Below are 72,089 nucleotides of genomic sequence, written 5' to 3'. Positions count from 1 at the left end.
TTGCTATTCAAGCAGATTTGACATGTCTTCTGAAAGCCAAATGTTACTCCCCTACGGATGCTTAGCATGTATGTGGAGCACTGCAGGGTCATGGTGGAGCACTGCAGGGTCGTGGTGGGGCACTGCAGGGTCGTGGTGGGGCACTGCAGGGTCGTGGTGGAGCACTGCAGGGTCATGGTGGAGCACAGCAGGGTCATGGTGAAACACTGCAGGGTCATGGTGGAACACTGCAGGGTCATGGTGGAGCATTGCAGGGTCATGGTGGAGCACTGCAGGGTCGTGGTGGAACACTGCAGGGTCGTGGTGGAGCACTGCAGGGTCGTGGTGGAGCACTGCAGGGTTGTGGTGGAGCACTGCAGGGTCGTGGTGGAGCACTGCAGGGTCGTGGTGGAGCACTGCAGGGTCATATTGGAGCACTGCAGGGTCGTGGTGGAGCACTGCAGGGTCGTGGTGGAGCACTGCAGGGTTGTGGTGGAGCACTGCAGGGTCATATTGGAGCACTGCAGGGTCATATTGGAGCACTGCAGGGTCATATTGGAGCACTGCAGGGTCGTGGTGGAGCACTGCAGGGTCGTGGTGGAGCACTACAGGGTCATATTGGAGCACTACAGGGTCATATTGGAGCACTGCAGGGTCGTGGTGGAGCACTGCAGGGTCGTGGTGGAGCACTGCAGGGTCGTGGTGGAGCACTGCAGGGCCATTGCTATCACTGATCCCACTTTGACTCTGTACCGTTCTGCAGGTTTTTCCTATTGCTTGGAATACCCTTTCCCCCAGAGCTCTCATGGCTTCTTTCTACATATCTTCTAGAACTTAGACATCACCTCTCTTAGATATCTGGAGCTGCTGAGCTCCAGCCTGACCCAAATGTTATTCCATTCCCCGCCCCCGGCTTCTGCTAGCAGGGCATGGTTTGTAACTGCCTCTCGCACCAGAGCATGGATCTTTCCCTCATTTATTAAGAACGTCTTTTATTTTGGTTTGCATCTTTAATTCACCTCTACTTGGTGTAAGGTGGGGATTTAATTTTATTATCCCAATGTAACTACAAAAGACTCACCAATCTGCCTTCATTTTCCCTAGGTGCCCTGACAAGATGTTGAAGCACTTACTAGGACAATGGTGCATTGACTAGCACTTACTGAGAGACCACAGGGACTGCAGAGGCCAGGGATGCACAGGGTATCTATCCTTCCCGACCTCAAGAAGGCACAGTATGTCTGTGAGTTCGTTTTGACATAACACAGTAAGGGAGGGGCTGCGGGGTAAGTCAGGAAGTGAGAACACCATTGACTAAGGAGCGTTGACTTTTGTTATTCAGCTTGCTGGAACTGTGGATGACTTATGGCATCTGACAGGGAGCAGTTGGCATGGGTGAAGAGAGTGAGGCGTTTCTTCCTTGTAGCAGTGAAGGTGGCCCATGGGTATGTCCAGCACACGTGTGTGGAAGCAGAAAAAGAGAAGCAAAGGGGTGTGGGCTCAGGAGAGCTCCAGCCTGCCTGACGCTGGTGAAGTGGGGCTGCAGTAGTCACAGGGATGGCAGAGGCTGGACTGAGAGACAGGCTATGAGGATTTGGAGGCAGGTTGGGTCCAGACTCCAATGGTGGTATGTCTTAGGAGGAGTGGCTCACTGTGTGGAAATTTGCCTGGAAACAGGTAGTAGTAGTTAGGAACATGAAGTCCAGCTCTGATAGTCATGGTGACTTCTTCTTGAGGTCAGTAGGAGGGGGGCTGGGAGTGGACTCTATAGTGACACGGGGCAGCAGTAACAAACATGGCGACATGCTACACTGGGGAAGTTAGAGCAGGTTTGTGTGGTTAGACGGGGAGTCTGGGGAGGAAACAAGAGTAGCTGGAGAGGCAGACTGGTCAGATCTAGAAGCCGGAGATATGCAACTCTCCGGATCTTCTAGATTACAGTACTCCAAACTTAGCAGCCTAAACAGTGGAGATGTACTTGTTCACAGATTTCAGACTAGAAGTCCAAGGGTCAGCAGGCCCTTCTGGGGAAGGTGGGAGCTGTGTAAGCCTCCTTCATGGAGGATACTGTCTCTGGCCACCACCCCATCACTGCCGCTGTCTTCACATGGCTCTCTCTTTAAGTGTGTATCTGAAGGTCCTCCTTTCATAAAGACACCATGCTGATGTCATCTTGACTTAACTTCCTCTGGGAACTGCCACCTCTCAGTGCAGGCAGAGGTACCAGGGATAAGATTTCAATATTTATTTATTTATTTATTTATTTATTTATTTATTTATTTATTTTTTTGTGAAATGAAATTACCTCCTAAGTGGGAGGAACATCGGAACTCACGGTGCCCATGAGGGTATTGTGGTGTGGTCATTCCCTGTTGCTGTGTCCAGGAGGCTACAGTGTTGATTGCTGCTGTTTATACCTGGTCTTGTTTCTCTTTACAGGACCCTTCCTTGGTTCAGAATGTCTGGCTTATGTTTTACCTCTTCCCTCTTCTCATTGGTGGTTTTATACAAGTAAATATGGAGAAGACGGTCGGGCAGGATTAGAAGGTTCAGCAGGGTCACTTGTCGAGGGGTGTTGAGCAGGGCAGGCATGAGAAGATCACTGTTGTTCAAGGCTACGGAAGAGTTGAAGAATTGAAACCCAGAGCAAGGGGCCCAGGTAGTTTCTCAGTCTGAGAATCTGGTGAGCAATAACAAGGATACAGAAGAGCCCTTGGGAACTTTACAGAACCCCAGAGTTTAGGTTCCAGTTCATATCTATTAGATCACACTTTCCAGGGTTATGTTTTTATTAAAATTCCCCTGAGACTGAACTTGGGGTCAGTTTTGAACCACTGATTTAAAGCAAGACAATGTGGAGGTCAAAGGGAAGCATAGCGATTTTGTTTTCTTTCCTTCCTTCCTTCCTCCCTCCCTCCCTCCTTCCCTCCCTCCCTCCTTCCCTCCCTCCCTCCCTCCCTCCCTCCCTCCCTTCCTTCCTTCCTTCTTTCCTTCCTTCCTTCCTTCCTTCCTTCCTTTCTTTTTTAATAAAAGAATGACAGGCAAAAACATTAAGGGATGCATCTGGAGTCTTGCTATGTTGATATGTTGCTATGGCTAAATATAAGTTATGGATTTCTAAAGAATCAGAATAGTCCTAAGTGCACTTAAAACCACACTTATGTAACTTTTTTTTTTTTTTTTGGTTCTTTTTTTCGGAGCTGGGGACCGAACCCAGGGCCTTGCGCTTCCTAGGCAAGCGCTCTACCACTGAGCTAAATCCCCAAACCCCCACACTTATGTAACTTAGTCTATAATCTATAGAGTGCAATCTTTCCTTGGTCCAGAAGGCATTTGGAATCTGCCTCAGTGATGTCAGTAGCTCAGCTCTACACTAGCTGCTGCAAGCGGAAGAGTTTAACCCGTGGACGGCGGCTGTGGGGGTTCTGTGTGCAGCCTCTTGACCTCAAGAGAGCTGTAGGAAGCTACAGGAAACTGCTAGCGCCACAGATCAGAGCCCAGCCTTCTGTTTTGCCAAGTGTGGTACTATCGTCCAGTGACAATTTCTGCCATGTTCATGTCCTGCTCAGGAGACTTTAACCACCCACCCCAATCATGTAATAATTCTTGTATACTTCGCTTGGCACATTAGACCTAGTGCTCTGTTCATCCTGTAGCTTGTCCCTGTTCAGTCGATTTATTCTCTGTGGGTTTAGACCATTTCACTGTAATAACAGGATCAGCCCTGGCGCTGGCGTGCACCAGACACTGTCCTGGGTACTTCAGACTATCTTCTTTTTAGCTCCCATAACAACATGGTATGCTTGTCTTTGTCACCTCTCTGATGCAAGAAAAACTTAAGCTCAGTAATGATTTCTAGTTCGCGTAAGTTTTCTCATCTAATTAGTTAAAATTAGATGTTTTCACAGTAGACTTTAGATATGGAATTTTACTCATGACTAAGGCCCATGGTATTCTCACTGAACTATACCCTCCCCTAAGAGCATCTTAGCCATTTTTTTGGTTTTTCTTTATCTTCCTCCCACGAACCCCCAAAATATCCCTGTGAGACAGGGTCATGCTATGCAGCCCAGGTTGGCCTTGACCTTGTTATCCTCCTGCCCCCATGAAGTGTTCTCTGCACCTCATCCCTAGTCAATAATGTGCACCTACCCTGGATATCCCTACCAAGATCTATATCACCCCTGTTCATCCTAAATAAAGATGAGCTGTCTCCCTGAAGCTTATCCCAGAAGTCATTCTGTGGTACTCACAGCTGTCCAATCCCTGACACTGGCCTCTGCTCCCCTCATCCTCATGGGCTGGTAGCCGACGACTTCTGAGGAAGGGGTTGTCATGTGACAAGTGTTCATTGCTTTTAAAGATAGACTGCACTTTGGTGTATGTGTTTGACTTAGTTTTCAGTAATTGTGCTTAGCAGCCGGCTTCTAAAGGCATAGACTCAGCTCCGGTATAACAAGGTGAATGGGCCCAAGCTCAGGCTGTCTGCCTGCTTCCTGCCCATCCCAACTCTACAGTCTTCAAGATCCAGCCAAAGCCACAACTTGCTTCAAAACCTACCTAGTATTCTAGCAGGTCCTCTTTTCCATAAACCCTTACATTAAGTTTTTAAAATAAAATAAAATTAGGTATTTATTTGTAGGCAGGAGTCTTTGTATACATCTGTTTCAGTCCATTATATGGGACTATGTCGGATCATAAGACTTGGCAGTAAGTGCCTTAACCCACTAAGCCATTGCACTGCCCCTTTGTTATATTCAGTGTGCATTAGTTTTATGTATAGGGGTGTTTTTGCCTATATGTACATATGTGCACTTCATGAATGACTGTTGCCCTTGGAGGTCAGAAAAGGCACCAAATCCTATGGCACTGGAGTTATGGATGATTGTGAATCATTACGTGGTTGCTGGGAATCAAACTAGGTCCTCTGAAAGAGCAGCAAGTACTCTTAAGCACTGAGCCATCTCTCTGGCTCTCTTTTGTCATTTTTATACATAATTTTGATCCTTTCCACTGCCACTTCTCCATTTCTGGTCCTCTATCCTTGCTCAAACCATTTTACTTAATTATTAATGTGAGGAGGGCAAGGGGCAAACGCCGCAGAGGGACACACATACAAGGTGGATCGAGGCAGAGCCAGTGTGATGCTGCTGCACGAAACAACTACCGTGTCTCCATCCAGTAGATGAAATAGTACATGGACAGGGTGGGGAGAACCAGTGACACTGAAGTCTGTCCACAGGGGAGAGGAAAGCAGAGGGCAGGAGCAAGGGTTTGGTTTAGGTTCTGTGTGCTTTCTGTTTTTGACTGGCACCGCTCTACCCGTGGCTTCAACTTGTCCATCACTTCTTCCTCCGCACAGCGGCAGAGGCTGCACAAGGATGCAGCACTCTCTCCTCAGTTTTCGGTGACAAGGGGATCTCCTAAAGCTCATGTGAGGGAGCTGTAGGTAGTCCCTCCATCCCAAGTTTTATAGAGGCTTGTGGCTTTCTGTCTATAGGCCCCCTGGGCAGGTAGCAGCATGGTTTGCAGTGCGTGCGTATGTGCATCGGTGAGTGTGGCTGTGTTCCAACCACTCAGGCTCAACAGACACATCCTGCCGCAGATAAGCCACTGACAACAGGGCAGAGCATGAGCCCGGCTGGTTCTGGTAAGGAACAACTGTGTGAGTGGCATCCTGCCGGTGTAAGTGCAGGTGAGATGGATATGGGAAAACCGGTGGTGATAAGAAGTCAGCCTGAGTCAGAAGACAGCACTCAGGTCAGTTGGGCGCTGTCTGTGCCTGCTGCTATGTGTGTGTGCTGGCTTTAAGCTACCAGTCATCACACATACAGTGAGTCAGAATGGAGGCTGGTCCAGCACTAGTGCTAGGGCCTTTTCCTCGAGGGGCCCTAAAATTAACTGAGGAGGGAAAAGATGGAGGCCAGGCCCAGTTCCAGGGATCCTATAGGAGGGGTCCTCTTCAGCAGGCTTCACTTGACTTGAGGTGGTCATAGAGTTTTCACTAATAGTTGGGTTCTGCCTCCCACACCCACTCCAGGAAGCTGATGTTGGGCTGTTGCTGTACAGGACATTGTACCTCAGAGTCCCAGGCACTATTGCCCTAAAAGCAGTGGTTCTCACTTTTGTAATGCTGTGCCCCTTTAATACAGTTCCTCATGTTGTGACCCCCCCAACCATAAAGTTATTTTTGTCGCTACTTAATAATTATAATTTTGCTACCATTGTGAATCATAATGTAAAGATCTGACATGCAGAATATCTGATATGCAACCCCAAAGCAGTCACGACCCACAGGTTGAGAACTGCCCTAAGGTGTATGTAGAGTGGGTCATTGCAATCCCAAGAAGATATGCGTGTAGCCAGGTAGAGTCTGAGAAGGTGCAGGGCTGGACTGTCAGGACCTAGATGAGGGGACTCTGAAGCCACAGTTCTGTCAGCTCAAGGGAAGGGCGATAGGTTTCTAGGACCAAAGACTGTTCCTCTACTGGAGCAGGGCCTTCCCTTTGGGTTGTGCAAACTCCTCCTGGGTTCTTCTCTGCGCTGTGGAGTTCTTCTTCTTTGAAAGATGGCCTTACAATGTGTTCTATTATCCTCCCGAATCCTTGTTTGTAAGGCCCAACCCCACTTCACATCGTGGGCTCTTTCCTAGTTTCCTGACGTGTTCAGTCATTCCCACATCACTACACTTACATAACAATGAGGAGCTAAGAGCCATACGTAGGCGAGAATATGTGGTGTTTCTTTCTGAGCCTGGATTACAACTTTAATATAATAATTTCCACTTCTATCTACTTTCCTACATAATTTTATTTTACTTTTGCTACCTGTGAGTAAAATCCTATGGTCTATATGTACCATTTTCCAGTCATCAGTTGATGGGCATCTAGGCTAGCCTCAGTCTTCATTATAGTCACCAGAACAACAATAAAATGAATGAGTGAGTGTCTCTATAGAAGGATGTGGAGTCCCTTGGGCATCTGCCCAGCAGTGGTATGGATAGGTCACGTGGTAACTCTGTTTTTTTAGCTTTTGAGAAACCTCTACATTGATTTCCCAATGGCTATGCTAGTTTGTACGTCTACCAACAGTGAACAAAGACGCTTTCCTCACATCCCCACCATCATTTCTTGTTATTTCTTTACTTGATGATAGCCATTCTGACTCTGGTGAGATGGAATGGTAATGTAGTTTTATCTATATTTCCCCAGTGGCTAAGGATGCTGAACAAGGTTAAAAAACATCTATTGGCCATTTGTATTTCTTCTCACTGTTTAGTTTAGCCACTTTTTGGCTGGGTTGTTTATTTCCTTGTGGCTGCTCATTGCTGCCTTTCGGTTTTAGTCTTCCAGGTGTTTATCCATGTAACAAAAGCTTAAGACTGTGTAATTTAGAGAGAACAGAAATTCTGATGGTTGCGGAACCTCGAAGGCCTAAGAGTCTTTTCTGAATCGCAATGTGGTGTCGACATCATGTGGTGGGGTGAGACAGAGCAAGCATTCGAGTGGTCTAAGACGCCATCTTTTTATAAATGGAGGTGGGGGAGGGGGCCTACTCCATGACTTTATCTGATCCTGACAGCCTTCTAAACAACAGTCTTCAAATGCCGCTGACACAGCGAATTGGGAATAGTTTCCAACCCACGAGGCTTTGAGAGACGCACCCAAGCCGCAGACATCCATTCCAATAATAGCATGGTCAGCTGTGAGGGTTGGAACCTGTCTGACTTCACACACCAGTTGCTTGGTTATATATGCATTCGATCTAGCTGCTTTGTGCGCAAAGTACCCATATGCAGTGGGTAACATGTCACCTTGACCCCATCTCAGAAAAGTCGTCTGGTTCCAGGTGGCTGATGGAACTTCGTTTGCCTGGCTCAGCCGCCACTGACAGGGGCTGCCTAACTCACTGTGTCAGTCGCATCTCCAGACTCACTCTCTTTGGGAAAACCACCTCTGGCTCTCCGAGCCCTGGCGGTCTGCATCAGGTATCATTACCGGTGCAGCCTCACTTCCCTCCCCTGAGCCGCCCCATCCTTTTCTCATGCAGGCGTTCTGTCTACCTGTTGAATTTTGAATGAAAAAACCAATGGGTAGAAACTCTGCATTGAATTCTATATTTTGTTCCTTGCCGAGCTCCCATGAATATAAAATGCCAGCACAAAGCAGGAGAGTCAGCAGGCAGAGACCAACGCTATCCATATTTAATGGAGTGGGAGTCGGAGTTCACAGGCAGGAAAAGCGAGTTCATAGAAGGCCAAGTTCGATATCTTGCTTATTGAGTGAGCTTCTAGTGAAAAAAAAAAAGGAATAAATATCTTAAGACGTGCTCATGACTGTTGCTTTACTGTAACACCCTCCTCTTAAGGCTCAAGGAAGGAAACGTCTACACGAGTTGCTTTAAATAGTAACTGATAATCAGGAAAGTTCCTTCCCCCACAGTGGGGGTGAAGACTCAAGGGTGGAGACCGTATCATTTGCCTAGCATCTGAGCTCCTCGAGACATGGCTGACCCTCACACTGAAAGACCTCCAGTCTCTACCCTCTACCAACAAGTCAAAGGTGGCAAGGCCTGGAGGCCGAGGCACTGTGGTCTCTCCATCTGCCCCCTGGTTCTTGTCTACAGTGCTGGTCCCAGGAAAGTCTCCTAAGGACATCAAGCCCCAGGATAACTGTTTCCCGGATGTGGCTGTTTGTCAGGTCCTTTTGAGACAGGTCTTGCTGTGTAGTTCAGACTGACCTTGAACTTGTGGTTCGTCAGCTTTGGCCACTTAAGTCAGCCTTGTGAGACCATGTTGGTTTTGCTGTCATCCCGAGGAAATGCTGGGAGTGAAACGCAGCCATCAACAGTGGATACATTTGTAGCTCTTGGTATTGGTTATTTCCAGAAACCTTGCTTTCATGGATTTCTCCAGGGTTTCTCACCTTCAAAGCAGACACCTGGGTTCTCTTTAGCTGCACATCCCCACTTGTTTGGCATCAAATACACTAATACACATATTCTTCAAAAATTTAAAGGACCTTTATTTTGTGTGGGCTGGTGCAGTATAGATATTCGGGAGTCAGAGGACAAATCTGTGGATTTGCGTCTTTCCTTCCACCGTGTGGATTCTGATGATCAGACTCAGGTCATCAGGTTTAGGGGCAATACAGTTTGTACCCATCAAGCCTTCTCTCTGGCTCTAATACAATAACTTTATTAACTGGCTGGGGGTGTGGTCCAGTGAAGATCATTTGCCTGACAAGCATGAAGCCCTGGGTGTGTGCATTTGCACACTTGAGTGAAACCTCACACACATACACTGGGCACACACTCACAGGCATACACACTCACACATTTGCATATACACACTCTCACATATACTTACCAACGTGCGCATGCGCGCGCGCGCGCACACACACACACACACACACACAACACACACACACACACACACACACACACACACGAGTGCGCACACATTATCTCTCTCATGATTTCTCATGATAGTATGTCTTCCAGCTGGGTATGTTTTCTCTAATAAGACTGCTGAGAAGTCAGTGCCCATGTTTGGAGATGACATCAAGCTCTAACCTATCACTTGCCCAAGCTGAGATCACAATCCCTTACATTTTCTAAAACGCTCTTTACATTTAAGGTGCAGTCTTGTGCCTTTTTATTTTCATAGCCATCCTATTGGAACCAGGCTGCCACTTTACTCCAATTTCCAGGGAAACAAGGCAGGGGCTGTCAGCTGGACGAGGGAGGGGCAGGGATTAGGGAGCTTCCCCTTCCCAAGTCTAAATGCTCATTCTTTCTAAGATGCTCAAATGCCTGCAAGCCTTTCTGTTGCTATTGAAACCCATTTCTTACCTGTCCTTAGAGGAGCTGGGGCTGCACTTTCCTTTATTATAATAGACCTTCATCTGCATGAGACCTGTGATTTTTGTTCCCTTCCGGCTTCCCCTTCGGCAGGTTAAATAGCCCCGATTCTGCTCCTTGTAGAGTTTATCTTCCAACTCTTTTTGTCAGTTTTAACAAAGAGGTTGTGACTCCTGGGTTCCTGCTCAACAGAGCGCTTCCTCATTATTTTGTAACCTTTATCCCTCCTTCCAGGGAGAGTTAAATAAAGCCTGTGGATTTCTGATATGAATGTCTGGCAGACCCGTGTGCACTGAAAGGTTTCCAGCGAGGGCCTGCTGATGAAAGCGTCACTCCAACTGTGGAGTGCTCATTCATAGCACATGAAAGCCAGCGGCCCCTCTGCTGCTCCCCGGACCCACAAACAGGGACAGCGCCCACGTAAAGGTCCAGATTCCAGAACAAGTCTGATTTTGGCAGGAAGAGATATGCGGTAATAAGAATGGATACGAGGAACTGCTGGCTAATTACTTCAGGTGAACAATTCTTTTCTGAAAAGGCCCTGTTCATGTGTGAAAATGGCCCCTGACCCAGAATTTCATTACCGCACCTGAGCCAACCTGGAAAATTGAAGAAATTTAATGCCATAAAATATAAGTGATAAAAAGGAAAATAAACTTTGAGAGGTAGCAGCAGCCTCAGTGTTCTGGTGCTAAAACACGAAACACGCCTAGCATGCTCGGTGGCCTTTTAAAACTGACACCAGATGTCACATCTCTTTTGTCGTCCCGGAGTTCTCTCCTGACAAAGGTCTCTGTATCCTTATTAAAGGAGGGTCAGGTCTGGAGGATTTGAAGACACGTTCCCTCTCCTATCAAACAAATTACTTGCTCTTCTCTTTCTGGGTGTGACTCATGGCTGACGTCACCATTCTTTAGCGGTATTGACCGTGAATCAGAGACATGGGCTCACGCCAACCTCTCAGGGGAGGGGGCACATCTTGCATGCAATCCAATAGGCAACAAGGTCCCTCTGCAGCTGAGCCCTGAGATTTTTCTGGGTTTCCTGTTTGCTCTGTCACTGAGCCCTTGGGGAAATGTTTGAACCACTCACTGGCTGCTGAGAAAGTCCCTCTTCACTGTGAGCACATCTAGGACTAGAGGAAGTGGTAGATGGGGGTGAAGAAACACTTTTGTCTCTGGGAGACCCAAGGGCCCAGGTTAGTTGAGTCTGTTGGTCTTCCTATGGAGTTCCTATCACCTTAGGGGCTGTAATCCCTTCTCTTATTCTTCCATAAGAGTCCCTAAGCTCCATCCACTGTTTGCTGTGGGTGTCTGCATCTGTGTGTTAGTTGATGGGTGGAACCTCTCAGAGGACAGCCATGCTAGGCTCCTGTCTGCAGGGAAGGGGGCAGTGAGGGGGATGTAAAGTGAATAAGTAAAAAGTAAATAAAAAGAAAAACAAGAAACCACCCACCTTTGCGCTGTGGAGAACTCAGGTGGATCCAGAGTTCATGCTTTGCTTGTAAAGGTTTGGATGATGGGGGTGGGAGTGGGGGGAGAACTTTTCAGAAGGGAGGGATGTGAATGACTGAACCAGGAGTGTGTTAGTGATCTGTTCCCACATCACTGGAGGATTTTCACGTGCTCTCCACCCCTCATCTTGGAAGCTTCATCAAGGGGTAGAGATCTCTAGCTTCACTGCTCACATTAACGTAAACTACCTTCATTTCTGGCATAAACATCATTTCCCAGAGGTTCTGATGTCAATCAGTTCTTCAGTGGGGCTAGTCATATGTAAAAAAAAATTATAAACCGATCTATTATCTATCTATCTATCTATCTATCTATCTATCTATCTATCTATCATCTATCTATCTATCTATCTATCTATCTATCTATCTTAGTGTATGATGTGTGTGTTGGTGTGTGTGGGTGTAGTGTGTATGTGGTGTGGTGTGTCTGTATCTGTGGTATGTGTGGTGGTGTGTGTGTGTGTGTGTGTGTGTGTGTGTGTGTGTGTGTGTGTATGTGTGTGTGTAAAGCCTTGGATTCTGAAGTGAAATGGAGACAGCAAATGGGTTGGAGGAGCAGTGGTTGGAGAGAGGATTACAGGTAGATAAGGTGGCTCCTGGTTTGTTTCTTACTGAAATATCTAAGGCTGAGTTTAACAAATACTCACAGCTCTACAGTCTATCTTAGCCCATATAGGCTGCTACCATAAAACACAGAGATTTGGTGGTTTATAAACAAAAGAAATGTACAGGGAAAATGCTGGCAGATTGAGGGTCTGCCCAGGGCCTGTTTCCTGGTTCTTAAATGGTGACTTCTCATAGATGGAAGGTATAAGCAGGGTGGGGTGAGGGGGAGTCTCTTCTCAGAGCACCAGTCCCATTAGTTAGCGATTTTCCCTGTGACTCCCAAAAGGCCCTAGTTTCATGGTACCGTCAACCTGGGAGGTTGTGATATCAGCGTCATCCACATTGGAGCAGGGCATAAACATCGACTCGGTTGTATTATCCAATCAAAGAATCTGAGAGTTGAAAACAGATGGGATTGGGGCAGGAAAACAAACATAAGGAAGTGTGTTAGCTGTGTTTTCAAAGCGATTGCCAGAAAAGAAACACTCAGGAGACACCACACAGCTCTCCGCCACTTGTCCTCCCACCACGAGAACCTAAGTTCTGTACAATTTGAGAAAGATTAGGTAAAATGAGACCTTTAATACAGTGCCTCATGTTACAGGTGAAACCATGTCATTGCTATTCATATCTGTAATTTTGCTACTGTTATGAATTGCAGTATGAATATCTGTTTTCCAATGGTATTAGGTGACCTCTGCAAAAGGGTCATTCAACCCAGAAGGGGTCACAGCCCACAGATTGAGAACTTCTGACTTTTAGCCTGTGTTTGAGGTTACAAAACTACATTAATATTTCCTAGGGGTGTGTGTGTGTGTGTGTGTGTGTGTGTGTGTGTGTGTATAAATAAAACAATCTGATCATGCTTCTGTGTGTGTGCATGCATGTGTGCAAGAGTACAATATATACAGCCATTGATTGCTATCTTCTTCTTATAGGAAGGATCTTACAATCGGACCCACAGTATGTGCGTAGGGCTAACCATGTAGTCTGCTTGCTTCAGATCCCTTCTCTGCTTCCAGAGCCTGGGATTACGGATGGGTGGCTGCTTCTATCTGACCTGTATATGGGTTGTAGGGATCCGGACTCCAGACCTCATGATGGCACAGCAAGTAAGTTATAATTCCCACGTCTAAAAGCCCAGGATAGGAGCAGAGACTTGCAGACCTTGGCCGCAGTGCATGCTGGGAGTCTCTAATGCACTCCATTGGTTCAAGTAAAGGAAACAAGAAACAACATGTATGAGATACAAAGTAAATAAATTCGAAGATACTTAGTCAAAACCCCACATGAAACTGAGAAGCAACCTGAGAGCCTGACTTACTCCCTTGTGAGGGCAGAGAGACACTTCTCACAGTGTCTAGATACTTCCGGGAAGAAAGTATCTAGAAAACAGTACTAAGGGCCACCATGTATTTACTTTTAGATAACTGTCCCTGTAACTCACTGTCTGTGTTCAGATGACCTTTATTTACTCACACAAGCAAGAGTAGTGACTCTGGCAGTTGGGATGTGTCACAGAGAAGCTTCTTCTAATAAAAAGGAGAAAGACCATCACTACAGGCATCTTCTGGGGGTCTTGGAACACATCCTCCATGGAGGAGGGCGGGTACCATGCACTTTAAATCAAAGCCAACCAAGCACATAGTAAGACATGAAACCAAATTACCATTGAGAAGAACATAGATTACAGACTAAACTTCGAGAAATCAACTCAAAACAGGTTAAAAACAAACAAAAACAAACCAACCATGAAAACCTAGGCTAGGGCACTGTGCTCTTGAAAAACAGTGAAACAAAGCGAGGCAGATATTTAAATGCAAATAAAGAGGCAAATAATGAGAAACAAAGCAATAGCAAGGGACAGTGTGAGCATGACCAAGCAGAACTTAAGGAGGAGATTTATATGGAATTACAGAAAATTTTATATTGTTAAAATTGTTGTCAGAAAACAGTAACTGTCATTAATCCTTATGAAGTAAATATTACTTCAAACCGTACAAAGAAAATAGTATCGGATGTAGAAAGAGAACCCAAGCAATATCAGCAAAGAACAGTGCTTTGGAATGCATATCAGTATAATTGTACAGTTGATAATTAATTCTGCTGGATATGTTGGTGAAAAAGTCATCGACAGCTACAAAATCATCCCTAAAATGGCTTTAAATATAACTAAAAGAAAACTAAAATTAAAAAAAGCACAATTCAACTAATTATAAGAATTATAAAAATCCTTCCCTAAATAGTTTCTGAGCCCACGTTGAAAATGAGCACTAAGTTCAGAAGAAGGCTCTTCCTAAAGCCCCAACTTGTCTGGGGCATGCTCAGTGTAGGAACTGCTGTGCCTGTCTTCCCAATATCATTAAACACATAACGAATATAAAGATATAATAAATAAACTATAAAAACCACCTGTCCAATCAGTCCCAGGACAGTTTTTATAAGATTTATTACAGAGGAGTGTTCTGAGGTTTCTTACTGTGTCTGTTGCGTTTACAAGGGCACAGAAATGTCCCTTCCTCAAGTGATTGAAAGAATATTACTTATTTCAATTGGAGAACAAAGCAAAACAAAAATAACTTTCCAAAACAGAAGCAAAAACAACAAGACACCCACCATTCACTCAACCAACCTGTTAGGTTTTTGCTGCAGGAGATCAGAAGATCATGCCACGCAACCGGGCGGGGAGGTGGGGAGGGTGGAGTGGGGCAAAAGTCTGCCACAGAGAGAGAGGGAAAGGGAGAAAAGAATGAGACAGATGGAGGGAGAGAGAACACCGTGATGGTGGGGACAGTAGAAATAATGTTACTTTTGGCAGCTGGCGACGATGTGGCTGCTGGTGCCAAGTCACTGAAGGCAGGCTGGTTCTGGAACGTGGGCATGTGTGGCTAATACCAAAGAAACAAGACAGCAACCCACTCAATACAAACCCAGAAACAAGATCCTCGTGGGGAGAGGGAGGGTTGCTCAGTGGTTAAGGTGTAGGTGGGAGGATTGGAGTTCAGATCCCCAGATCCCATGTAAATGCTGGTGGCGAGGGCAGGCCACTGGTAATCACAGTGATGAGGTCCTGGGGAAGGCTTGCAACAGTCATGAACTCGGGGTTCCACTGGGAGATTCTGCCTCTAAGGATGAGGAGGGAGTTGTTGAGGAAGACTTCTGGTGTCAGCCTGAGGCCTCTGCAAGCGTATGAGTGTACACAGAACCACACAGATAACACCCACCTCTCCAACCAAAGGCCTCTCCATCGTGATCTTTGTGGTCTGGAGCAAGAACATTTTCAGATTTGCAGCCTGCCCCGATCTACAGTCTGCCGCGGTCCCGCCACCAGCTGAATTTCTTACTCATTTGCATGACCTCCTGGCACGCTGCGCCCAAGTATCCCCTCAAAGGCAGAACTTAGATTCTTGCTATTTCGTTTTGAAGACTTTGCCTTCAGAGTCAGAGGGGCCGGGGCGGGGGCCGTCAGTGATAGGGGGAAGTAAGAAGAGAAAAGTCTTTATTGGAAAGATTGCCGTAGGGACCTGCCAAACTCTTTTTGTTTGTTTCAAGGCAGGGTTTCTCAGTGTAGCTCTGGTTGTCCTGTAACTTCCTCTGCAGATGAGGCAGGCCCGGGGCCCAGAGATCCGATTGCCTCTGCCTCTCAAGTGCTGGGATTAAGGACATGTGCCACCACTGAAGCAATGACCACAGACTCTTGTGAAGGATTACTGTTTGCTTCTTGATTGGGAGCGGAGTTTCTTACATTTCCTCAATGCAAAATCCAGAGACATAAAGGAGCAGCAGCAATGACTGTCGGTAGCCATTGATTTCAGACTGTTTTCTTGATGGAATTCTGAGGGTCCTGTATGTATCCCAGGTTTATGTAGTCCCTAGGTACATTGGTGATCATTTTCGTTGGCTTCGTTCTAAGGAGAAGAGGTTGAGACAGTTACTATGACTGCAGAGTGCCTGGGAATGCAGAATTTTCCTTCCCAAGAGCTAGCAGGTCAGTAATGGAACTGGATCCAAGATGGCGTTCTTTTACTTACTACCACTTGGAAATTTTAAAGAATGTCAGAGGGAAACATGACCTTCAAAACGGACCACACCATCACTCATTCTAAATAGGGTCCTTGAGTCTATTTATAAGAAGCATTTGAATTTGTTTCAAACGCGTGCTTCACGTGTCGTTTCACACACACTGGAATAAACAAAGGCCATGCTTCATTTGTTATAAGATTTTGTTTTCAGTGAAAAAGTCTATGACAGGCCCTAAAACAACAGTAAGGTGGGTTGCTATGGGGCTCAGCTGGTGACTTAGCAAGGTAAATTACCTGGTATGTTGCCTTTCTCTTCAGGACTTGGATCAGCCACCACCGAGGTCAGCCTAGTCTCAGTTGCTCCGTTTAAGGTTCAGAAGTTAGGGGAAAAAAATAGCATTTTTGAGATCTGCTGATGTTTCAAAATGGACAGGGCAGGAAAGTCACCTTAATTTCCTTAGCCAAAAAAGTGTCCTGTGTAGCCAACACCTAGCACTGTGCTCTATTTAGATTCTTTTGCGGGGAGGGGGTGTGGAGTAGGGGGAGAGTTTGAGACAGGATTTCCCTGTGTAGTCCTGGATGTTCCGGAACTAGTTCTGCAGATCAGGCTGGCCTCAAACTTACAGAGACGCACCTGCCTCTGCCTCCTGAGTGCTGGGATTAAAGGTGCGTGCCACCCCTGCCTGGCCCTATTAGATTCTTATTTTGTTCTTCATCGACTCCATGGTATAGTCTCCTAAAATGGTACACATGTATAGGTTATGTCTATATGCATTCAACCCACCTTAATCAGACCTCAAGCCAATTCCAGGTATTGAATCTTAAACCGTTTGCATCTTGCTGGCTTTGAAGTTACGGTATGGCGAAGGATGACCTGAAGTCGTATCCTTGCACAGTTCACCCCCACCTGAGTGCTGGGATTGGAGACAGGGTTCTCTCGGGTGTGGAAGCAAGCACAGAAGGGCAGGCAAGCAGAGTCTCTCGACTGGAAGTCCCTCCCTGCGAACTGCACGGGCCACGTCTATGTGGGCATTAAAAAACATACATATGTGAATTGTAAAAACTCACTGAAGAATTGCATAGTATAGAGATATTAAAAGAGAGTCAATAGTTAGGTGTGTTATAAATGCATATGTGTAGATAATAGCATGTTTTATTACTCAGTCCCATAAGTACAAGCAAGCACACACATAGAGAGACTGCATAAAGCATTACTCATGGACAGTGTTCCCAGTAGTGAACCGTAATGGTACCCAGCGTCACAATACACAATGGGTTTCCTCTTCTCTGTCCTCCACTCTCTCCCCTCTTACTTTCTTGGAGATTGAACTCTGAACCTTCTGCATGTCAGGTAAGAGCTTTTCCTACCACTGAGCTACAGCCCCAGCCCGACTTGTAGGACTGTCACAGCCACCTCTGGTTGGTGATGTTGAACGCTCGAATGCCCCGGTCTTCATCTGAAATTCCGAGTGATGCTGTTTCTGTGTAAATCACTCTTCTTTCCACTAAGTTGTGTGGCTGAAGGAAGTATGTCACTCGAGATATGCTTTTATCATTTGAAGACTCGTGCCTGTGCTAGGGCACTCTCTCTATTTCCTACTTGCTGTTCAAGACGTAAGCTCTCAGCTTGCCATTCCAGGTGTCATGCCTGCGGCTTCCCTGGCATGACAGACTCTTCTCCCTCTGCAGCTGCGAGCCCCAGCAAGCCTTCCTTATACTAGTTGCCTTCGTCACATGTCTCACCGCAGTACTAGAAGAGCAACCAATACAGATATGGATTAATGCATAAAAACCAAATAAACACAAATGTGTAAAATGAACAGGTGTCCTCTGAAGAGAAATAGGGGGTTAGTAGTTAAGGGTAGGAAGTTGAAAGTTATATGTGGAGATTTTAGTGTTTGGGAATTGGAGTCTCTAAATCCTGCCCTGCTCAAGGATCAATCATATTGCAAACCTGTCTGACTTTCTGAGGATATTACCCTCTTGATCATTCCTTCGAAACCAGTAAGCTAAATACGTGTATTTCTACAAAACAGTGAGTTTTATGTGCTAGTCTCATCTTTAGTTTGAGCCACACAGAGATCTTAACTTCTTGAGGAGATTTCAGTCTATGGCTCACTTACCAGGAACGACGAGTCCTCTCAGGCACGGTGGCTGATTAACGCATAAACTGTGCGAGCTGTTCAAAAGGCTTTGGAAATCTTCAACAGACGTGTTATAAGGACGATGCATCTGAGACAGGAGACAGATGGGGCCACAGTCTTCTATCTCACAGATGTTCTGTTTTTTTTTCTTCTTTATCCTTTGAGAGGGGAAAAAAAAGGCATAAAACGTGGTCATTTTATACTTTGTAGAGGAGTGACTTTGACAAGTTATAGAAGGCTCACAAAGGTTGATGTCAGGGTATAGAAATGGCTGATTGATTGAAGGAGAAACTCATCCAGAGGTTTTAAAACACCTCCTTAGGGGGTAATCACTATAATATGACTAAGTACATTTAAGATATTTTAGCATATATATTCAAATTCACAACTTTTTTCCTTTGGTTATCTTTTTCCTGAATACCCACTTCGGAGCCCATGAAAAGTTGATTCCCCAGTGTTAGCACACAGCCAAATGGCAGGGAAATGGCACAGTAGAGGTTATAGAGAAACTATTTAACAACTGGCAAGTCAAATGGAGTCCCCGTGAGCCAGTGCAGAGGCATGGCTGTATCAGGACTGAGTGGCGACCTGAGGATAACGGGGCTGAGCTGACCTTAGCTAGTCCTCTCCCGAGAAGATATGAAGACACCATGTCCATCTCTCTGCCTTTTCCTGGGTTTGTTTCTGTTGCTTTCTCTAATAAGAAAGACACAGAGTTTATGAGAACCAGATTACTGGGTCAGTTTCAACAGCAGCTATGAAAGGCGCCATCTTTGTTACTGTTCTACTGCTGTGAAGAGCCACCGTGACCAAGGTAAGAAGAAAGCATCAGACTGGGGACTTGCTTATAGTTTTAGAGGGTTAGTCCACTATCATCATGACGGGAGAAAGCAGACAGGTATAGTGTGGAGGGAGATATAGTAGCTGATGGCTTTTCATCCTGATCCACAGCTGAGGGGGGGAGGGAGAGGAAGGGGAGGGGAGGGGGAGAGGGGGAGAGGGAGAGGGGGAGAGGGAGAGAGGGGGAGGGAGCACAAGTGAACTGAAATGGGCTTTTGAAACCTGAAAGCGGATCCCAGTGGCACTCTTCCTCCAACAAGGCCACACCTAATCTCCAAATAGTTCATCAACTGGGAACTAAGTGTGCACATATATGAGCCTCTAGGGGCCATTTTTTATATCAACATCACAGGCACTAAAACATTGAAGTAAAAAGCAAAATACAATTAACCTGGGCCTTCTTATAGAACTATGAGATGGGACGCTCTTTCTGTGTTATGAAATAAATAGCACCCTTAAGAGGAGAGAGAAGGCATCAATGGATGTCTATTGGCATTTGCACAGGGTTAGATTCATGGGCCAGTGAATCTAGAAGGTGACACCTGCCTAAAGGCTTCAGTACTGGGCATGCCAAACCTTCCCCTGGGCCACATATGTCCCTCAGGATAGCTACTATCTTTTTGTTTTTGTTTTTGCTACAGGGTCTCTTTGTCTAATAGTTCTGGCTACCTTGAAACTTAGTATATAGCCCAGGCTCCGCCTCCAACACACAGAAATCTGCCTGCCTCTCCCTCCCAAGTGCTGGGATAAAAGGCGTGTACCGCCATGCCTAGCTACTTACTATCCTAATTAGCTTTAACCGTCAACTTGACATAGCCTAAAGTTTTCTGAGGTGGGAGTCTCCATTGAGGAGTTGCCCAGATCACACTGGCCTGTGAGCATGTCTCTGGGGAATTACCTTGATGGTTGAGTAGGTAAGTGGGCCTAGCCCACTGTGGGTGGCACTTGCTTGGGTAGGTAGTCCTGAGCTGTATAAAACCTCTAACTAAGCATAAACCTGGATGCCAAGACAGAAAGCACTGATCCTCAATGGCTCCTGCGTTAGTCCCTGCCCTGATTTCCCTCAGTGATGACCTGTGACCTGGAAGTGTAACCCAAGCCAGTGCTTGCTTTCCAGGTTGTTTGGCCACAGCAACAGGAATGACGCTAGAACAGCTGCTAACGTGGCCTAGCCTGTTTGCAGATCACACCCTTTCCGTACACTGATGGGGTTCAGTTAAGACTGGAAGTGATCAAAGCTTTTAGGGGTCACCTTGTGTTAGACTCGAGGACTGGGGCCTTAGATGCCAGAGGTCTCCAGCTGCTTGCCACTGACATGTAGAGTGTCCTAGATGGCACAGGTGTGATGTGTGGTGTGGTTTCTCTCCGTCTTTAAGGAGGTTGAGCAGGACTGGCAGAGCTGGAGTTCCTAGGCGGCCTCAGATGGACTCCTTGAAGGACATCTCAGGGAAGCAAAGACTCATAGGTGCCCTGTGGTCTTGAGTTTGCTTACCGACATACATCAAGCTCTTGACTTGGCTGAGGGGCTGTGGGAAGACAGAGAGCTCTACCACTTGGACACCAATTCAGCAGCTTCCTGTAAAATATAATGTTGCTGTCTACTGTGTACAAGGTACCCATGCAACCTTGGAGAGTTTATGGTTTTAGGTGCCTGAGGAGTAAATGTGGTGGTATATGGTTTCTTTTGGACCAAGCTCTAGATCTTATCTCAGCATATATAGAGCTTGTCTAAATATTTATGTATTCTACACATGTTTATATGTATATAATTTAAATTATATAGTACAACTAAATAAATATACGCACACTATATATATATATATATATATATATATATATATATATTTACTGTAACAAACTAGCAAAAGTTTAGCATCTGAGTAGACTGTAGATATACTACCTGATGGTTCTAGTTATCAGTTGGGCTGGGCTCCTTCACTGGAGGTTCTAGGGGGAGTCTGTCTCATTGTATTTTGGAGTCTAGCGGTCAGTCGCATTCATGGGCTCATGAACCCTTCTTTAGGCAGCATAGCAACAACAGAGCGTCTTCCACTCCCTCTCCAACCCCCCTGATGGACACTTTTCCTCATCAAAACCTTTCTGATCTGGTTCATGTGGATGATCAGGATCATCTCCTGATCTCAACACCCTACATATAATTACATTTGTGGGGCCCCTTCTTTGACCTGAGAAGAAATAGACTATGTCCAGGAAGTACAATGCAGATGCTTTCATTGGGCCATTTATCAGCGCCCCCCAATGGCCGATTAGAGCGTTGTTATTGTTTATAAAAACTCTACAATTCCATATTATTTTGGTGAATGAATAGAAAGAGTAGGTCTGTCTTTTAAAAACAGAATTTTAACCGCAGAATTTTCAAAGGCTACAGAATGGTTTTAAAGTTTGGATCATATAATCATTTGAAGAGACCCCTCTCTCTCACTGATGTGACTCTCACAGATTTGAAGGGTAGAATCACTTGGCCAGGAAGTGTGTGTGGCCATTTCCGCTTTGAAAAAAAATCTGACACAGTGAATTTATGTTTGTGATATTCACAGAAGGAAATTTAAGACTTATTCAAAGTTCTAACTCGTTTTATTCAAATCCAATATTTAACATCTTCCCTAGTATCTTGAATTTTATTTTTACTGTGCCCTCAGGTTAATGCTTCCAATTTATTAGTTTATATACAGCACGACACAAGCAGTAACTGTAGCTCTTCTATTTCTCCCTGCGATCCAGAAGGGCAGAGTCCCCCACGCAGGAAGGAAGACACTAAAATAGTAGTTTATCACTCCACAAATACTGGCTGGCTGAGTGAATGAGTAGATGAAGAAATGAGTTTCGTGAAGCTTAGATTGAAAATTCTTTTAAAGAAAATTAGAAGCAAACTCATCAGGGACAAAACGCTTACAGCCCATTGTTCTGACTTGCTTTTTAAAAAATATTGTATTTTAAGCATGATAACTTTAATTGAAAAGGTAGTTTATGCCTAGTCTCTCTCTCTGTCTCCGTCTCTCTCTCTTTCTCTCTCTCTCTCTCTACCGTACTGTTTGTGTTGAAAGACCCCAGCTTAGCAGCAGTAACGCCATTTTGCAAGGCTGTACTTAAGATGACTGGTTCAGGGAAAGGTTAGAACACTGAGTACACAGCGGCTGCCAAGCAGGATGTGTTTGGTTGAAGGCCTGGCAACAGGACGACTTCGGTTGAGCACCTGACAATGAAAAAAGCCCCGGGAGAGATCCCACACCCTGGTGGGGGGCCGAGTCAGCCGTTATGTTCCAAGAAGGTAGCTAAGAAACTTGCCCCCGGGCTGAACCCTTGAGGGGCCGAGTCAGCCGTTATGTTTCAGGAAGGTAGCTAGGAAACTTGCCCCCGGGCTAAACCCTTGCCATATTAGAATTCACCAATTATATCCCTGTAACCATGCATCTGCTTCTGTATGCTTGCTTCTGCTCCCCAAAATCCTATAAAAGCCCATCCTTGGTTCCGTGGGGCGCGCCAGTCCCCCGAGTGACTGAAGCGCCCGCAGGTGCCTGTGCCTGTGTATCCCGACAATAAACCAAATCCTCTTGCTGATTGCATCCTGTGGTGTCTCGGTCTGGTCTTTGGAGTTAGAGGATCTCCATCCCGAGGGAAAGTTCTCCCTGAGAGCTTTTCAGTGTGTGTGTGTGTGTGTGTCTGTGTGTGTGTGTGTGTGTGTGTGTGTGAGAGAGAGAGAGAGAGAGAGAGAGAGAGAGAGAGAGAGAGAGAGAGAGTAAGCCAGAGTGTCACTTTGGATGTCATTCCTCAGAAATCATTTACCTTGTTTGTTGGGACAGTCTTTTACTTGCCTCGAACTCTCCAAGTAGGTTAAGTTGGCTGGTCAGTGAACCCCAGGGATCCCTCTGCTTCCGTTTCCTTGGTGCTGGGATTACCACCATTTCTGACTTTTTACATGGGTGCTAGGAATTGAACTTACATCTTTGTGTTATGTGGCAATTAGTTTACCAATGGAGCCCTCTCTGTTTTTAGAAGTTACAGAGTGGTATGAAGAATTTCATGGAGGTAATTTACAATCTTCTTGTAGAGAGAAAGGCACTCATATCATTGGCTTGTAGTTTTTGACAGTCTTGTTTAGACATACTGAGGTGCACACACACCCCTGGCTCTCTGAGGCCATGGGTTGCCATATGTGTAGACACTACTCACCTCAGTTTGAAAATACTTAAGGCATATCTACAACTGGGTGGCTGAGACCGTGGTTAGTGTGAATGAGGCCCTGGTTGATCTGAAGTACTAAAAACAATTCAGAAGAAATCGCACTTCTATGCCCAGGCTATTTTTGTCAGTATTCCATAAGAAATACAGTATGCAACTGCTTGCATAGTTAAGGTATCAAAAATAATTGAAAGATGACTTGTACGTGGGGCATGTGTGCAGGGTATATACAAATACTGTGTCACTTAATATGAAGGACTTGGGTATCCAGAACTTTGAGATCCTTCAAAGGCCCTGGAACTGATCTTCCAAGAATATTGAGGAATGAACATATAAGAGACAAACAGGTATACGTTCACATATAAGTGTGCTTGCTCTTTGCAAAAGGGAAGTTGGGACTCTATGGTGCTGTTCATAAGACAGAAGCCCAAACATCACAGATGCAGCAGTGTAACAAGACGTCCTATCAGTGTGGATCTCCACGATCCTTCCTATGCTTTTAAAGTGTTCTTGTGTGCTCAAAGGTACACAGGCTTCTTGAAAGATCCTGTTATTTCAGACCCCATGATACTATTGGCGGACCTTTAAGAGATGGGAGTTGGACATGTCAGACATACCTTGGCCTCTTTTCTGTGGCCTTTTAAGTAGTTTGTCTCTAGCTTCTATAGGGTCAGTTTCTATCTATCGTCAATCCACCCTGTAGGGTCATTGTGAAGGCTGTAGAACCAAACGGTACCAGGGTCTGTTACAGCTTCTGATGCTCCAGTGTAAACATCAGTTCCTTTCTTCAAATTCTCGCTTACAAAAATTATCGTGCTTCTAGGTCAGCATGCTGGTCTGCGTTCTGCTTGCCTCAGGGTGTGGCTGCTTGGGAGGCAAAACTAGGGAGTTTGGCTGTGCTATCCCATCCAGCCGCAGGGTGGCGCTGGGCTTCAGGGAAGAGCTGAGACACTGCTGGGGGTGGGGTGGGGTGGGGTGGTGGTGGTGGTCGTGGTGGGAAGCGCAGACTGAGATATGGGAAAGTGGAGATCGTTCAGGGAGCTGGTTCAGGGCCTCCCCGGCCTGCGATGAGAAGGGGACCAAGGGGGTTCTCTGACTCTTGGAAATGTAGGCGCCACTGGGACTTGTGGAAGAGCTGAGAATGGAATTGGGGTGGCTGGCTGGGGACAGTGTCTAGCCCGTGGCCTCAGGGGTGTTAGTGTGGCTGTTGTCTGGGAGTGTAGATGGGTCTTCCACAGGAGATTTGGCTGCTGCTCTGTGGGAAGAGGCAGTCCATGGTTCTAAACTGTTTATTTCATGGTATAAAATGGATGCCTGTCTAACCGTACCCTCTTCTCAGGGTGAACTCGAGATTAAATCCCTTTTGCAGGGAGGAATGTCTGGAAGCGAAGCTTGTTGGCTAAGCCCTCAGCACCTCTAGGTACCTCTTAGCATGGAGAACTCTGTTCTGGGCCTAGGAGACCACAGGTGATGTGTTCCTTATGTGGGGAGTGTGTTCCAGGCCAGGAGTCTGGCAGGGAGTGGGGAGTCGCCTATGTCTCAGGTGTGTGCCCATCGAGTTTCAATGTATCAACCCGCTTTACCCACCAAACTTCCTGACATGGTTTGGCCAACCCACCCCACTAGTTCTCAACCCGTGGGTCGCGACCCCTTTGGGAGCGGTTGCCTAAGACCATTGGAAAACACAGATATTTACGTTATGATTCGTAACAGTAGCAAAATTACAGCTATGAAAAATAATTTCATGGCCGGGGTGGGGGTTTCACTGTTAAAAGACTATTAGAGGTTCTCAGTGTTAGGAAGGTTGAGAAGCACTGCTCTAGGGTGGGCTTCCTGGTTCTTGCATGTAAAATAAATATACAAAAGGCTAATATTGCTAGCAGCTCAGAACGCCTTACCACCAAACCCTCACCGTTGACAGGAATGATCACTGTCACCTGAGGCCGACCGTCATGGAGTCAGAGACTAAGGCACTTGCCACACCTGGTTTTTATTCTGCAGGTCCAAGGGCCGTCAGTCCAAGCACATGATTTTCCAATACAAAGAGCAGAAAACAATAATTGCTAACCAGAGTGGGCTGCTGCGTGCACCCTGCCTTCAACTTTCCTCAGTAAGTCAGAGGCCAGGAGTCCTGCTGGGCAGGGAAGTCAGCAGAGGAAGGAACAGTGAGCCGGCTCCTGAGAAAGCTGTGTAATTATCCTCTGACCTCTCAGCTATTCAGATTGAAGTCTTCATTGCCCATGACAAATATTTATTAAGCCCTGCTTTGTGTTTGGTTTCTAGGTATAATGAGTGATGTGGCAGATGGTTTTAGGTTAAAAGAACTCCAACTCCATTTAACGCCTGGATGGACATCTGGATTAGGTGACTGATGAATCCTGCAGAAGTTAGTGCACGGAAAATCCTTTCTGCAGCAGTTTGAATACTGAGATGACCTTCCTCCCTCTCTCCCTCTCCATCTCTGTCTGTCTGTCCCTCTCCATGTGTGCACATGCATCTGCTTGCCCATGCACTTGTGCATGTATGCGTGCATGTGAGTGTGCGTGTCATGTGTGCACGTGTGTGTACCAGTTATCTTATATATTATATTCCCCACAGTTCTGGGAACTTCATAGGTATTGTTTATAAGTGCTTACTTATTTACTGAGTGGAGTATATTAGAATTATTATCTATCTAGAAATAGACTAAACAGTTATCACTGTGGCTTGCATAGAACAGTATCTACATTTGTGGGCTGAGAAAGACCTTAGAGGATTAAAGGCTTGGGTGGCTGCCTTAGGTGTGACATTGGAGAAACCAGCAGCATTATAGCCTTAGCTATGACCTTGTTTGAGAGCACCACACCTGGATGACGGCGAGGGCTACATAGCCCTCATGTAGGCAGAAGAGGCCAGGCCAGTGTCTATTGGGACATGTCTCTTGGGCATGGGAGAGAGAGTGGAAGGAGACAACAGAGACGAGGCTGTATTTTCTAAGCATGCTCATCTATAATAGGAAGGCCTGGACAGAGCAGCCTGAGCTCCACGGGTCTTTCCTTCTGTTTTCATAGTGATCTAACTATGGGCATTCCCCATTCATTATTTGAACAAATATGTCCAGGGCACTGAACTCTATGTGAAACACTGGGGTGGGGCAAAACAGGCTTTGCTCCCTTCCATGCGGCTACAGCTGAAGAGAGGGATAAATGTTAACTGAACTCTAGGATTTAGTAGGCAGAATGTGGTGGTTTGAATAGGTATGGCCTCCATAGATTAGTGAGTTTGAATGCTTAGCCCATAGGGAGTAGCACTATTAGTAGGTGTGGACTTGGAGTAGGTGTGGTCTTGAAGGAAATATGTCTCTGTAAGGTTAGGCTGTGAGGTCTCCTATACTCAAGCCCGGTCCAGTGTGGAACCCAGTCTCTTCCTTGCTGCCTGTGGATTGAGACGTAGAACCCTCAGCTGCTTCTCCAGTACCATGTCTGCTTGCACACTGCCATGCTTCCCGCCATGATGATAACGGACTCAACCTCTGAACCTGTAAGCCAACCCCAATGAAATATTTCCCTTTGTAAGAGTTGCCTTGGTCATGGTGTCTCTTCACAGCAATAAAACTCAAACTAAGACCCAGAGGACAGGCAAAGCCTGTCCCTGAAGACGCCTGGAAGCAAGGGGGCAGTCGTGGCAGGGTCTATCAGGAACCACTGTTTTATCCTACGGGGAAACAGGGCAGAAAAAGGAAGGGCGTGATGTTCGACTGGCAACAGGCAGGAAGCATGCTAGCCATGAGTTCTGCCTCCAAGACTCATTTCTTCATTTTCCTAACATTTAGAAACAAGTTACACATTTATTCACACACACACACACACACACACACACACACACACACACACACACACACACACACAGAGAGAGAGAGAGAGAGAGAGAGAGAGAGAGAGAGAGAGAGTATGTATTGTATGTTCAGAGGACGACTTGTGGAGTTGGTTCTCTCTGGTATATGGATTCATTTGCCACGGACAAGGAGTCAAGACCTGGATGCTGGATGCTCCCGGATGAACTTTGTCTGCAAACAGCTTGAAGGAGATGTGGCTCAAGGGCTCACCATGAGCAGTGATGTCAAAGAGTAGGGTGGGGAATGACCGTGGCTGCCGCAAGTCAAGAGCTGTACAGATTTTCTCTGGCATGCAGCTGTGAGTGAGGCACAGAAGCAACAGATAAATATGTCGGTCCCCACACTGAGCATGCTCAGACACTCCTGAAAGAGGATAGCCTTGCTTTGTCCTCCAGGGAAGTAGCTTTCTAATGTAATACATCCAGAATCACTGGAGAGTTTGAAGAGCTGCAGATTGCTGAGGCCACTTCTGCAGCTCCTGTTAAGTTATACCTGTGCCAGACCCAGGAGCCAGTGTTTCTAGAAAGTTCCAGGGGCTGCTGCTCGGTTGGGCACACCTTGAAGTCATTGCATTGGATCCTCCTTACTCATCTGGTGTCCCAGGACCACAGCATCCTGTCACCTGGGAGCTGGCCAGAGAGGTAGTCTTGGCTCTCTCTCAGATGCTTGCAGCTGACTCTATCTCTGTCAGCTTCCTGGTGGCCTTGGATGAACATGACAGCTGAGAAACTTCTTTAGATATCTGCAGACTTTAGCCACATCACAGATCTCCCGCTCAAGTCCTGGTCCTGTGGAGGTGAGGCAGGAGAATACCCTCCTTATGTTCATCATTGGGTTTGGGGAGGAGGCAGCCAATGACCATGATAAAAACAGGTCTGCGTTAGAACCTCTGAGTGCCATGTAGTAGGGACACACAGTTTCTCCTTCGTGCACATTTCTCAGCTTGAGATGAACCATTTTCTAAAAAGTTCAGCAGATCTCCACCCTTCTGAGCACACAGAAAGGCAGCAGGCACACAGATGTGTAAGCACAGAATAAAAAGATGCATAGAAAACAAATTAGCATGCATTCAGTATTATTACCCAAGAAACAAATGTGGGAACAGTAGAATAACAATGAGACATGCTACACCTCACTCCTTCGAATGATTGACAGACAAGAAAACATTAACCATACCAAGCCTCAGCAAGGACCTGAGGCACCTGGCATTTATACATTGCTGGTAGAAATGTAAAATGTACAATCACTTTGGAAAATAGCATATCAGTTTCTTATGTTAAATGCCTACTTGCCATGTGACAGAGCCCTCCCACTCCCGTGTTTAATGAAAGAAGTGAAATTTACAACTAAATTTAAACAAAGCTATTTTTTTTCAGTTTTTCTGGTGGTAACTTCAGACTGAAGCATAGTCCGTCAATAGGCACAGCGAGCCAACCATGGGAAGACTGTGTAAGAAAATACACTTCTGACCTACACATGGATGTGTCTACATTATTATGCTGAATGAAAGATACCAGATATAGGAACACTGGCCAGTGGGAAGCCATCTACAGAAAGCAGAGGAGTGGTTGCCTATGGTGGGGATGAAGGGGAGATGGGGCACACTGGGAAATTTGTGGGGTCATGGAAATGGTTGTCATTTTGGCGGCTCCCCAGTGGCATATGAGTTCCAAGTTGGTCCCAATTGTGCTGTTTGTGAATAGTTTAGTATAGTTCCTGCGACCCTAGTAAAGCTGAAGACTGTACCCTCTGTTTCAGAGTCCCTTGGGATACTTTGAACTGAGGGGGAATGAGAAGGTCACCCAGGGTGCCTGATGTTCCAAGACCTAACAGAGCCCCATGAGTCGGGGGACACTTCAGCAGCATGAGTGTGGCTGTGATGGGAGGCTTTTGAGTCTGTGGTTGGCCAGGTTAGACCTCTGAATCAGTTCAAGTAGCTGTCAGGCCTTTACTGGCCCTCTGGTGGTGTCAGAAATTGAGAGCAAGAGCAAGAAATAGTTGAGTTACTGAAGAGAGAAAAAGACAAGTGCAAGAATGATGAGCAGAATGTGTTTAATGTGGGCAGGTGTCAGACATGACAGGTCTGCATGGCTGACAGATAGAGACTTGCCTCCTGCAGGAAGGGAGCAGGAAGAGGCTGAGGTCTCATAAACTTCTGAGGTAGCTTCCTGGGGCTTCTACAGCTCAGTTAGCATGTGTTTCTTCTCCCTTCCCCTTCCCTTTACCCTCCCCCTTCCCCCTTCCCCCTCCCTCCTTCCTCCCCCTCCCTCTGTCCCTCCCTCCCTCCCTCCCTCCCTCTCTCCCTCCCTTCATTCCTTCCTTTCACTTCTCTAAACCCCTATTTGGTTACATGGGAAATGGGATAGGACCCATCTTACAAGTCATTAAAAATATTTATCACTAGATTGTTCCTAGAACATTCATAGGTTTATACAAATATGCAGAAAATACAGGGAGCCTCTAGTCTGCTTCTCCATCCCTACATTGTGTTTAAAGTTCCACTGATTTTGACAGATGCACGACCTGTGTTCATTATCCAGGTGCACACACCCTGTCAGAAAAATTTCACTACCATAAAAGTCTCCCAAGCCCCTACTTGTTACTCTTCCTGCCTTCCCCAAGACTCTTAATGATCTTACTGTCTCTACTTTTGTCCCTTCTGGTCGTTCAGTTGGAACCATACAGCAGGTGACTTCTTTGGCATCTTTCCTTCTAATATGCACAGGAGTCCTTTGATTTTCATAGTGCGATAGCTCATTTCTTCCTTTTTTCCCTAAAATATTTTGACTCAGTACCGACAGTAGAGCCTCCTCTCCCATAAACTGTGGGGAAAGGGGTGACCTAGTTAACTTAAACTGTCAATTGGGTACCCATAGACTCCTGTGTTTGAATGCTTTGTCTCCAGTTGGTGGAACTGTTTTGAGAAGGATTAGGGGGTGTGGCTTTGTTGGAGTAGGCGTGGCTTTGTCAGAGGAGGTATGTCATTGGCCATGGGTTTTGAGGTTTCAAAAGCCCATACCAAGCCAAGTCTTGCTCTCTCCATCTGCCTCCAACTTACAGAGCGTGTCAACTCTCAGCTACTGCTTCAGTGCCTGCCAGCTGCCATGCTCCCCACTAGGATGATCATGGCCTCACCCTCTGAAACTGTAATCAAGCCTCCAATTAATCGCTTTCTTTTATAAGTTGCCTTGGTCATGTTGTCTCTTCACAGCAATAGAAAAGTAACCAAGACAGCATCTTGAGAATTGTAATTGTCAGGGTTCTCCAGAGAAATGGGATGAAGTGTGTGTGTGTGTGTGTGTGTGTGTGTGTGTGTGTGTGTGTGTGTGTGTGTGTTTGCAGGGTTGGGGGGTGGGAGATAGAGATAAGGAAAGGGAGAGGGTTTATTAAAGGGACTTGACTGCTTGCTTGATTCCATAGGCTGGCAAGCCCATATCTGGGGCATTGGCCAATGGCAGGAGATGGGAAAGAGCTGTGTTTAAGGTCAGAGGCATTTTCTAATGAGTTCCCTCTTGCTCAAAGGTGGCTTTCAGCTGATGTTGAGGCTCACCTACATTATGAAAAACAATCTGCTGGACCTAGTCTACCGATCTGAATGTTAAACCCTCCAAATTCTCATCCCTGCACCCAGAATAATGCTGATCAATGAAGCACCCGGGTACCACCATGGCTGACAACTGTCATAAGTATTTGATTAGAGGCATTTTGAACAAGTACTCTGTTCTAATATCTTCTTGATTCAGGCAGACAGCTCCTGGGCCAATGTGAGGTTCTAACTCAGGCATGGGAAGCTGGACAATGGCTCAAGGGAGACTTTTTGGACCTCTGTTTCAGACCCAGTGTGGGGATGTGCTTGGTGGTGTTAGTTAATGGGCAGGTAACGTTTGTTACTTGGGTGATAATAATTGATCTGTTCCTGTTGGAAGAACTTCATTACGGAGATTACTTTTGAATTAAATGATAAATTTAAAGCATTTTGGAGAATAATGGTATTTCTAATGGACCAGGAAGACAAATTATGAACCATAATGATTTTGCCTGTTCTTTGTGCCTCCTTCTACCCCCGTGCCCTTTTCACACAGCGGAAGGAATGGGGCATGACAATAAACTGAAAAATTATACCCTTAGGGTTACTGTCCTGCTGAGGCTCCCTGGTCACTATTTTGTTAGAAACTGGCCTCTGAGATCCAATGAATGTAAAGTTCTGGAAGTCTGTCCCACTCAATGTGACCATTCTTTTTTTTTTTTTTTTGTAAGTTTTTTTTTGTCTGTTCAATTTATTTATTTATTTATTTATTTATTTATTTATTTATTTATTTATTTATTTATTTTTATTAACTTGAGTATTTCTTATATACATTTCGAGTGTTATTCCCTTTCCCGGTTCCCGGGCCAACATCCCCCTAATCCCTCCCCCTCCCCTTCTTTATGGGTGTTCCCCTCCCCATCCTCCCCCCATTGCCGCCCTCCCCCCCATAGTCTAGTTCACTGGGGGTTCAGTCTTAGCAGGACCCAGGGCTTCCCTTTCCACTGGTGCTCTTACTAGGATATTCATTGCTACCTATGGGGTCAGAGTTCAGGGTCAGTCCATGTATAGTCTTTAGGTAGTGGCTTAGTCCCTGGAAGCTCTGGTTGCTTGGCATTGTTGTACATATGGGGTCTCGAGCCCCTTCAAGCTCTTCCAGTTCTTTCTCTGATTCCTTCAACGGGGGTCCTGTTCTCAGTTCAGTGGTTTGCTGCTGGCATTCGCCTCTGTATTTGCTGTATTCTGGCTGTGTCTCTCAGGAGCGATCTACATCCGGCTCCTGTCAGCCTGCACTTCTTTGCTTCATCCATCTTGTCTAATTGGGTGGCTGTATATGTATGGGCCACATGTGGGGCAGGCTCTGAATGGGTGTTCCTTCAATGTGACCATTCTTACGTGGTCAATGTCTCCTGTCATGTTGCTACCCCAAGCCTCATTTCTCCTTCCTTCATGTTGGGATCTGCACGCTGTGTGCTGAAGACCCTGGAATACACCTGGAAAATTCAGCTAAACCAGCAGGATGTGCAAAGGACAGTGGCCATGGTCAGGCAGATATCAACACAAGAACGGAGCAGAAGTGTTTATTTTGAAAAATCCAGCTACTGGGAGCAACAGCCAGCCACAAACATTGTTGGATCTCACATTTGCCAAATCTCAAGGGTTATCTGAGGGAATGGGTGTGGTGGCAAGAGTCTGGAAGGCCAAAAGATGAACCTAAGGCCTCAGTCTGCCACTAGACAGGTGATGTTATCCTGTTATTTGGTTTCTCGGAGCTGGTGTGATTTCCACAGAGGGCTAATGACCGTGCTACCTCCTTGGATGGTAGGCATCACTACAGCTTTGAGCAGTGTCATTGTTTGAACGTTACCACTTAAATTTACCAGTGGAGAAGCTGAGACTAGAGGCTAAGTAAATTTCTCCAGGGTAAGAACTGAAAACGGTAAAGTTTTGCCTTCGCTCTCAGCATCTGCTATTGACCCGTTGACAATGGTAAGCACATTTACCTAGATGTTACTGTGAACCAGTAACTCCGCTGACTGCTTTCTCCTGTATTCCTCAACAAGACCTTCCTTTGTATGAAGTTTGTATGAAGTTCCTTTTGCAGCTGCATTTCCCCAAGTTTCATGGCTTAGGACCCACCTGTTTGCTATTTTTGCTTCTGTGGTTTAGATGCCTCGGTTTGGCATGACTGAGTCCTCTCCTCTAGGTCTCTCAGGGTTAAAATAAAGGTTGGAGAGCTATGTTCCTCCATGGATACTTCCAAGCTTGTTCTGATGGGAGTGTCTGGATCGGGATGCTGAGGGAGGCTAGGTGTTTTGGTATGTATGTATGTATATATGCATGTATGCATGTATGTATGTATGCATGCATGCATGTATGTATGTAGTATGTAGTATGCATGTAGTATGTATGTTTGCATTCATTTATTTCTTGGTTTATTTTTTTATTTTTTTTAAAAGATTTTATTTATTTATTATATATAAGTACACTGTAGCTGCCTTCAGAAACCAGAAGAGGGCATCAGATCGCATTACAGATGGCTGTGAGCCACCATGTGGTTGCTGGGAATTGAACTCAGGACCTCTGGAAGAGCAGTCAGTGCTCTTAACCACTGAGCCACCTCTCCAGGCCCTATTTCTTGGTTTATTGATTGATTGTTGTTAGTTGACACAAGATAGAGTTATCTAGAGGAGAGGGAACCTCAACTTAGAAAATATCTTCATCAGAATGACCTTAGGAAGGGCTGTGGGTTATTTTCTTGATAATGATTGATGTGGGAGAGTCAAGCCCATTGTGGCTAGTGTTACCTCTGGGCAGGTGGTCCTAAGTTGTCTAAAAAAGGAGCCATGAGGAGCAAGTCAGTAAGTGGTGTTCCTCCACGGTCTCTGCCTCGGTCCATGCCTTGGGTTCCTGCCCTGAGTCCCCATTCCTATGGAGTGTGAGCCGTGTGCTGGTATAAATGCTTTCCTTCCCAAGTTGTTTTGGTATGGTGTCAATAGCTAGCAAGCCAAGACACTAGGTTGGTTGGGTTTATTTCCCAGTGCTCAGAGGTAAGTAACTGTCATCTTTTCCACTGTCAGCCTGTGGGAAAGACCTGTGAGTGAAACACTTGTAACTTCCCGTACCTTAGCTTTGCAATCTCCAGTGTAGAGCGGTTGCTAAACAGTGTGTCTCAGGCTTCACCTTGGCTTCCTATGCGTTCCCACAGGAATCATGGCCAATGTGTTGTTTGCTTGGAACTGGCAACTGATCACAGACAGGGCATTAGTGTGAAGGGGTCAGAAGGGGGTCCCACCCCACTCAGAAACACATGCATGGCTTGTGCCTACCCTGTATGTGCTTGACATCTTTCCAAATCAGGCTTGCTAAACTCTAGGATGCTTGCTCCCACTCCCTGAAAAGACAGAAACTGTTTAAGCTTAGTAAGACTTCTTGATTTTGTTCTAAGGATGGTCAGCTGGAGAGACGTTTTTATAAACTTCCTTGTTAGGGATACCCAAAAGATGCAGACCTGTCCTTCTCTTTGCTTCATTGAGGGGTATTCTAGAGAGGTTTCACAGGGTAGACAATGGGAGTTGGGATAATATATATAAAGAAGAGAAGGCTAAGAGAAAATAAAGGGAGATGTGTAGATTTGCAGGCGATACCAGAAGAGAAGTGGAGAATTCTTTGGAGCCCATGTGTATGAGTGGCCACCAGAGAGTAAGTGTTGGAACATGGCTTTCTAGCCTTTAGGTCAGTGGCTCTCAGCCTTCCTACCGCTGTGAACCTTTGATACAGTTCCCCATGTTATACTGACCCTCAACCGTAAGATTATTTTGTTGCTACTTCACAACTGTAATTTTACTACTGTTATGAATTGTCATGTAACTATCTGACATGCAGGATATCTGATATTAGACTCCTGTGAAAGGGTCATTCAACCCCCGAAGGGGTCAAAACCCACAGGTTGAGAACCAGTGCTCTAGGGGCTGCCTACACGATCTAACTCTTGCCTTCTTACACCCCTCTAAACTCCTGTCCTTGGATAGATGCAAGGATGTTGCACAGACACATGGAAGGACCTTAAATATCCACTATTGCTCTAAACTCTCACACTCATAGCTTGTTCCTTGCCATGGTTTGTCCCTCATATGTTCCTCTGGTAGAGGCTTGGCCTCTAATATGATGTTGAGAGTGTTAGAACCTTAAGAGGTGGAACCTAGAGAGAAACACCGAGGTTATTGTGTTTTGATTGGGTTAATACAGTTCTTGTGGGACCCTGGTTAGTTTAAGTTTGACCTGGCTCTCTCTCTCTGACTATAGTCTTACTATGAGAACTCTTCTATATGTTCTCATGGTGTGACACCATCCACCATGAGACCCAGAGCTGACCTGAGCCCTGCACCATGCTTTTAGACCTCTAGAACTGTGATTCTGTTATCTTTCAAGTTAGGTTTGGCAGTGCTGCTGAGCCTTTATTTGATGTTTAAGAACAAATAGAGGGAATGACACTCTTTAAAGTATCCAGCCTCAGGTATTTCATTACAGCAAGAGAAAATGGCTCGACCGTTTCTATGTCACTTAACCTTGGAGGCAAGGGAAGGAATGGCTTGGAGCCACTTTGCTTGTGTGTTTGACTGGGGCTCCATAGAAGGAGACCAACATTAGGATCAGGTGAAGAGCTGTTGTATTTATAGCTGGTGGTCAAGAGTGGCCGCTGGCAGCTTCATCAGACACGCTATTGCAGATTCCGCAGTGCCAGGTTTGGGCTGGATGGTCTTCTGGTTATTGGCAGGAGCAACTTCTTCAGCAGCAGAGGTGAATACACAGTTCCTGTCCACTTTCTGACCCGGCCTAGAACTCCTTTGGCCTCATCCTCATCACACCTTGGTCAAGGATGCTTCCAACCCTCCCGCTGTTTCTATAACCTCCTCAATTCCCTCTTTTCTACTCCAAAAGTCCCCAAGAAGCTTGGAGTCGTGGCCCTTGCCTGTAATCTAGTGCTTGGGAGGATCAGGAACTGAGGGCTAGCCTTGGCTACAGACTGAAACCCTGCCTGTACCTCCCCACGAAAGTTCGCAAGAATTTTGTTTCCATGAGTGGAAATTGCTAAAACACAGGCTGTTTCCGGCCAGCTCAAAAGCCAGTCTCATGAGGCCTGGGTTCGACTCAGTTCCTTTAACTTTCAACTTTGATTTGACAGCTTTTTTATTTTTATTTTTTTTTAAAGACAATCAACCAGGATGTTGATGGGTATATCAATAAACTGCAGTGATTAAGGCCATGGTAGAAAGTGTGGGGCTGTAAAGAGTGGTTGGAATTTGACCCTGGACTTAGTTCTGACAGTCCCGTGTCAACTTATTTATCGGAGTGTTAGCTTTTAGACAAGCTTGTCAAAATGTGACCACACTGCCTGTTGTTGAATCATGAACTTGAACTGACTGTGGCAGCTCTTCCATTTTTTCTTTAATCTCTACTGTATTTCAAAAGCAAAGGGAGTGGTCGCTGGGAAGATGGTATGTTTTCAGAGAATCAAGCAGGGCATGAGTGATGGCTACTTATTCTTCAAATGCATGTGCACACACATGTTATCTTGAATGTATGTTTTAGGGGATACATTTGACTGCTAGTGATAATAGTAGTATAAAATCCAAGGACTTAGTCAGAGGTTTATAGGATTCAGGAGACAGGAAGTCCAGAGCAAGCGTGGTGGACCTCGATGCTAGCTGAATGCAGGGGCTTCTGCCCCATCACTGCAGGTCTGCTGGCTTTTAGTTTCCTCTTAGGCTGGAAGCTGACACAGCCTGCATCTGACAGAGTCCAGAAAAGGAAGTGGGGGGGGGTCTTTGAGAAGCCCTTGGAGAATCTTTTCCCCCCACAACTTATGGGACCAAATCAGTCATGCCCTGCTGGAATCAACCACTAATTGAAGTGTGCCACCTTTAGAACATTCTGGAACTGGAAACCAAGCCCACTTTCCCATAGGGGCTGCATGGAGAAGGGTTTTTCTCAGAGGGAAATGAGGATGCAGTCAGTGGGAAAGAAGGAGGAGGAAAGACCACCGGCATGATGGAGACTGTGGAAGGTACAGTAGGACTCACAAGTCATAGTTCTCCCTTGGAAGGCCCTCTGCCATGTCCAGGGAATTTTATCATTTTGACTCATTCAGCAAATGCTTATTTCATTCCTCTGTGTGTGTAGGCCAGAGGTCCCTGGGCAGGCTTAGGTGCTCTGTAAGTGCTGTCCAGTTGTTAAGGCAGGGGCTTGACTCTTGTTGTCCTTAAACATGCCACGTAGGTCAAACTATTGGGTCAGTGAACTGTGGGAATCTGCCTGTCTCAGGCGGTGCTGAGGTTATAAGTGTATACCCTCAAATCTGACTTCTCACATGGGTTCTGGGGACCAAACTCAGGTTCTCATGACTGTACGTCAGGTGCTTTGCCAACTAAGTTTTCTCCCCAGTCTTTCAACACATGTTTATTGAACCATTAAATCAAGGCCAAATTTATGTCAAATTCGAGAGGTAAAAAGAATATTAAAGATACTGACCTATCCTTTAAGGATTTTACACTCTAGTGGAGAATAGGTAAACACAGTCATGAGAAATACAGAACGTTGTTGAACAGAAAAAAAAATATGAACGTTTCATAAACGTAGAGGATGGAACAACCAAATCCGTACAGAGCAGTGGTTCTCAACCTTCATGATGCTGCAACCCTTTAACAATTCCTCATGTTGTGGTGATCCCAACCATACAACTATTTCATCGCTACTCCACAACTGTTCATCTTTCTATTGTTCTGAATTGTAATATAAATATCTGATATGTAGGATATCTGACATGGGACCCCTGTGAAAGTGTCCTTTGACTCCCCAAAGGGATCGAGACCCACAGGTTGAGAACCACTGGTATAACAGGGAGTGAGTGGACATCTAGGGTTGTAGGGAAGGGCATCCCACCCAGAGGGAGTAGCATGCACAAGGATACAGAGCTGTGGAGGAAGATGACATATTTCTGAGATTCTGTCCACATGGGTAAGGTACATGGAGGACATGTGAGGGTTGTTTAGAGATGATCCCTAGGATCCAAGGTTGGGAAAGACTTGGGATTCTTGGGAGGAGGAATTCAGTCAGGAGGATGCCCAAAGGCAGGATTGGAAAGGATGCTGTGGCTTGGTGAGGGGAGTGTATTAGAGAGGGTGAGCCTGAAGCCTGGGTGCTGTTCTATAGGGACAGGGAGGGGAAAAGGAATGAGGGCATGAGCAGAGACAAGATGGAAGGCTCAGCAGAAGGGGACTCAGAGGAAAGAATCACTGGGGCCCGGTAATGTCTGGGTTAGTGGAGGTTGGAGAGACGGGAGGGGAACTGACATATGCACAGCCATGCCATTCTGAACATGCCAGATCCTGGAAGCTATGCAGGATCAGAACTAGTTAGATGGAGAGAGGTGTGTGAGAGTAGCTGCTTGAGTGTGCAGGCAATGGCAAGTCAGTAACTGGGATGAAGAGTATGGGAGGAGGGTAGAGTAAATCTGAGGGAGGAAGGCAGGTTCAGTTCTGTATATGAGGGTGAAATACTTGTGGACCATCTGATGTCATGTTAGGGAGTGGCAAGGGCTGGAGATCAGATCTGGAGGTTAGTAAAGGTGTTTTGTGGTGAGCAGGGTGGAGGGGATGCTTGAAGAAGGAATGGTCATTTGGAAGAGGAAGCTTTCACACATACATACATGCATGAGAGCATGCATCAACTCATGTGAACTTCATACACCTGTCCAGTTCTTCAGGGTGCCTTTCCTAATAGCTGTAGCACTATGCATCTGAGCATGGGAGGAATATACCCACTGACCTACTAAGGGAATAACATCTCTTTCTGGGGAATTTGTAGATCAGGGGGCTGCCTGTCTGATGGGGTTATTAGCTTTGAGGTTAAGTGTGCTGATGGTGACAGAGTGTCAGGATTCTTCAACCTCCAGCTCCCTCCTATCCCTTCCCCTAATCCATCAGGCACTGGAACATTTCAGGTAGAACACCCAGTAGACACGACTGGGTGGTAGCCATGGTTTAGCCCATGAGCTCACTTTGCTGCAGATATTGCTATTGAGCACGAGGAGGTACTTGTAGGCACTCAGCTCACCTGGGCGAGCTAGACGCACCAGAAGGTGTTCTGCAAGCATATTTTCTTGCATTAACGTGACACAGGATTTGAGGTTTTATTCAAGCTCCAATTATCTTCCTAACTTGAGCTCAAAAGTCACTTCATGTGACAAATGCAACGGCCAAGACAAGGAAACACTCCTCAGAGAAGATTTTGTCCTATTTTTTTATGTACTAATCTTGGTCTTGAACTATTCGTGGAACAAATAGGTGGAAATCCCAGGAGAGGATTTTTCAAAATCCCAGGAGGACTTTTCAGTGAGGAATGTGTGATGTGTTGGTCTTAACTGACAATTTGATGGGTCTTAGGACCAATGTAGGGGACATGGCGTGTCTATGAGGATGATTTCAGAGAGGACTGAGTGGGGAAGAACCAGTCTTAGGGGGAGTGGGCAGGACTTTCCCATGCCCTCCAAGAAGAAAAGTGCCAGGAGTCTGCCTACCATTGCTGCTGCCATCCTCTGGTGACAACATGTTCCAGCTGTCTTGTTCTTTCCATGTGGACTGAATACTCGCAGCTCTTGTGGGACTTGGTAGGTGTTTGGAGGCATCTAGCTTTATGGACCAACAGCTCCGGGGATCTCAGCCTCATCAGAACGCCGGCTGCCATTGTTGGACAGCTGAGTGAGAGCTAAGGGGATTTCTCTTTAGACTGTAAGCCAAGCTGAGAATTCTCCTTTAATAAGACATTTACATTCTATTGAGAGTGGGAAGCAGTCCAGTCGCTCTTTCTCTGTACTTTAGGCAGGCTCCAGGGAGATTTCCTCTCTGTCCACTTGATCCTGACACTGCAGAGTTTCACTGCTCTCTGGATTGGAGAGGGTGTCTCAGAAATGCCGACTGTCATCTGCTGGAACGGTCTAAGCTCCCCAAGACACCCTGGAAAAGTGTTGCCCTCCTTGCCTGTGGTATGTGTAACAGTAAAACTTAGTCTGTACTGGTCAGCTTGGGATGGCACAGTTTTTAAGACAGACCTGCAAGTTCACGGGTAAAAGGAAGAGTGGCAGCTAGTGTGAGATGAGACGTATTTTAAAAGTGTGATTTCAAAGGGGGTCTTGTTCTCCACATGACGTCATTCTTTAATGCCTCTCTCTCTCTCTCTCTCTCTCTCTCTCTCTCTCTCTCTTTCTCTCTCTCTCTCTCCATCCAGGCAAGATGTCTGAGATTGTTGGCCCATACGTCACTCATTCTTGCAGCTACATTCATGGTCTCAAGAATACAACTCACGCTAAACACTGATTTCAATAAAAATAAATACACAGCTCAAAGATGCTTGGTTTCTTTCTTGTTTCTACCACATTTGACCACCGAATGGGTTTTCTCTAGGTGCTGGTCCCTGGGGGCATGGGCAAGTGAAGCCGAGAATTACAAAAGGCTGCACTCCATTCTGTAGATGTAGACAAAGTTTGATTAATTCTAAAGTTTGATAGTTTCCACTCTCAAAATACCCAGAAGCCTTTCATACCCGATGCCACTAGATGTCACTACACATCAAGCTTCTTGAAATAACCAGCGGGAGGCCTGCCCAGTCACTGTGCCTTTCCTTCTATTAATGTTTAAAAACTGCAACATTGAATTTTTTATGTTTAATGTGACACTCGTCCCTTGGAGTAAGCCAGTCATCTTTTGGCTGGGGTAACTCCTCTACTTGTTCTTCTATCTCATTCCTATGAACATAGTCTCCCCCTCCCTCTTCCTCCCTTCCCTTCCCCCTTCCTCTCTCTCTCCCTTCATCCCCCCTCCCATTACTTTTTTCTCCAGTTAGGGACAGGTCAGAAGGCAATGCTTATATCTTCCTCCACAGCTCTTACTTTTGGAGACATGGTCGCTTGCTGACTGGAATTTGCTGCTTGGCTAGACAGGTTGAGCAGCAAAGCTACAAGACCCCCCCCCCCCAACCACACACACACACACACACACACACACACACACACACACACACACACACACACACAGTGATTGTGGGCACGGGCTGCCATGCTTGGCTTTTTACATGGATTCTAGGTTTCTGAACTCAGTCAGGTCCTTTCGCTTGCTCAGCAGACAGACACTTCACCAACATCTCCCTCTCCCCTGACTCTGCTCCCCACACCAGTGAAGTTCTTGTTCTCTGGCCTGTTTTGCCTGTCCAAGTACAACATGACAAACTGAAATCCAGGGTAGCTAGGTTCTAGAGGATGTGTGCTGTCTTCATAGAGGTCATTCTGGCCGAATGGGCCTTCACCCCGGACCTCCATGTGAAGCATATGGGGTGGGTGGAAAGCCTGCCCTCTAACAACCTCCGTGGAAAAGGTCTTTGGTAAAACAAAACCTCTTCCTTTGAAGCCCCTTAATCCCTTTATCTTTTCTAGGCTTTTTTGTCATATTTTCTGCGACAGCTCTCAGGGGACCAAGGCCAGAAGAATTTTCTATGCCTTGGGAATATCTATTCCCATCAGCAAGTCAGACAGTAGGAAGGAGAACTTTCATCCCCAGAGGGGCCCTTCAAGTATGTGTTTGATCTTGACGGGCTCTCTTTGTCATGAAGAATGGCGTTCAGGGGAGCCTGGATCATATGCTGTAAAGATAAAACTTTGGACTTAGCATTCCACAGAGTCCTTCCATCTGTCATGCCATCTCATTCTCACAGCACTCTATTAAGGAAGACAGGATGGATAATTTTATTTCCATTTTACAGAAGAGAAAACAGAAGGTCAGAGAGGTTAAATGGCTCACTCAAGGTCTCCCGGCTATAAAAACCTGCGTCTTCAGCTTCCTGGGCCTTGAGCTCCCTGTCTTTCATGATCTCCAGCTGCTACCTACAGAGGGAATTGTTAAGGGCTACAAGGAGTGGACCTTTTTAGCAGGGCTGGCAAGAGATTTGGTGCAAGAGAATTCAGGGCAAGAATGAAGTATCCCTGCTATCACCTTTGGCTGCCAGCCACCTACTTCGCCAAGGCATCTTCTCAAGGCCCATGTTGGCACCTGAAAAATTGCCTGGCTGATAGAGCTTGCCGGTGCGGTTGTTGATGATGTGAAAAAGGGGTGTGTAGAGGAAGCTTGTGGAAATACCTCACTAACCACAGAGGATTTAGAGAAGACAGATTTCATTATATTGTGCTCCTTTCTTTTTCAAAAGGGGGGGAGAGAGAGAACCAAATATTGTTAGGTCCAACTAGAATGTAGAAGGAAGTAGATGAGGCAATGGCCACAGTGACCCAGAGTCTGTGGATCCTCTTCCTGCCTTCCTGGTCTTGGGGCTATCGGGCACAGGTCAGGGAGAGGTATGTCACAGCTGCAGCTCATGCCTGGCTGCACTACGTCTATAAGGCACTTTGCTAACCCGATGAAACCCACTAGCTAATCACTAAAATAATCTGTTAATCTGTTGAGTAGGACTCCTTTTCTGATGAATGGAGGCTTTGAAAAATACTGCTTAATCAATGATGACGACGAAGCTAATTTTCTGCTTTAGCCAGTATCTGACTGATAATGGAACGGGACGTTCCTGAGCCCATCTCTCTGCTCGGGCTTCTGAAGGAAGGCCGACCTGCACAGTCTGTGTCTGTGGACCCCAGAGGAGTTTGCTTTCCTGGTGCTTTGTTCAATTCTTGCCTTTGGGTCAGATTCCTAACTGTTTTTTTTTTTTTTAGGTCTATCCTGAATGCCATTTGAGAGTGGACAGTTGATTCTCAGGACTAACCCCTCGGTTTTCATTAGAGCTGGTGGACTTTGACCTTGACTGCACATAAGAACTGCTCGGCGAGCTTCTAAAAATTGCTGATACCAGGGTTCCCCCCTCTGGATGTTTGAGTTTAATTGGTTTGGGGTAGTGCCCAGACACTGGTATTTTTTTTTTAAGTGCCTCAGTTGACAGACTACGTGGCCAAGGTTGAGAGCCTTAGAGGAAGTTGCTTAGATAGGCGGTTCTTTCCATGTGTGGTGATGTGGAATGCAGCTTCGCCTCATTCTCCATTTGTTTCTCCACAGTGGTAGAAATTTAATCTATGTATTGAAATGAAAACCTCCTCTAGCCAGTGATTATTTCATTTAAATGCTAAGTTGAAATATCCTCCATAAATTTGGACATAATTTATACTACAGTATAATGCAGTATTTCTCAAAGTATATTCTTTTGATTATCTATCTATCTATCTATCTATCTATCTATCTATCTATCTGAGGCAGGGTCTGCTATATGTTAGGCTGGCCTTTGAGCTCTGTACATAGCTGAGGACAACCTTGAACTCCCAATCTTTCCTGCCTCCAACTCTCAAGTGCTGGGATTATAGCTATGTAGCATGCTAGATTTTATGTGGTGCTAGGCATCGAATCCAGGGCCCTACACAGGCTAAGTAAGCAAGCTGCCCACTGAGCTGAGTCATTTTATAATTTATATAGGATATTCCCCACGCTTGCCAACATGGAGACTCCAAAGCCAGTGTAGATGGACCAGTTTGCTGCATTCTGGAGGACTCTCATTATGGGAGCTGCTGCAGAGGGTCTAGGGGAGTAATTGCTAATGCTGTTCTCGACTAGAACGTCAATGTACCTATCCCAGTGGATTTTTCATTTGTTTATTTTTGTAACCATGAAATTTGTAGCCTGTGGCCTTCTGTCACGGCTTCATCTGACCATGCATATTTCTCTTGGTGGCCTGTTGGCTACTGAGTCATTCTTCTTTAGCCTTTTGGTACTGCGGCCAACTGAAAGGTCTCTTCTTCCAATTCCACTGCAAATCAGAAAACAGAAAGAGAAATAGAGCAGCAGCTGGACATCCCAGGTCTGAAGGACCACACTGATGGATGCTCTAGTTCCAATTAGCAGTTTCCCTGCCGGCCAGCCCCGAGCTCGCCAGGACACCGTGCACCCAGCTGTTTAGTGTTTGCTGACTTATTTGCTTCCAATAGTTCCTTCAGAACTGTTATGTGCAAGATCAAGCACCTTGCCTTTTGGACCAAGTTTTCTCTTAAGAGTGTGGAGCTTCAAAGCCAACTTCTACCCGTGATTAGAGAGCGCGGTGTGACTGTGGTTTCGGTTGTAGGCGAAGTCTTTCAGATTTCTACTTTCTATTGTCCTGTCCCAGTTATGGTCTTTCTTCTTCTTACTTGGGATTTATTTATTTCACATGTATGGTGTATTCCCTGCATATATGTCTGTGCACTACATGTGTGTCTGATGACCAGGGATGCCAGAAAAGGGTTTTGAACCCCCTTGGACTGAAGTTATAGATGGTTGATGTCTGCCATATGGATGCTGGGAATTGAACCCAGGTCTGCTGGAAGAGCTGCCAGTGCTCTTAACCACTGAGCCATCTCTCCAGCTCCATGGTGATTCTAACAATGAATAGCATCTGGGTGCCTCCCTAATTTTCTACCAGTCTGTATTTTACAAACCAAGCTGCCTTAAATCCTATCCCCGGTTACAGTGAAAAATTAAAGTGATGACTCGCAGGTCACAAGGTCAGGTTGATCACATGCTTAGCGACTCTGCCAATATCCCAGTCATGTAGTAATACCAAAAGAAAAATATAACTTATTTAATTAAAGTGAAAAAATCAAGCAGAAACTTTAAAGAAGGGAAAATAGAATCATTGAATTAAAAGTCCTAGAGATGTGTTGTAGTGTAATTTAGATACAGATAAGGATAGGATTGGTAATTTGGAAGAAAGAACCGACTGTCAAAAAGGATTGGAAAAAAAATCCTTTGATGAATTCCATTACGGTAAAAAGCATAATATAAACCATAAGATAGGCCAGTGTAGTTCCTTATACCTAGAATCCCAGCGTGCAAGAGGCTGAGACAGGAGGATCATTATGAGTTCCAGTCTAGCTACAGCTACCTAGTGAGTCCTAAGCTAGCCTTGACTATAGTGGAAAATCATTCTCAAAAGATTTAAAAACAATAAAATCCTGGAATTGCCTACAAGATGGTGGTGTTTAGGTGGAGAGCAGAATTCTCTCAACGAAGATGCCAAGAGACAATGGACACTAAAACACTTGGAACCCACCATCTCTTGGCATCAACCAATAACATGAACACATTTAAGCAGTGCCAAGATTTATTTCTTTGATTTGTTTGGTATTTACTAGAGAGTGAAGTCTCTTCCTGTACTTTCTACCAGGTAGGATGTTTTAATGAAAGCAGGCCTTAAACCGAATCCTGCCCTATTCTAAGATTTTTTTTTAATTTGCCAGTTGCAAATAGTAGTTATGTGGGTTTTTTACAAAAGTCCCGAAATTCTCCATCCTTTAGAGATCTCTCCCAACAGCTTGCATAAAGCTTCTCTAGAGGCAGATCTGATGGTATCCACGAGCAACTCAGCTGACCTTTCTGTTCCATTAAATGATAGAATCTTTTATTAAGTAGTGAGATGCAGGTCAAGAGAGCCCATTGCTCTGCCTGGACTGAGGTGCTGCTCTGGGCTGTTTCTGTAGCGTGTTCACACAGCAGCAGAACAGGGGCCTGTAATATACACACACACACACACACACACACACACACACATACACACACACATACACATACACACATACACACACACATACACACACATACACACACATACACACACACACACATATACACACATACACACACAAACATATACACACACACAAACATACACACACACACACACACACACACACACACACACACACACACACGTAAAACTAAACCCCATAGATAGACCACCAATTGTTTTTAACGATAAAAGTTATGTCTAGATGATCTCACTGTCTTTGCAGTATCAGTTTTCAGGACTTGCAGAATTTTCTTCTTTTTAAAATTTAACTGTTTAATCAATTCTCTGTAAATTTCACATCAGGCACACCAATCCTACTCAGCCCCCTACCCTCATGTACCTGTCCTCTGCCCTTGCAACCTCCCCCTAAAAAGAAAAAAAACCCTTGTGGAATTTGTAGTCCATGACAGTATGTTCCACAGTATACCCCGTTGTCTACATTTACTTGTGTTGTTTACTGCAATGAGTCATTGGTCTGGTTTGAGGTATCTGACTCCTGCTACACTATCAATACTGGGTCCTCACTGGGACTCCTCTTGGATATCTCTGGTTGCTCAGTGTCCTTGGGAATCTAGCAGCTTCAGATCTAAAGGGCTGGCCCCTTGATGCACTCCAGCAGTTTGTAGATGGGGTGGATGTTGGGGTGAGCCAACACAAAGCCCTGGACCTGGGCCTGGGTGGTAGCTGAGCTGGTCAGCCTGCCAGCTCTCCTGCACCCACACCACCAGGACAAGCTCATCAGCGTCCAGCTCTCTGGTTCTCATGCCCTGTGGGGTTTGGGGGTTGAGAGGCTGTGGTTCTCCTTCATGCACTCCAGCAGGGCCGGGTCTACTGTACTGCCCAGATGAGATACAGGGCCTGCTCTCTGGAGTGCTGCAGCTGGTGGGGACCTGGGCCAACTCTCATTCTCTCACAACCCTGGGGACAGCTCTCCCACATGCCATGTGTTGGGAGGAGTGAAGGGGAGAGAGCAACACTCCCTTGCCTATGCCATTACATGATAGATGAATGATAGGGTCAGCTCTCCCCTGCTCACCACCCTCCCCGCCCCCACCCCCGCCACTGCCCCAATCAGGGCCAGCTTTGCTGTGCTTCCTGGGCAAGTACTGCTGGTGGTTAGGGTCAGGGCCAGCTCTGCATAGCCCTTAGATAGCAACAGTGCAGCCCAGACCATGGATGTGTACCTAGACTTAGTGGTAACAGATCCCCACTGCCACAGGGCCATGGATCCAGACACAGCCCTCGGTGGTAGCACTGGCCAGGACTTCACCATGGCCTTAGGAGCCATGCTCCAGTTATCCAGCTTTGCCTCTCTTCATTGCACACACATCTGTTTCTCCTTCTCTTCTATCTCTCCACCTCTTCATGTTAGTGGTACCTGATACCTTGGATGTCTGGGGTGATCTCAGGAGGGCTATGCCCCACCTAGTCTATGTGGCACTAAGAAGAGGTTGTCTCTGTGGTCTGCCTGTCCAGGCTCAGGTTGAATGGCACTGGGCTGGAGGTCATCTCAGGCTTGTTTTGTGAGGCTGGGTGGGGAGAGTGTTTCCTTTTTATCCTTATTTAGTACCGAGGATTGAACCCAGTATTCTTCACACATCAGGTGAATGGTTCCCATTGTAGCATACCCTCAACCCTTTCTTAAAACCTTGTATTTTGGGGCTGGAATGGTGTCTTAGTGCTTAAATGCACCTGCTGCTCTTATAGAGGAGCCAGTGTTCAGTCCCCAACACTGACAGGGCAGGGACTCCAGTTCTCGGAGATCCAACACCTTTTCCTGAACTCTGCCTGCACTAGGCCATGCATGTGGCACACATCCATATTAGCAGGAAAAACACTTGCACACATAAAATACAAAATAAAGCAATTAATACACCATTTTTATTTTGAGACAGTTCTCACTAGGCTGCCAAGGCTGACCTAGAACTCACTCTATATTCAAGAAACACCCTGGACTCATGATCCTCCTGTCTTAGTGTTGCTAGCTATTAAATTTTCATGCCTTCTCAGTCCATATAATTGTACCCGTATTTGTCTAATTTCAGGGCTGGCCACTTGGTATTGGATAATGAATTGATGTGCTCTTCCCTGGGGAGCATTGCTTCTCCCAGTCTCTCTACTCCTCAGGTGCCTATAGTTTCTTGTCTAGGGTTTCAGTCCCACGAGCCTTCCCCATTGCATGTGAACATGTCCGTTGGTGTGTTCATTGTCCAGGCAGCCATGCTGACGAGACTTCATTGGTGAAGCTTCTCTGACACTTCTCGGAGGCAAAAATCTCACGGCAAACTTCGCGTTCCTCTAGTTCTTTGCGATCTCCCCACCCCTTCTTCTGCTATGGACCCTGAGCCCTAGAAGCAGGAGGTGGGCGGTAGACGTATTAGCTGGGGCTGCACACCACACGATCACTTGGACTCTGCATTTGGATTGGTTGTGGTTTTCTGTAATGGACTCCATCTGTTACAGGGAGACACTTCATTACTGTCTTTTGATGAAGGGTGAGGCCTATACTTATCTGTGGGTATAAGAATAAATGTTTAGAACATAGCTGGGGACTATGCCAGCTTTAAAGTTGTGGTTCTACTTCATGACTTCATCGGCTGTGGCATTAGGCTTTTCTGATGTGGGTTCTAGAGGCTCAAGCTGGGGTCCTCAGGCTTGTTAGTTACATTTGGGCTTATCAGTTCATATCAGCCAAATAGGAAGGAAGCACATTATTGAGTGACATAGCTCGAATCCTAATGAATCACCCTTCCAGTGTTTGTTATTGCTCAGAGTTCCTCCAGTCTTAACCAAGGAGACCAGAGATCGTGACTAGCACACATACGTAGATGATAAATACCATGCTCTCTCTGCTGAAATGGTTTTGAGAAAACTATGGACTTTATAGGACCAAAAAAACATAATTTAGAGAGATGAAAAAGCAAGGATATTTTTAGACTGAAAAAAACTGAATGGTTTATCTGTCAGAAGAAATGATAAAGGGTGCCCTCAAGCAGGACACACACACACACACACACACACACACACACACACACACACACACACACCAAAACAAAACCTCCAAACAAACCAAGAGGGAAGACACAGACTTCAGGAGGCAAAGAATAATTGATGTGGGTGTTTAAAAGAAAAATATAACTAAAATTCTGATCATAAAACAACAAAGGTTTGGGACTGAGACGGAATGGATTCATGAAAGCTGATATTTCAAAGGTAGCCACAGATACCAATAGCTTTGTATCTGGTTCTAAGAACATGAAGTTAAGACTATTTTAAAGTCCGGAGAGTGGCCACTGGAGGGATGGAATAGGCCAGGAGCAGAGAATAATCGGGTGTGAATATGAAACTGTAGACAAACATGGCTGAAACACACACGGGAACCTCGTAGTTTTCAAGGAGTCTATGATTTTCCTGAGGGTGACTGTTGGAGAGCTGGGAGTGGACGTCGGGGAAGAGGTCCAAAGAGAGATAGAAAGATCTGCATGGCGATCATATGGAATTCCAAAAACATTTCTTCACTACTTTTTTGTATTATTTGGGAAAAAATGTAAGCAAGACATGCGTGTATTATAATTTTGGGACACGATTAAGAGTGTGGGTAAATAAGACAGGAAAATAATAGAGGACTATTTAGGATGAGGGAGGGGATCCCAGGATGGGGGGAAGGATGACAAGGGAGGGAACTGGAGAACTGATTATTATCCAAACATATAATATGAACAGATCATAATGAAGCCCATTGTTTTAGACAATGAGTATATATTCACACACACACACACACACACACACACACACACACACACACACACACAAAGCTTGGGTGCAAAGTACATTTGTGATCAAGATTTTATCATCTCAAGCTCACAGTAGGTGCTCACTTACAAACACAGATTTGACTATTCTCAGCTGCGTTTTGCCGAGAAGTTTTAGCCCTTCCAAACACCATTCTTTCTTCATAATATGAAGGTCCCAGTGTTCCCATATCTGCCTCTCTTGGTCTGCTTAACCTTGACTTCTGCCCAGCATATTCTGATATGGTTATAGTTTCTGGGACTCAGCTCAGAATGCCTGGCCTCCAAGTACTTTTAAGACGGAAAGTTTGAAGCCTCCCCGTTGAAAGATACTGCACAGATTCCTGGGTACACAGAGAAATACACCCGAAGTCTCGTCCTCAGTACATCTAACCTTTGCTGGGATGGGGTCAGGTGGTCTTGACCTTCAGCTCCATGGGGTGAATTTATTTTACTGCCAGGCGTTTATGGTGGCCTTCGTCTTTGTAGAAAGTAGTCATCTCGAAATGTCACACGTTCGCTCTTAAACGCACGTTTAAAATTTGACCATGCATCTGTGCATGATGTGAAAGCAGGAGGGTGGACTTTTTTGGGGGCGGACAGAGAGTTTTGTGGCAGCCAATCAGAATGGTCAATGTACAATGAAATGTGCCTATGGAAAGGTAATAACAAAACTCATTATTTTGTTCACTAAGAAAATAGTTTTTAAAGCTAAAATTAAGCGTAGTTACCCTTTTTCTTTTAACTCCAAGAGAACCTTTGCTAGCAGGAGACAACGCTCTCCCACTTATTTGTGCCTCCAGAGGAAATGGAATGCCAGTAATTGTGAGCTTTGGGCCATCAGAGGTAGTCAGGCTGGATGACCATGGTTAGAGGACTCCAGGTTCCTTCTAGGTCTGCAATTCAAGAATTCTGAGATCATCGATACTAGTCTCTAGAGTCAGATTAAACCCTGGAAAACATACCTGTACGGGAACCTCTAAAATAACCACCAAGTACTCCATGCCAAGAAGTTCCATGATTGCCAGGAACTCTGAAGTCAGGTGCCTTGTCAGACAAGGAGATATTTCCTCCATTGTCTCAAGGCCCATTCTAGACAAGCAAATGCTCCATCTGTGACAAAAACCCCTTACTGCTGCTTCTGGGTAGAACAGAACTCATATTGGATGCCTGTGCTAGGAAGCTGTTTGCCTTACAGGCAGCAAAGCCAATGAGGCTCTTTCTGAAGTCCTCGATGGGACATCAGAAATGAAATGTACTCTGCTGCTCTCTGGGCTCTGATGTCACACAACATCCCTTTGGAATTTACCATGTGCCACCCTGGCTTTATGAGTTAGCGTTAGGCAAGCAGGTTTGGTCTACTAATGATCTTCTATGGGAAGGAAGTGTGACTTATTCTTTGTATCACCCACAGCATTTAGCTGATTATTCTACAAAGGTTGGGGCCCATTGGATAGAAACCGCTCGGGCTGAGCTCATTTTAACGATGCCTCTCGTTTCATTTGCTGGTTCTTCTTTGCTCCCGGGTCTCCTGTGTGTCCTGTGGATAGCCGGGTTGTATAGGTAACCACACAGAGCGTGAAGCAAGGGGTGATATTCCAGGAAGAACTAAAGCAAAAACAGCTTTAAAGAAGCGAAAAAGCCAAACTCCACAACGGGAAAATTCAGAGCAAAATCAGAGTCGGAGGAATTGTTTGATCTCTAAGGAAGACTAAGAAGTATGATTCTGAGTGTGCCAGCATTTCTAGGAGCTCATCCTGGAGCCACAAGGAGATGAGTAGACAGGGGACACATGGGAGGATGTCAGAAGATGGTTTGTGAGAGCCAGGTACCACAGAGGGACCTGGATCCTTAGGGAGAGGGTAGAGTGTTGGACTTCCCAAAACTATCCCAGAGCATCACTGATTTCCAGTACTTTATCTGTCTATGTGTCAGGCTCCCTGCAGCATCAACTCCTTGGTTCTTCCAGTTTCCAATGGGTCAATGGAGCTCAACATCAGAATATGTCACAGGAACTCCCAGGACACAGCTTGCCTTGTCACATGGAGGTGAAGCTGGGAAGGATGGGCAGGCTGTGGGTACCTCCTGCCAATGTGTGCACACTCTGCCTCTAAGGACATGGCAGTGTGAGGTCTAAGAAGAGACTCTGGTGGTCCTTGGCTACATTCCACTCCTGGGCATCTTGTTTGTCCCTGTCTAATGATTCTTGGCTTTACAGAGTCAGTTTGAGTCTGAGGCCAATTCTCCTGCTACCCTCTTTCCTGAGTACTGAGTTTTGCCCTGGGTTCAGGCTGTCCAACCTAAGCTCCCAGGGCAGCTGAGGAGACATTAGTAGGAGGAAAGGTGTCAGCTTACAAGCAGTTGTCTTGGTCGAAGTGGCATCTGAGAAGGTCGGCTTCCATAGTCATTTATGTTTTATTAGGTGACTGTGGTACAGAATGGTCTACAGGATTCAAAAGGGCTATAATTCCTTGAATGAGAATAGCTTCATAGGCTCATATATTTGGATGCTTGGTTCCCAGTTAGTGGAACTACTTCAGAAGGATTAGGGTCCTTTGTTGGAGGAAGTGTGTCACCAGGGGAAGGCTTGAAGGCTTTAAAAGCCCATGCCATTCACAGTTACTTATCTTTCTCCCTCTCTCCCTCTCTCACTTTCTCCTCTCCTTCTCCCCTTCTCTCCTTCTCTCCTCCTGTCCCCCTCTGCTTCTCTTTTGTAAATCAGATGTAAGATCTTAGCTACTGCCCCTTAGCAGCGATGAATGCCTGCCTGCTATCACGTGCACTACCATGATAGTCATGGACCCCCGGGAACTGCGAGCCCCAAATTAAATGCTTTCTTTTATAGGTTAACTTGGTCATGGTGTGTTGTCACATCAATAGAAAAGCAACAGAGACAAGGGTGAGTCGTCAGTATGAAGTCTGTAGCATTTACTAGTCTAGGAGGTGGGTGATGTGTATAGGAGGAGTCACGGGCACATCACAGTAAGTAGGGTGTTCAACCTCCACTTTTTGGGGTACGATGCATTGGGAAACCCTATTTTCAAACCACAGATCTTGCATAGGCTCTGTCCCACCGGCTCCTTGCCTATTTCATGGACACTGTCACACCTAGAATGGGGTTTTAAAGGAGGAGGAATTCTCTTCTGGAGGAGCTTGATGAGTCCCGAGAGTTCAGAATACATAGGTGTGTTTTTGTGTCTTGCTAGTCACCATACCTGGACTTCTGCATCTGTGAACTAGGCTGTGCTGGTTAGGTGTGTGTGTGTGTGTGTGTGTGTGTGTGTGTGTGTGTGTGTGTGTTTCAATTTGACACAAACTAGAATCATGTAGGAATAGGGAACCTCAACTGAGAAAATGCCATCAGAATGCATTTTCTTAATTAATGATTGATGTGGGAGGGCCCAGCCCTCTGTGGATGGTGCACTCCTGGGGATGTGGTTCTGGGTTATATAAGAAAACAAACCAAGCGAGTCACGGAGAGCAAGCCAGTGAGCCACATTCCTCCGTGGCCTCCACTTTAGTTCCTGCCTCCAGGTTTCTACCATGAGTTTCTACCCTGCCGTCCCCTGGCTGATGGGCTATAAATGACTTCTAAGGCAAAGAAACCCTTTCCTCTGCAAATTGCTCAGGTCATGTTTAACACAGCAACAGGAACTTGGCCAAGACATGGTAGAGTGTGTTAGCGGTCAGTCTAAGCTCCACCCCCATGGTTACCTGGCAACAGTCAGGTATGCTCCACCCCACAGTTGCATGGCAACAGCCAAGTGTGCCTGACTCACTATAAAAGGGGCTGCTTGCCCCGCTCCTCACTCTCTTGCTCTCTTGCTCTTGCCTTCTTCCCCTCCTCCCCTCTGTCCCTTCTCTCCCCATTCCCCTCCCACTTCCCTCCACCTGCTCACGGCTGGCCTTTACTCCTCTCCTCTTCTACTCTTTTTCTTTCATTAAACCTTTCCACGTGGGACCATGTTGGCCTGTTGTGTTTTGTCTGGACGTGAGCTGATACTTCAACCCCAACAGAGTGTACCGACTTTATAGGGAATCTGAGGATGAAATGAGCTATTTTATGGCATGAATAACAGTGTGGAAATAAAGTTTCAGAGAATGGGAATCTAGGGAGGGCAGGACCTAGTAAGTTGAGGAACAGACCATAGTTTACCACTTATAAGCTCTGTGGGCCAGGATGAACGGTTTAACCCCTCAGAGTTTGAGTTTTTCATTAGTCATATGGAGGGTGTTAGTGGCTGTGAGAATTAAATGAGACAAAGATATGAGCCATGGAACATAGTGTTTGTCCCCCATGATGTGAGGGCAGACACTATGTCCTTGAGTTTGTAGTAAAATGTTTCATAAGGCTTTGACTTTGGCCTTGCATGAGAGATACAGTCACCATGGCAGCACTGAGGAGGAAGCATTGCCCTTTTGGGGCTGGGCTAGCACAAAAAAGAATACAGGGTAGGAATGGAGAAGTGAGATGCTGTGAAGGGGTGGGGGAGGATGGATTGTGAGCCAGAAGACAGAGAGCTATAGGATAGTCAATAAAGCCATCTGCTAAGTGATATCTATTGTTATGACAATGCCTAGGTTTCAAAGGCCAGGAAGAAAATCTTCCAATTTTCTGGGGAAGAAGGATAAATAGATAACCAGGAACCAAAAGAGTCTAATGGTTCTTATTTCCTTAACTGTAATAAGAGTTCCTAGAATATAGACATATGGGAGTGGGAGGGAGGAAGAGAATTTTAGTGAAGGACCCTCATCCCAGTATCCCACACGTGATGCGTATCCTTTGTTGAGCTGAGCATTGAAGCCCGTCATCTTCCTTTAGAAACCAAGGGTCTGGATCATACCAGTAGGGTGGGACTATCTCAGTTGTGAAGCCTTAGGTTTCACAGCCACGTTGATGTCAGCAAGAAGGCACCGCATGGTGGAGTTTCCTTGCTGAGTGTGGGGAAAGGGTGGTCACTATCATGGAACCATGGTTAAAAGGACAGCACTCAGCTCCCAACACCGTGGGAGCTGGCTTTAAGCCGGTTCTTCAAGTATTTTTATTGTCTTTTAGAAGAGAGGGATTGCTGCACATGTGCACATACACTACCTATGCCTAGACTTAGCAAGCAGGTTTTTGCTTTTTCTACCTCTTCCCACTGGGCCTTTGGTTGGAAAAGGGAACCATTTTGTGATAAGAAAGATAGAAGCTGGCCAGTTCCCTTATCACGCAGGGGCCTCCAGCAGGCATCTGTAGCGACTTTGAAACTCGTACGTTCTTTCCCTCCACTTAATTCTTGAGGTGAACCCTGTATGAACAAATGTATCTCTCCACCTCAGGGCTAGAAACACCACAGCCTAGAGGTGCAGCCATGGACTTCTGACCTCAAAAGGAGGTTTTCCCTATCCCATGGTACCTCCCCCACCTCATTCTCCTGTATGACATGTCTGCCCCAAGACAGTTGGCTATTACAGTTGCAGTCGGTGGCAGTTCCAAGGCTCTCAATCATTTTTCCCTGTTGCTGGGGGTCCAGGCTTCTTTAAGACCATAAATAATACATAAATTAGTATGTCGAGCTGATTCCCACACTTTTTTCCACAGGCTTTCGGTTCTTCCTGAGATCAATACAGCTTAAAAGAAAAGGAAAAGCCAGCTCAGCTGGTGTGCGGATCCCAGCCTGGCTGAGGGGCTGTGGCACAGCCCACCTTCCTGGGGTGTGAACCGTGCCTCACGGCTCAGCTTGCTTATCCCTAATGAGCTGGGATGTGGAGGGATGCGGTTGTGCATTCGAAATCCAGTAAGCACGGAGTAAGTGGCCTGGGTCCACACCGTTGATGAAATTCTGTTGGAAAGACATTTCTTTCAGGCCCGAGCAGGCAAGGGTGGGAGATGTGTGAGGATCTGTTCTGTCCTACACTGCTTCTGGATGGCAGCCTTGCCAAGGTTTCCCAACATCAGAGATGAAGTCACACAGAGAGAACAAAAGAGCAGCAATCCCAAGGACACGGACTGAGTGTATCAGAACAAGTTGCAAGAGAATCTCCATTCTTGGCTCAACTCAGCATCCCACAGAAACAGTCGGTTAAGCACTAGGCTTCGAACCCAGGGCTTGCTGGTTCAACAGGGTGAAGGGACCCTCTATAGCCCAGTGTAGGCAATTCAAGAAACCTATGGGTATTCAGGCTTTTTATGAACGCTCCTTTTGCACACTTATGCATGGAGCCTCCATTGCCTACATATAACTTGCTCATACTTCCAGTCTTTTATCACTTTCTTTCCTTTCCTTTCCTTTCCTTTCCTTTCCTTTCCTTTCCTTTCCTTTCCTTTCCTTTCCTCTCTCTCTCTCTCTCTCTCTCTCTCTCTCTCTCTCTCTCTCTCACCATTCTTTTATTTTTTTGAGTATGAAACTGCAGCCTTTGACAGGATATGTAGATAAAAGATCTCACGGGGATAAGAGCTAGAGAAAACTTTAACGAGGAGAGCTTAGACCGTTTTCAAAGCCCCTCTGCAGTGCACAGAGTGGGTCAGAGCTGGCAGAGAGTGAGGTGACACACCATGTCACTGGGCTGCAGTGCACGCTCAGGCCTCGCTCTGATGAGCTGGGCAATTGGGGGACTGTTTGAACAGACCAAAGAAAAATATCAAAAGGCAAATTGGAGTCAGGGAGAAAATGAATAGCCCATGATCTCCAAGGGAGATTACAGACGTAATGACAAAGTAGTAAGGATTTTTTTTTAAAAGGGGCTGTTATTCTAAGAAAGGTAATTTTGTTCAACTTTTTTTTTTTTTAAGAGTGGAAAAGAGGATGAAGAGATCAGCACCAGTTAAATCATCGCTGTCAGATAAAAGATAAATCTTTCATTAGGAAACATGTCTTTGCATGCCCTTTTGACATTGAGGAATATATTTGATGTAAGGATATGGGGCTTTATCAAAACCATAATATGCTAAAATAAACAAAGCTACAATGTCATGTTTTATTAGAGAACAGCAAGCCATAAAAACTGTGGAAAAGAACTTTTGAGATTTATAGCGTGTCTCGGTATGGCAGCTTGGCTCCATTTAATAAAATTTTAAGAGCTACACTTTGTGACAGTTTACAAAGTCAGCAAACTTAGCTGGTGAAGCAAAAGGAGCCACTGGGACCCCATGCTAGTCATGTCTGCACCTCAGGGACCCAAACACCCGCAGAAACAACTCAAAGAGAGGAGTGCTGTATTTCCGCTAAGGGTTTCCATCTATGTTATTGGATGTGTGATTTTGGGCAGGAGTATATGGCAGAGGTTCCTAATGGAAGGTAGTGTGCAGATGTGACAAATCTGTGCTGGGTCACCTTCTCCTCTCACCTTCTTTCTTCCTTCCTTTTCCTTAGCCTATGGGACAGTGTTGCCTCCTCAGTCTGTGGGATAACACCAGTTACTTCTCTTTGGAAACTCCCTCAGAGGTGTTCATTATTGAAGCATCTGTGTACTTCTAAATCCAAACAAGCTTACCAAATGAATCATTGATATTGAAAGAATTGGGTATGACTTTCATGTACATATTCCAAGATTGCAGAGTTTAGAACTCTTCATTTATTATATATAAGTACAATGTAGCTGTCATCAGACACACCAGAAGAGGGCATCAGATCCCACTACAGAAGATTGTGAGCCACCATGTGGTTTGCTGGGATTTGAACTCAGGACCTCTGCAAGAGCAACCAGTGCTCTTAACCACTGAGCCATCTCCCCATCCCCAGATCTCTCGCAACACTGTTGCCCATACAGTCTCTTCCCTCCATCTCCCTCCATCACCTAGACACCTAAAGATTGCAGCTGCTTCTTATTCTGAGTCAGGGGACAGGGATAAGAGGAACCCTTGCCACCAAGAGGTTCTCAGGGAGATCACTTGCTATGTGTCCTTCTGGGACTTGGTGTTTCTGCTACTTTTCTTCTCTCTACCATCACAGCCCTAGGCCTCACCTTTTATACTCTAACATCTCAGCAGTGCTGCTGTGGACTGCTGGGATCAAGCTTTTAACTCATCATCCTTTAGAGGACACATCCAAATCATGGTATCCTAGCAATGAGACTTGGTAGAGTCCTGGGGTGAGCTCTGCGGACAGATTTCATTAATGGAATATGTAATATGCTCATAGTTTATGACTTGGTGAACCACACAGATGTTTTGGTGCCAGATTTCTGAAATGGGGACCTCTCTTACGCCACCCTCACCTGATACTTGCCATCACCTAGACGGCTGCTATTGAAAGCCGACATCATTTGATGTTCTGCAGGTACCAAGTCACTAAGGAGACAAGCTGTGTTCCAAACTACTTGTCTCTAGAAAGCACGCACATCACATGATCGTATTATTTGCTATTCTGGCTTGAGTCGTGGAAACACGGACAATAAATCCGACCAGCCAAGTTAACAGTGGAGATGGTCCCGCAGAAAAAGAGGATCTTTTCCTAAATCCAAACTCTTAACAATATGTTTCATCAGAGCGGCTGGTCTAATAGCCACCCATTGGGCTTTCTTTCTGTGCTTAAAAGCTCGCGATATTTGGCAGAACTTTCTCACATAACCACAGCCACAAGTTGTTTTTACTTGGGGGAACTTTATTAAAGTAAGCCACGTGGCATGTGGTACTTGATCTGGCGTTCAACACTGGATTGCTTTCTCTTGTTCTGAAATCTCCCTGTTAGCATACAAGGCAAGGGACACTCCTGCAGCTGAAGGGGGTTAGCTCCCCCCCCCCCAGGCCCCCACTGAGGGAATTATGCTTAAGATGCTCTATGAGAGCTGCATATGGTTTACTTGCCGGGTGCTTACCACACCTTCAGTAGACACTCGGAGTCAGTCCCCGGTGCATAGCCCTAGTTAGGGGTTTCAGAGCCATCAAGTTCAGAAGCATCGTGTCCTCTGGCCCTTGTCGTTTTGGAGTGAGCACAGCCCTAAGAGAACCCTGGGAGAGCTCACTGGCCTTGGGCTGGCCTTGGGTCTCTGGCTGGGGGCTGTGTTCAGAGAAGGAAGGATTGGTAACTAACCTCTCAAGAGGTCACCACAACCCTGCCTTATGCCAAAGCGAGCCATGGAATGAACTTCAATCTCCCCGTTACTCTTTTTCTCTGTGTGTCTTCTTCAGTTCCTCTCCACAAAATCCAGGTATCCTGCTCTTCGGGTCTAGGAGAGGCAACACTGGAGGTAGAATGAGGAGGCTGAGGAACAGGGTGAAGTTAGAAAAGGAGACCCAAATGAGAACTCTAACAAAGTACTTGCTGGGAAGCACTTTGGTGTGTGAGAGTGAGGAGGGAAAGGAAGCAGAAACAGAAATCTAGAGGCAGTCTGAGGTCTCTCCTCTATTCCTGGCTAAATCAAATTATCACCCATAATACTGATTCCCTCCCCCAAACAGAGGAGCTGGGGTGGGGGATGCCCCTTTTATGACAGAACTGTGCCACTTTGCACAGGAGAAAGTCTCAGAAAATGTCAAAACCAACCATGACATTGAAAACACAAAACTAACTGGAATCCCAAGGGACAAAGGGTTCCACCCTGCAGTGCCCAGGTGGATTGCGCTGGCAGTGAGAACAGGCAGTCGGGACAGAATACTTAACAATGAACTAGTGTCTTGCTGAACCAAGGGGACTTCTTTTCTGAAGAGTTTGACATGGTCACAAGTCTGAGAGTCAAGGATACCATTGAGAACTGGTTTTCAGAGCTGAGATGACAAGGCAATCACGTGTCCTACCACAGTGACATTATAGAAGGGCTCAAGTGAGGACCTTCCCCAAAGCACTTTCTGAGATGTACCTTGGTGTCTGAAAGAGTGAAGGGAAGACTAGAATAGGGACAGAGAAAGCCAGAGGTGGGTTCGAGGACACCCTCACAAGCACGGGTTGATTCTGTTCCACAGTGAGTGTGCCATTCAGTGCTGTACATCCCTGAGACAGACAGACACCAGAAGTTTCCATGAACAAACCTCAGAGTCGGAAGACCCAGAAATCCTAAGTGAAGCGTTAAGTTCTTTGTCAGACCCTTAAATGAAAGCTGTTTCAGGTCTTAGTGGTGAAGGGGAGGATGAGGGAAGGGAATGGCCCCGTCGTCTCCTTGAACCCATGAGCCACGAGTCAGGAGCCCACTTCTCCTTCCCCAGGGGCGTTCCTCACACTCTAGCCCAGAAGGGCTTGGCAGGGAGCTTATAGATAGGCCTTTAAATGAACCTGAAATACACCCCAATAGAATTTAGACATGAGGAAAACTGAAAGTGTGGCATTTTCTGGAAAATGGGTGCAGCTAGAGATAAACATAGTACACAAAATAAGTCTTATTCTCTCTCTCTCTCTCTCTCTCTCTCTCTCTCTCTCTCTCCCTCTTTCTCTCCTCTCTCTTCCCCTCTCTCTCTCTCATGAGCTCTCTGTATGTTTGTGTGTGAGGCAGAAGGCGGACTGAGTGAGCCCCAAGTAATAGACACTGCTTCCTCAGCCACAGACTGTCCTCTAGCTCTGAAGAGTTACATTATTGTATATTATATATTATTGTATATTATATATTGTCATTCAAATGGCCGAAGAGAACAGTGATTCAGCTTCCTCCTTCACTCTTGCTCTGCACATTTCTTCTCCCTGTCTGGGCTCCATGGCCTCAGGCCATTCATGGTTGACCCCCAAACACAGCTCGAGACTCCATTCTGCTTGGCTAGACGGTTTCAGCTTGTCAGTAAGAGCTCGCCCCTCTTCGCTCAGATGACTGCAGCCTAGGGTGGTCCTGTGCATGCTGCTGAGTTTTCTGATTTTTCGGAATTATCTTTCGTATGGTCTAGCTGTCATGTGCCTGGTTACAGCTGATGGCCATCTAATGAACAGGGTTTTGCCTGGGTGAGAAGATTCTGGCCTGGGCAGGCAGCTTATTCTCAAGAAATGTATACAAACCAGGTTGGAAAAGTCTTGTCTGACTTCTTTGGGGACCAGTCTTCAACCTATCTTGTGGGATGGTCCGTTTTCCTCCTTTTGTCCTAAGCCATATTTCTTTGGGCCCCAGGGTCACAGCACATAATTAACTCGAGTCCCAAAGAAGAGTAGGTAACTGTACACTTCTGTCTATCCATAACCCATCTGTCTGTCTGTCCACTCACCCAACCCCTCTCTCCATCCACACATGTAATCTTCATAGGAGAGTTAAGAGAGGCAAGGAAAAGCAGAGAGCTTAGCTCGACAAACACATTTCCTGATTACTATTGTATCTTTTATTTAATTGAAGTCAATTTATTTACTTGATACAGTGCTAAGAGGGCAAGAGATTTCACATCTATCACAAAGGGGATGTGGATTTTTGAAAATGCCAAAGGCCCTGGCTTAGGGCTTATGTGGAAGATTAGGACTGCCCTCACATTTCCTGATCTCTGTTTCATCTGAGATGGATGAAGCTATTTTTCTCTTGCTGTTCATGGCTTACAGTTCACTGCTTCTGAAGAATAAGCTTTCTCTTGGCCTACTCTATAGATGAGTTTCTGAGACCTATACCCCTGGTCTATGGCTCGCAGAGGGCTGGGGCTCGGTGAGAAAAGTGAGCTTAGCCTCAGGAACTAGCATTTCATTGTCGGACTCTGCTGTCTTTTGGCTGCTCTTAGCCACTTGTGGTTTCAATGAAAATAGTCTCCATGGGCTCACAGGGAGTGGCACTATTGGAGGTGTGGCCTTGCTGGAGTAGGTGTGGTCTTGTTGGAGGAAGTGGTCATTGGAGGATGGGCTTTGAGGTCTTAGATGTTCAAACCACTCCCAGTGTGCCATTCTCTTCCTGGTGCCTGCAGATCCTGATGTACAGCTCTCAGCTCCTTCCAGCACTGTGTCTACCTGCATGCTGCCGTGTTTCCCACCATGGTGATAACGGACTAAATCTCTAAACTGTGAGCCAGCTCCAGTTAAATGTTTTCCTTTAGAAGAGTTGCTATGCTCATGGTGTCTCTTCACAGCAATGACACCCTAAGAAACCACTTGAGATGGTCTTAAGTCCTTCTGCTCCTGAGCCTATAAATGCCCTGGGCCTTCGGACTACCCTCAACCTCTGTCAAAACCAGTCTAGGCAAGAGGAGGCAGATACCTCTCCCCATCGTGTACCATGGTGCTGATGTCCCAGAGGATGGCAAGCAGTCAGTGGTGATGACACTTATGACAGGCAAGAAACCCATGGATGGTGAGCAGGGAGCCCTTACAGCCCTGCAGCCTCCTGTCTCATGCAGACGCTGGATGCGTGCAGTTCTGCCTGAGTGCCCTCACCCATTGTAAGTTTGCTATGTTTTCTCAGGTCAAGTTGCCTGTGAGATTCATCTCACTTTAGAGAAACTTTTAGCTTTCATTGCTCATGCTACACACCCAGCATTTGGAAGTATAATTTACTGGTGGCCAGGAAAACAGAGTCCAGTGCAGCCCAGCTGAAATCTAGGTACACAGTAGGTGCTCAGGAAATACTTGCTGAACCGATAGCAGGAATACCATTTCCCAAGTTGCCTTGTTGAATTCTGGAAGTGACTTTCATGGAGGGAAGCCATGCCTCTAGACCAGCAGTTCTCAACTTGTGGGTTGCAAGCCCTTTGGGGGTTGACTGGCTGCTTCACAGAGATTGCCTAAGACCATTGTGAAACACAGATATTTACATTACAATTCATAACAGCACCAAAACTAGCTATGCAGCAGCAATGAAAATAGTTTTATGTTCTGGGGGGCACCACAACATGAGAGACTGTATTAAAGGGTCTGCATTAGGAAGGTTGAGAAGCACTGCTGTAGATGAAGAGTGATGAGTCTTTGTTGTTGTTTGTTTCGTTTTTAAAATCTACGTGGGGACTGCCGAGAAAGTGGGAAATGCGGTGTGGATAAACAAGTCTGAAGGTTGAGGAGGAGAAGCTAGCACTCTAAGTATATCCATGTGGGTCGGAGTCCGCCATTCCGCACAGCCGGGCAGGTGTTGGGCAGTAGGGAAGTGAGCAGAGACACTGCTCTGGAGGTGAGGGGGCGCGAGTGGGAAAGCACAGTTTATGATGTGGTAAGGCTGGAGTTGGTTTGGGGGTCCCTGGGCCTGCGATGTGGCTGGGGCTGTGGGGTTCTCTGACTCTTGGACATCCAGACGATGCTGGGAGTTGCAGAAGGGCAGAGAATGGAGTCGGGCCTGTGAGTGTGGGACAGTGTCTATCCTGGGCCTTGGGGGTCGGGGGAAGCAGAGGTATGGCTCGTCTCAGCGGTCATTGCGCTTAGCTTGGTGGTGGCAGGATGGAAGCACAGAGATGCCTTCCGTGCGAGATTTAGTTGCCACTAAAGGTGAAGACCTTCTGCGTGGTTCCCATGGTGATGGTAGATAGAAGAGATGGTCCATGGTTCTAAACTGTGTATTGACTGTTCATGGCAGAAAAATAGATGCAGGCCTAACCGTACCCACCTCTCAGGATGGACTTGAGGTTAAATCCCTTTTGCAGGGAGGAATGTCTGGGAAGGGAAGCTTGTTGGCTAAGCCCACCAGGCCTCTAGGTTCCTCATAACACGGAGAACTCTGTTCTGGCCCGAGGAGACCACGTGATGTTTCCTTATGTGGGGAGTGAGGCACGTGTTCCGGGCCAGGAGTCTGGCAGGGAGTGGGGAGTCGCCTAAGTCTCAGGTGTGTGCCCGCTGGGTCTGCAGGTCTCAACCCGCTCTACCTTACCAAAATCCCACAGACAGCAGAGAGCAGGGGGACATTTATTTATTTTTTCTTTTATTGGGTATTTTTTTTGTTTTTATCTTTTATATCCTTTTTCTTTTTTTTTTTCACATTTTTTTTTTATTAACTTGAGTATTTCTTATATACATTTCGAGTGTTATTCCCTTTCCCGGTTTCCGGGCAAACATCCCCCTCCCCCCTCCCCTTCCTTATGGGTGTTCCCCTCCCAACCCTCCCCCCATTGCCGCCCTCCCCCCATAGACTAGTTCACTGGGGGTTCAGTCTTAGCAGGACCCAGGGCTTCCCCTTCCACTGGTGCTCTTACTAGGATATTCATTGCTACCTCTGGGGTCAGAGTCCAGGGTCAGTCCATGTATAGTCTTTAGGTAGTGGCTTAGTCCCTGGAAGCTCTGGTTGCTTGGCATTGTTGTACTTTTGGGGTCTCGAGCCCCTTCAAGCTTTTCCAGTTCTTTCTCTGATTCCTTCAATAGGGGACCTATTCTCAGTTCAGTGGTTTGCTGCTGGCATTCGCCTCTGTATTTGCTGTATTCTGGCTGTGTCTCTCAGGAGCGATCTACATCCGGCTCCTGTCGGTCTGCACTTCTTTGCTTCATCCATCTTGTCTAATTGGGTGGCTGTATATGTATGGGCCACATGTGGGGCAGGCTCTGAATGGGTGTTCCTTCAGTCTCTGTTTTAATCTTTGCCTCTCCCTTCCCTGCCAAGGGTATTCTTTTTCCTCATTTAAAGAAGGAGTGAAGCATTCACATTTTGATCATCCGTCTTGAGTTTCGTTTGTTCTAGGGATCTAGGGTAATTCAAGCATTTGGGCTAATAGCCACTTATCAATGAGTGCATACCATGTATGTCTTTCTGTGATTGGGTTAGCTCACTCAGGATAATATTTTCCAGTTCCAACCATTTGCCTACGAATTTCATAAACTCGTTGTTTTTGATAGCTGAGTAATATTCCATTGTGTAGATGTACCACATTTTCTGTATCCATTCCTCTGTTGAAGGGCATCTGGGTTCTTTCCATTTTCTGGCTATTATAAATAAGGCTGCGATGAACATAGTGGAGCACGTGTCTCTTTTATATGTTGAGGCATCTTTTGGGTATATGCCCAAGAGAGGTATAGCTGGATCCTTAGGCAGTTCAATGTCCAATTTTCTGAGGAACCTCCAGACTGATTTCCAGAATGGTTTTACCAGTCTGCAACCCCACCAACAATGGAGGAGTGTTCCTCTTTCTCCACATCCTCGCCAGCATCTGCTGTCACCTGAGTTTTTGATCTTAGCCAATCGCACTGGTGTGAGGTGAAATCTCAGGGTTGTTTTGATTTGCATTTCCCTTATGACTAAAGATGTTGAACATTTCTTTAGGTGTTTCTCAGCCATTCGGCATTCCTCAGCTGTGAATTCTTTGTTTAGCTCTGAACCCCATTTTTTAATAGGGTTATTTGTTTCCCTGCGGTCTAACTTCTTGAGTTCTTTGTATATTTTGGATATAAGGCCTCTATCTGTTGTAGGATTGGTAAAGATCTTTTCCCAATCTGTTGGTTGCCGTTTTGTCCTAACCACAGTGTCCTTTGCCTTACAGAAGCTTTGCAGTTTTATGAGATCCCATTTGTCGATTCTTGATCTTAGAGCATAAGCCATTGGTGTTTTGTTCAGGAAATTTTTTCCAGTGCCCATGTGTTCCAGATGCTTCCCTAGTTTTTCTTCTATTAGTTTGAGTGTGTCTGGTTTGATGTGGAGGTCCTTGATCCACTTGGACTTAAGCTTTGTACAGGGTGATAAGCATGGATCGATCTGCATTCTTCTACATGTTGCCCTCCAGTTGAACCAGCACCATTTGCTGAAAATGCTATCTTTTTTCCATTGGATGGTTTTGGCTCCTTTGTCAAAAATCAAGTGACCATAGGTGTGTGGGTTCATTTCTGGGTCTTCAATTCTATTCCATTGGTCTATCTGTCTGTCTCTGTACCAATACCATGCAGTTTTTATCACTATTGCTCTGTAATACTGCTTGAGTTCAGGGATAGTGATTCCCCCTGAAGTCCTTTTATTGTTGAGGATAGCTTTAGCTATCCTGGGTTTTTTGTTATTCCAGATGAATTTGCAAATTGTTCTGTCTAACTCTTTGAAGAATTGGATTGGTATTTTGATGGGGATTGCATTGAATCTGTAGATTGCTTTTGGTAAAATGGCCATTTTTACTATATTAATCCTGCCAATCCATGAGCATGGGAGATCTTTCCATCTTCTGAGGTCTTCTTCAATTTCTTTCTTCAGTGTCTTGAAGTTCTTATTGTACAGATCTTTTACTTGCTTGGTTAAAGTCACACCGAGGTACTTTATATTATTTGGGTCTATTATGAAGGGTGTCGTTTCCCTAATTTCTTTCTCGGCTTGTTTCTCTTTTGTATAGAGGAAGGCTACTGATTTATTTGAGTTAATTTTATACCCAGCCACTTTGCTGAAGTTGTTTATCAGCTTTAGTAGTTCTCTGGTGGAACTTTTGGGATCACTTAAATATACTATCATGTCATCTGCAAATAGTGATATTTTGACCTCTTCTTTTCCGATCTGTATCCCTTTGATCTCCTTTTGTTGTCTGATTGCTCTGGCTAGAACTTCAAGAACTATATTGAATAAGTAGGGAGAGAGTGGGCAGCCTTGTCTAGTCCCTGATTTTAGTGGGATTGCTTCAAGTTTCTCTCCATTTAGTTTAATGTTAGCAACTGGTTTGCTGTATATGGCTTTTACTATGTTTAGGTATGGGCCTTGAATTCCTATTCTTTCCAGGACTTTTATCATGAAGGGGTGTTGAATTTTGTCAAATGCTTTCTCAGCATCTAATGAAATGATCATGTGGTTCTGTTCTTTCAGTTTGTTTATATAATGGATCACGTTGATGGTTTTCCGTATATTAAACCATCCCTGCATGCCTGGGATGAAGCCTACTTGGTCATGATGGATGATTGTTTTGATGTGCTCTTGAATTCGGTTTGCCAGAATTTTATTGAGTATTTTTGCGTTGATATTCATAAGGGAAATTGGTCTGAAGTTCTCTTTCTTTGTTGTGTCTTTGTGTGGTTTAGGTATAAGAGTAATTGTGGCTTCGTAGAAGGAATTCGGTAGTGATCCATCTGTTTCAATTTTGTGGAATAGTTTGGATAATATTGGTATGAGGTCTTCTATGAAGGTTTGATAGAATTCTGCACTAAACCCGTCTGGACCTGGGCTCTTTTTGGTTGGGAGACCTTTAATGACTGCTTCTATTTCCTTAGGAGTTATGGGGTTGTTTAACTGGTTTATCTGTTCCTGATTTAACTTCGATACCTGGTATCTGTCTAGGAAATTGTCCATTTCCTGAAGATTTTCAAATTTTGTTGAATATAGGTTTTTATAGTAAGATCTGATGATTTTTTGAATTTCCTCCGAATCTGTAGTTATGTCTCCCTTTTCATTTCTGATTTTGTTAATTTGGACGCACTCTCTGTGTCCTCTCGTTAGTCTGGCTAAGGGTTTATCTATCTTGTTGATTTTCTCAAAGAACCAACTTTTGGTTCTGTTGATTCTTTCTATGGTCCTTTTTGTTTCTACTTGGTTGATTTCAGCTCTGAGTTTGATTATTTCCTGCCTTCTACTCCTCCTGGGTGTATTTGCTTCTTTTTGTTCTAGAGCTTTTAGGTGTGCTGTCAAGCTGCTGACATATGCTCTTTCCTGTTTCTTTCTGCAGGCACTCAGCGCTATGAGTTTTCCTCTTAGCACAGCTTTCATTGTGTCCCATAAGTTTGGGTATGTTGTATCTTCATTTTCATTAAATTCTAAAAAGTTTTTAATTTCTTTCTTTATTTCTTCCTTGACCAGGTTATCATTGAGTAGAGCATTGTTCAATTTCCACGTATATGTGGGCATTCTTCCCTTATTGTTATTGAAGACCAGTTTTAGGCCGTGGTGGTCCGATAGCACGCATGGGATTATTTCTATCTTTCTGTACCTGTTGAGGCCCGTTTTTTGACCAATTATATGGTCAATTTTGGAGAAAGTACCATGAGGAGCTGAGAAGAAGGTATATCCTTTTGCTTTAGGATAGAATGTTCTATAAATATCCGTTAAGTCCATTTGGCTCATGACTTCTCTTAGTCTGTCGACATCACTGTTTAATTTCTGTTTCCATGATCTGTCCATTGATGAGAGTGGGGTGTTGAAATCTCCCACTATTATTGTGTGAGGTGCAATGTGTGTTTTGAGCTTTAGTAAGGTTTCTTTTACGTATGTAGGTGCCCTTGTATTTGGGGCATAGATATTTAGGATTGAGAGTTCATCTTGGTTGATTTTTCCTTTGATGAATATGAAGTGTCCTTCCTTATCTTTTTTGATGACTTTTAATTGAAAATTGATTTTATTTGATATTAGAATGGCTACTCCAGCTTGCTTCTTCTGACCATTTGCTTGGAAAGTTGTTTTCCAGCCTTTCACTCTGAGGTAGTGTCTGTCTTTGTCTCTGAGGTGTGTTTCCTGTAGGCAGCAGAATGCAGGGTCCTCGTTGCGTATCCAGTTTGTTAATCTATGTCTTTTTATTGGGGAGTTGAGGCCATTGATATTGAGAGATATTAAGGAATAGTGATTATTGCTTCCTGTTATATTCATATTTGGATGTGAGGTTATGTTTGTGTGCTTTCATTCTCTTTGTTTTGTTGCCAAGACGATTAGTTTCTTGCTTCTTCTAGGGTATAGCTTGCCTCCTTATGTTGGGCTTTACCATTTATTATCCTTTGTAGTGCTGGATTTGTAGAAAGATATTGTGTAAATTTGGTTTTGTCATGGAATATCTTGGTTTCTCCATCTATGTTAATTGAGAGTTTTGCTGGATACAGTAACCTGGGCTGGCATTTGTGTTCTCTTAGGGTCTGTATGACATCAGTCCAGGATCTTCTGGCCTTCATAGTTTCTGGCGAGAAGTCTGGTGTGATTCTGATAGGTCTCCCTTTATATGTTACTTGACCTTTTTCCCTTACTGCTTTTAATATTCTTTCTTTATTTTGTGCGTTTGGTGTTTTGACAATTATGTGACGGGAGGTGTTTCATTTCTGGTCCAATCTATTTGGAGTTCTGTAGGCTTCTTGTATGTCTATGGGTATCTCTTTTTTTAGGTTAGGGAAGTTTTCTTCTATGATTTTGTTGAAGATATTTACTGGTCCTTTGAGCTGGGAGTCTTCACTCTCTTCTATACCTATTATCCTTAGGTTTGATCTTCTCATTGAGTCCTGGATTTCCTGTATGTTTTGGACCAGTAGCTTTTTCCGCTTTACATTATCTTTGACAGTTGAGTCAATGATTTCTATGGAATCTTCTGCTCCTGAGATTCTCTCTTCCATCTCTTGTATTCTGTTGGTGAAGCTTGTATCTACAGCTCCTTGTCTCTTCTTTTGGTTTTCTATATCCAGGGTTGTTTCCATGTGTTCTTTCTTGATTGCTTCTATTTCCATTTTTAATTCCTTCAACTGTTTGATTGTGTTTTCCTGGAATTCTTTCAGGGATTTTTGCGATTCCTCTCTGTAGGCTTCTACTTGTTTATTAATGTTTTCCTGTGTTTCCCTAAGTGTGTTCATGTCTTTCTTGAAGTCCTCCAGCATCATGATCAAATATGATTTTGAAACTAGATCTTGCTTTTCTGGTGTGTTTGGATATTCCATGTTTGTTTTGGTGGGAGAATTGGACTCCGATGATGGCATGTAGTCTTGGTTTCTGTTGCTTGGGTTCCTGCGCTTGCCTCTCGCCATCAGATTATCTCTAGTGTTACTTTGTTCTGCTATTTCTGACAGTGGCTAGACTGTCCTATAAGCCTGTGTGTCAGGAGTGCTGTAGACCTGTTTTCCTCTCTTTCAGTCAGTTATGGGGACAGAGTGTTCTGCTTTCGGGCGTGTAGTTTTTCCTCTCTACAGGTCTTCAGCTGTTCCTGTCGGCCTGTGTCTTGAGTTCACCAGGCAGCTTTCTTGCAGCAGAAAATTTGGTCTTACCTGTGGTCCTGAGGCTCAGGTTCACTCATGGGGTGCTGCCCAGGGGCTCTCTGCAGCGGCAGCAACCAGGAAGACCTGTGCTGCCCCTTCCGGGAGCTTCAGTGCACCAGGGTTCCAGATGGTCTTTGGCTTTTTCCTCTGGCGTCCGAGATGTGTGTGCAGGGAGCAGTCTCTTCTGGTTTCCCAGGCTTGTCTGCCTCTCTGAAGGTTTAGCTCTCCCTCCCACGGGATTTGGGTGCAGAGAACTGTTTATCCGGTCTGTTTCCTTCAGGGTCCGGCGGTGTCTCTGGCAGGGGTCCTGCCGCTCCTGGGCCCTCTCCCACGGGAGCCCAGAGGCCTTATACAGTTTCCTCTTGGGCCAGGGATGTGGGCAGGGGTGAGCAGTGTTGGTGGTCTCTTCCGCTCTGCAGCCTCAGGAGTGCCCACCTGACCAGGCGGTTGGTTCTCTCTCTCACCGGGTCTGGGAGCAGAGAGCTGCTGCGGGCCGGGATCCGCGGGTGTGGGACTTCCGGTAAACACAGAATGTGCCCGGTCCTAGAGAAATTCTGCTTCCGTGTGTCCCAAGCTCACCAGGCAGCTTTCTTGCAGCAGAAAATTTGGTCTTACCTGTGGTCCCGAGGCTCAGGTTCGCTCGTGGGGTGCTGCCCAGGGGCTCTCTGCAGCGGCAGCAACCAGGAAGACCTGTGCCGCCCCTTCCGGGAGCTTCAGTGCACCAGGGTTCCAGATGGTCTTTGGCTTTTTCCTCTGGCGTCCGAGATGTGTGTGCAGGGAGCAGTCTCTTCTGGTTTCCCAGGCTTGTCTGCCTCTCTGAAGGTTTAGCTCTCCCTCCCACGGGATTTGGGTGCAGAGAACTGTTTATCCGGTCTGTTTCCTTCAGGGTCCGGCGGTGTCTCTGGCAGGGGTCCTGCTGCTCCTGGGCCCTCCCCCACGGGAGCCCAGAGGCCTTATCGGGTATTTTTTTTTTAAATTTACATTTCAAATGTTATTTCCTTTCCCGGTTTCCCGGACATAAGCCCTCTGAGAGGGACATTTATATCTGACTGGCTTAGGAAGCAGGACTCAGAGAAGGAGTGAACTGCCCCAGATTCCCTGGAGAGGGGCCAGTCACGTGAATTATAGGGCCCAGTTAAAAATGAAAGTTCTGTGTGTTTCATGTTTAATATTCTTTTAAAATATAATATTTTATTCATTCTTTGAGAATTTCATGCAATTAAAAAAAAATCATATTCACACTCACTCCTTCTAGACTCACTCCTGCTCCATACATATCCTCTCTCCAACTCTTCAGAGTGTGGGAGATGGCTTAATGGATGAAGTGTTTGCCATCAAGTGTACGGGCCAGAATTTGGAGTCCCAGCGCCACACTAAGCAGGGCAGGTGTGGCAGTCCACCTATAACCCCAGCATCGGTGGGTCAGAGATAAAAAATCTTAGGAAAAGTTGGCTAGCCAAATTCGTGAGGTCTGTCTGGGCTCAGTGAGAGACCCTGCCTCAGTAGATAAGGTGGAGAGCGATAGAAAGAGACAGCTGAAGTCAAGTCTCTACACCTACATCTGTATATATGCATGCACACATACGAACATGTGTACACACATGTATACATGTGTGTGCATCACAGACAATCCCAGGCCATTTTTTAAATAAAGAAAATCAAGACTACAACAGCAGATCGTTGACTCTCTACCCTTCTAAATGTAGGTCCTATGGGACTGTGCAGGCCACACATCCATAAAGTTCGTCTCTAGAGAGAGGCATTGTCTATCTCTAGTCCCTACTCAGAGGATGATTTGGACGGTCGTTCACATCAGCTACCTTCTGATTCAGTCTCTTTTTCTCCCACAGCCGATTAGCATCCTGTCTGCTTGCTGGGTATCAGGGCTTTCTGGATTCTGAGTAGCATACTTTTGACCATTTGTTTCCCAGAGGCTCCGAGCTCAGCCTAGCAAACGGCCTCTTCTTAATTGGGCCTCTGCCTAAACTACATCTCCTCCTATGCTTGAAGGAACTGGGCCGATCACGCAGAAACCTAGAAGACTTGCTCTCTTCTCATCCCAGAGACTCAGCTAGGGTAGTTTCTCAGTCAGCTAGCTACCTGATTCCTCCTCCAGTTTCTCCCTGAACCCCTTCAGTCTTCAACGCCCACACCCCCAAACAAGAGGCTGCATGATGCTTTCCCCTCTCCAACAAAGAGGAGGAATGTGTGCAGACACACAAACAAGACACAGTTTTAAATGATCCCATTGAGTCGGCCCTCCGCTTGTTGGAGGCTGTAGGAGTACAGGATGGTAGAGGTCCAGGTCTTTGTAGAAGATGCCTTACTTCATGCTTGACCGAGCTCCTCTGGAAGTGTACATGGAGTTGGAAAGGCACATCTGGTGGGCACTGCAGAAATCACATAAAATAAAACCTCATTATTCTCCCCTCAATTTCAAAAGCAAGGCTCCTATGCTCGCTTTACTGTGCTTAACATGCATCTTGCATGTGCCATGGCTGGTAATGTCACCCAGGAGTCTTTGCTTGGAAGATGGTTGGTGTCTCTCAGGCCCAGAAGCCTGGGCACTTCATTAGGCCCACATTCTTTCCACTGATCTTCTGTTTCCTGGCCTCCTTGGGGTCTCCTGAGGTCTTATGTTTGTCAGCTCAGCCTGGTTCAAGCCCTCTTTTCATTTTCCTTGAGGTGGGATTCAGTTAGTGGCTTTGCACAGCATAGAATCTTGCCCAGCTCAACTCCTTTCCCATTGGCCTCTGATGAAGAATAAATTGAGAGAGACCTGGTGAGGAAGTTCTGCTGAGTCTTCCCATTTGGGGACAGGGCGGGCACGTTGGCAAATCTCATTCGAAGCTGTCACTTCTACCTCCAGAATATTCAACAGGGCAGATTTTTACATAAATAACACGGAGAACTGATCGTATGTGCTGGCTGGGCCAGAGGGATTTCCCCTTTGGAATCACAATTTAAAACTGAAATTCTGAGAACACTGCTGCTAACTGGAGCTTCCATTTGGAAGCTCCAATTCTCTGGAGTCCTTCTGCATGAGCTGGTTAGGGCCTCATGCTGCCCACTCATCTCTGTGCCCGTATTTAACATCAGCAGAAGAAGAGCGGGGGGGGGGCACTCTCTCTTTTGATGTTTATTTGACTACGGAGGCTGATGGTTAACTTGCAGAAAAGAATAAAATCAAAGATCTCAAAAACATTTCTTGTGCTTTGTGGAGCGTGGGGGGTGTGCGCGCATGCGTACTTGGGTATTTTATATGTATATGCAGTGTGTGCAGTCAACAGTCAAGGTGTGTTAGAGATGTGAAACGTCAAGCTAAAAATAAAAATGAGGGCATTTCCTAAAGAATCTTTCTCCCTTTCTTCTCAAAGGCACCGCCTTTCAGCTGAATCACACCATCTCTTTATCCCG

Source organism: Rattus norvegicus, chromosome 2 (assembly GCF_036323735.1).
Source record: "Rattus norvegicus strain BN/NHsdMcwi chromosome 2, GRCr8, whole genome shotgun sequence".
NCBI lineage: Eukaryota > Metazoa > Chordata > Mammalia > Rodentia > Muridae > Rattus > Rattus norvegicus.
The sequence above is the reverse complement of the archived record's forward strand: the minus strand, read 5'-3'. Positions refer to the sequence as shown.